The 71,798-nt window shown below is 47.1% G+C and overlaps 2 protein-coding genes and 2 non-coding genes across 10 annotated transcripts; 3 read left to right on the top strand and 1 right to left on the bottom strand.

Annotated features, from left to right (window-relative positions):
• Nucleotides 1-24,396: 24,396 nt before the first annotated feature.
• On the top strand, nucleotides 24,397-24,470 carry TRNAE-UUC (transfer RNA glutamic acid (anticodon UUC)). Its single transcript has one exon. It is a non-coding gene; the product is annotated as a tRNA-Glu (tRNA).
• A 945-nt stretch (nucleotides 24,471-25,415) lies between these two features.
• LOC123105741 (ankyrin-3) lies at nucleotides 25,416-33,384 on the top strand. 5 transcript variants are annotated; one of them, XM_044527883.1, is made up of 11 exons: nucleotides 25,485-25,606; nucleotides 25,690-25,755; nucleotides 25,844-26,032; nucleotides 26,927-27,055; nucleotides 28,841-28,980; nucleotides 30,325-30,408; nucleotides 30,928-31,041; nucleotides 32,101-32,271; nucleotides 32,356-32,435; nucleotides 32,839-32,883; nucleotides 33,049-33,384. In XM_044527883.1, exons 1-10 carry the CDS (start codon nucleotides 25,582-25,584, stop codon nucleotides 32,855-32,857), a joined length of 1,017 nt encoding a protein of 338 aa, XP_044383818.1. In that variant the 5' UTR covers nucleotides 25,485-25,581; the 3' UTR covers nucleotides 32,858-32,883; nucleotides 33,049-33,384. The 5 variants fall into 5 exon arrangements, with proteins under 5 accessions (XP_044383836.1, XP_044383799.1, XP_044383818.1 ...); XM_044527901.1 differs by having other exon boundaries at nucleotides 25,416-25,606; nucleotides 25,722-25,755; nucleotides 32,620-33,384; XM_044527864.1 differs by having other exon boundaries at nucleotides 25,476-25,606; nucleotides 32,620-33,384.
• Nucleotides 33,385-35,004: 1,620 nt separating this feature from the next.
• On the top strand, nucleotides 35,005-35,078 carry TRNAE-UUC (transfer RNA glutamic acid (anticodon UUC)). Its single transcript has one exon. It is a non-coding gene; the product is annotated as a tRNA-Glu (tRNA).
• A 6,353-nt stretch (nucleotides 35,079-41,431) lies between these two features.
• On the bottom strand, nucleotides 41,432-46,070 carry LOC123105723 (F-box/LRR-repeat protein At4g14103). 3 transcript variants are annotated; one of them, XR_006450987.1, is made up of 6 exons: nucleotides 44,924-46,069; nucleotides 44,657-44,791; nucleotides 43,915-44,260; nucleotides 43,489-43,615; nucleotides 42,999-43,064; nucleotides 41,433-42,915 (listed from the first exon to the last, which is right to left on the bottom strand). XR_006450987.1 is itself a non-coding variant. In XM_044527849.1 (5 exons), the coding sequence occupies exons 1-5, from the start codon at nucleotides 45,899-45,901 to the stop codon at nucleotides 43,058-43,060; spliced, it is 1,593 nt and encodes a 530-aa protein (XP_044383784.1). In that variant the 5' UTR covers nucleotides 45,902-46,070; the 3' UTR covers nucleotides 41,432-43,057. The 3 variants fall into 3 exon arrangements, 2 of the variants coding, with proteins under 2 accessions (XP_044383784.1, XP_044383792.1); XM_044527849.1 differs by having other exon boundaries at nucleotides 41,432-43,064; nucleotides 44,924-46,070; XM_044527857.1 differs by lacking the exons at nucleotides 41,433-42,915; nucleotides 42,999-43,064 and having other exon boundaries at nucleotides 43,214-43,615; nucleotides 44,924-46,068.
• Nucleotides 46,071-71,798: the final 25,728 nt, after the last annotated feature.

Raw genomic sequence — 71,798 nt, forward strand, 5'->3', positions numbered from 1 at the left:
GATAGGTCCACCACTTCAAACCATATCGGCTCACGCTGGAAATGGTTGTTGTCGCCGAACAGGATGTCTAGCCGGACCCGGCCAATGGGAGAGCAGGAGAGGCCGGGAACGATGCCGTGGAAGATCGTCCGGGTCGGCTCCAGGTCCTTGGCCTCGAGGCCGAGCTTGGTCATCGTGTCGCGGTAGAGGATGTTGATGATGCTGCCGCCGTTAATGAGGACTCGGGAAAAGTTGCACGTGCGTCACGCGACAATGGTGGGGTTGAGGACGAGGGCGTAGCCACCCGGATTCGGCATGACAGCCGGGTGGTCTTCCCGGGTCCAGGTGACCGGGCGGTCCGACCAGTGCATGAATTCTGGTTTGGCCGGGACGACGGTGTTCACCTCCTACTGAGGGAGGCGCTCGCTTCGCTTATCGTCGTCGAGGCTAGTGAAGACGACGTAGGCCGCGTTCTGGTCTGGGTAGGCGTCGTCCCGCATCACGCCGCCGGCCGAAGGCGGCGGTGGAGGCGGAGGCGGCTGTCCCGTGCCTGGAGCCAGAGCTGGAGCCGGAGGAGGCGGGACATCGCCCCTCATGATGCGCTTGGTGATTCCGCACTGCCAAAGTGTGTGCGTGGACGGCCTTGCGCTGCTGTGGTGCTTGCAGGGGGCGTCGAGCATCTCTTTGAAGCTCCTGTCGGGTTGCCACGCCGTCTTGCCGGTCTGCCGACGCTTGGCTGTCGGGTCCGCCGCGAGCTCGGCGACTGCGACGAGCCGGTTGTCATAGCGCTGCACCGGCTGGTCGGCCTTACGCTTGTTCTTCTGCTGGTGCTGCTGCCGGCCGCTCTCGCCGGCCGGCTTCGGAGGAGGAACTGGCTTTGCCTTGCCAGCTTCATGCAATGCCACCTGGATCTTCATGGCAGAGTCGGCGTTGGCGTACTTGTCCGCCGTCACCATGAGCGCGGCCATGGTGACCGGCTCGGAGCGTAAGAGCTTGTGCTTGAGGAGGGTGCCGTCTCGGCACCCGTTGATGAAGTACTGGATTGCTTGGACTTCATGAACGCCCTCGCAGCTGTTCCAGAGCTTAGTCCAGCGTGCGAGGTACTCACGACCGGTCTCCGTAGGCCCTTGCACGCACATGGCGAGCTGGCTAGGGCGGCCGGGCCGCTTGTAGGTCCCCGTGAAGTTACGGACAAATGCCTACTCGAAGTCGACCCACGTGTTGATGCTACCCATCGGCAGACTGTTCAACCAGATGCAGGCCGACCCTTGGAGCATGAGCGGTGCGTAGCGCACGGCGAGTCGGCGATTGGCGCCGGTGATGTTGTTGGAAATATGCCCTAGAGGCAATAATAAAAGTGTTATTATTATATTTCTTTGTTCATGATAATAGTATTTTATTCATGCTATAACTGTATTATCCGGAAATCGTAATACACGTGTGAATACATAGACCACAATATGTCCCTAGTGAGCCTCTAGTTGACTAGCTCGTTGTGATCAACAGATAGTCATGGTTTCCTGGCTATGGACATTGAATGTCATTTATAACGGGATCACATCATTAGGAGAATGATGTGATGGACAAGACCCAATCCTAAGCCTAGCACAAAGATCGTGTAGTTCGTATGCTAAAGCTTTTCTAATGTCAAGTATCTTTTCCTTAGACCATGAGATTGTGCAACTCCCGGATACCGTAGGAATGCTTTGGGTGTACCAAACGTCACAACGTAACTGGGTGGCTATAAAGGTGCATTACAGGTATCTCCGAAAGTGTCTGTTGGGTTGGCATGAATCGAGACTCGGATTTGTCACTCCATGTAAGCGGAGAGGTATCTCTGGGCCCACTCGGTAGGACATCATCATAATGTGCACAATGTGACCAAGGGGTTGATCACGGGATGATGTGTTACGGAACGAGTAAAGAGACTTGCCGGTAACAAGATTGAACAAGGTATCGGTATACCGACGATCGAATCTCGGGCAAGTACAATACCGTTAGACAAAGGGAATTGTATACGGGATCGATTGAGTCCTTGACATCGTGGTTCATCCGATGAGATCATCGTGGAACATGTGGGAGCCAACATGGGTATCCAGATCCCGTTGTTGGTTATTGGCCGGAGAGTTGTCTCGGTCATGTCTGCATGGTTCCCGAACCCGTAGGGTCTACACACTTAAGGTTCGATGACGCTAGGGTTATAAAGGAAGTTTGTATGTGGTTACCAAATGTTGTTCGGAGTCCCGGATGAGATCCCAAACGTCATGAGGAGTTCCGGAATGGTCCGGAGGTAAAGATTTATATATGGAAAGTTGTTGTTCGGGTTCCGGAAAAAGTTCGGGTTTTTTCGGTATTGTACCGGGAAGCTTCCAGAAGGTTCCGGAGGATTCCGGAGGGGTCCGGAGGTCCGGAAACTGTTCCACCACGTCCAATACAGCAGCATGGGCTGTAAGGGGGTGCCCTAGCCTTAATGGGCCAGGGGCACCAGCCCCCCAAGGCCCATGCGCATGGGAGGGGGGAAACCTAAGGGGGAGGGCCTCCACTTGACTTGGGAGGCACTCCTCCCCCCCTTGGCCGCACCCCTTCCTTGGAGGAAGGGGCAAGGCTGCGCGTCCCCCCTCTCCCTTGCCCCTATATATAGTGGAGGGGAGGGAGGGCATCCATACCAGAAGCCCTGGCGCCTCCCTCCCTCCTGTGACACCTCCTCCTCTCCCGTAGGTGCTTGGCAAAGCCCTGCAGGGTTGCCATGCTCCTCCACCACCACCACACCGTCGTGCTGCTGTTGAATGGAGTCTTCCTCAACCTCTCCCTCTCTCCTTGCTGGATCAAGGCATGGGAGACGTCACCGGGCTGTACGTGTGTTGAACGCGGAGGTGCCGTCCGTTCGGCACTAGGATCTCCGGTGATTTGGATCACGACGAGTACAACTCCTTCAACCCCGTTCTCTTGAACGCTTCCGCTTAGCAATCTACAAGGGTATGTAGATGCACTCTCCTTCCCCTCGTTGCTGGTTTCTCCATAGATAGATCTTGGTGACACGTAGGAAAATTTTGAATTTCTGCTACGTTCCCCAACAATGGCATCATGAGCTAGGTCTATTGCGTAGATTCTTTGCACGAGTAGATAACAAAGTAGTTGTGGGCGTTGATGTTGTTCAATATGCTTACCGTTACTAGTCCAATCTTGTTTCGACGGTATTGTGGGATGAAGCGGCCCGGACCGACCTTACACGTACTCTTAGTGAGACAGGTTCCACCGACTGACATGCACTTGGTGCATAAGGTGGCTAGCGGGTGCCAGTCTCTCCCACTTTAGTCGGAACGGATTCGATGAAAAGGGTCCTTATGAAGGGTAAATAGCAATTGACATATCACGTTGTGGTTTTGCGTAGGTAAGAAACATTCTTGCTAGAAACCCATAGCAGCCACGTAAAACATGCAAACAACAATTAGAGGACGTCTAACTTGTTTTTGCAGGGTATGCTTTGTGATGTGATATGGCCAAGAAGAATGTGATGTATGAGATTGATCATGTTCTTGTAATAGGAATCACGACTTGCATGTCGATGAGTATGACAACCGGCAGGAGCCATAGGAGTTGTCTTAATTTATTGTATGACCTGCGTGTCATTAAACAGCGCCATGTAATTACTTTACTTTATTGCTAACCGGTAGCCATAGTAGTAGAAGTAATAAGTTGGCGAGACAACTTCATGGAGACACGATGATGGAGATCATGGTGTCATGCCGTTGACGATGATGATCATGGAGCCCCGAAGATGGAGATCAAACGGAGCAAAATGATATTGGCCATATCATGTCACTATTTGATTGCATGTGATGTTTATCATGTTTATGCATCTTGTTTACTTATAACGACGGTAGTAAATAAGATGATACCTTACAAAAAATTTCAAGAAGTGTTCTCCCCTAACTGTGCACCGTTGCTACAGTTCGTCGTTTCGAAGCACCACGTGATGATCGGGTGTGATAGATCCTTACGTTCACATACAACGGGTGTAAGAAAGATTTACACATGCAATACACTTAGGGTTAACTTGACGAGCCTAGCATGTACAGACATGGCCTCGAAACACGGAGACCGAAAGGTCGAGCATGAGTCGTATAGTAGATACGATCAACATGAAGATGTTCACCGATGATGACTAGTCCGTCTCACGTGATGATCGGACACGGCCTAGTTGACTCGGATCATGTAATCACTTAGATGACCAGAGGGATGTCTATCTGAGTGGGAGTTCATAAGATGAACTTAATTATCCTGAACATAGTCAAAAGATCTTTGCAAATTATGTCGTAAGCTCGTGCTTTAGTTCCACTGTTTAGATATGTTCCTAGAGAAAATATAGTTGAAAGTTGACAGTAGCAATTATGCGGACAGTAGAAAGCTTATGTCCTTAATGCACCGCTCAGTGTGCTGAACCCCAAACGTCGTTTGTGGACGTTGCGAACATCGGACATACACGTTTTGATAACTACGTGATAGTTCAGTTAAACGGTTTAGAGTTGAGGCACCAAAGACGTTTTTCAAAACGTCGCGGAACATATGAGATGTTTCAAGGGCTGAAATTGGGATTTCAGGCTCGTGCCCACGTCAAGAGGTATAAGACCTCCGACAATTTTCTTAACCTGCAAACTAAGGGAGAAAACCTCAATCGTTGAGCTTGTGCTCAGATGGTCTGAGTACAACAATCACTTGAATCGAGTGGGAGTTGATCTTCCAGATGATATAGTGATGTTTCTTCAAAGTCATTGCCACCAAGCTGCTAGAGCTTCGTGATGAACTATAACAAATCAGGGATAGATATGATGATCCTTGAGATATTCGTGATGTTTGACACCGCGAAAGTAGAAATCAAGAAGGAGCATCAATTGTTGATGGTTGGTGAAACCACTAGTTTCAAGAAGGGCAAGGGCAAGAAGGGATACTTCATGAAATGGCAAATCAGCTGCTGCACCAGTGAAGAAACCCGAGGTTGAACCCAAACCCGAGACTAAGTGCATCTGTAATAAGGGGAATAGTCACTAGAGCGGAATTACCCTAGATACTTGGTAGATGAGAAGGCTGGCAAAGTCGATAGAAGTATATTGGATATAAATTATGTTAATGTGTACTTTACTAGTACTCCTAGTAGCACCAGGGTATTAGACACCGGTTCGGTTGCTAAGTGTTAGTAACTCAAAATAAAAGCTACGGAATAAACGGAGACTAGCTAAAGGTGAGCTGACGATATGTGTTGGAAGTTTTTCCAAGCTTGATGTGATCAAGCATCGCACGCTCCCTCTACCAACGAGATTGGTGTTAAACCTAAATAATTGTCATTTGGTGTTTGCGTTGAGCATAGACATGATTGGATTATGTCTATCGCAATACGGTTATTCATTTAAGGAGAATAATGGTTACTCTATTTATTTGAATAATACCTTCAATGGTCTTGCACCTAAAGGAGTGGTTTATTGAATCTCGATCGTAGTGATACACATTTTCATGCCAAAAGATATAAGATAGTAATGATAGTACCACCTACTTGTGGCACTGCCATGTAAGTCATATTGGTATAAAACGCATGAAGAAGCTCCATGTTGATGGATCTTTGGACTCACTCATTTTTGAAAAGTTTGAGACATGCGAACCATGTCTATTGGTGTATACGCATGAAGAAACTCCATGCAGATGGATCGTTTGGACTCACTTGATTTTGAATCACTTGAGATATGCAAATCATACCACACGGGCAAGATGACTGAAAAGCCTCGGTCTCAGTAAGATGGAACAAGATAGCAACTTGTTGGAACTAACACATCTTGATGTGTGCAGTCCAATGAGTGCTGAGGCATGCAGTGAATATCGTTATGTTCTTACTTCACAGATGATTCGTGTAGATGTTGTATATTTATTTGATGAAACACAAGTCTGAATTATTGAATGGTTCAAGTAATTTCAAAGTGAAGTTGAAGACCATTGTGACAAGAGGATAAAATGTCTATGATATGATCATAGAGATGAATATCTGAGTTACGAGCTTTGGCACGCAATTAAGACACTGTGGAAATTGTTTCACAATTAATACCGCCTGGAACACCATAATGTGATGGTGTGTCCGAACATCATAGTTGCACCCTATTGGATATGGTGCGTACCATGATGTCTCTTATCGAATTATCACTATCGTTCATGGGTTAGGCATTAGAGACAACCGCATTCACTTTAATAGGGCACCACGTAATTCCGTTGAGATGACACCGTATGAACTATGGTTTAGAGAAACCTAAGCTGTCATTTCTTAAAGGTTTGGGGCTGCGACGCTTATCTAAAAAAGTTTCAGGTTGATAAGCTCGAACCCAAAGCAGATAAAATGCATCTTCATAGGACACCCAAAACAGTTGGGTATACCTCCTAATTCAGATCCGAAAGCAATAGGGATTGTTTCTTGAATCGGGTCCTTTCTCGAGGAAAGGTTTCTCTCGAAAGAATTGAGTGGGAGGATGGTGGAGACTTGATGAGGTTATTGAACCGTCACTTCAACTAGTGTGTATCAGGGCACAGGAAGTTGTTCCTGTGGCACCTACACCAATTGAAGTGGAAGCTTATGATAGTGATCATGAAGTTTCGGATCAAGTCACTACCGTACCTCGTAGGGTGACAAGGATACATACTACTTCAGAGTAGTACAGTAATCCTGTCTTGAAGGTCATGTTGCTAGACAACAATGAACCTACGAGCTATGGAGAAGCGATGGTGGGCCCATATTCCAACAAATGGTTAGAAGCCATGAAATCCGAGATAGGATCCATGTATCATAACAAAGCATGGACCTTGGTGGACTTGCCCGATGATCGGCAAGCCATTGAGATAAATGGATCTTTAAGAAGAAGACGGACGTGGACGGTAATATCACCGTCTATGAAGCTCGACTTGTGGCGAAGAGTTTTTTCACAAGTTCAAGGAGTTGACTACGATGAGATTTTCTCATCCGTAGCGATGCTTAAGTCCGTCGGAATCATGTTAGCATTAGCTGCATTTATGAAATCTGGCAGATGGATGTCAAGTTTCCTTACCATTTTTCGTAAGGAAAGGTTGTATGTGATACAATCAGAAAAGTTTTATCGATCCTAAGGATGCTAAAAGGTATGCTGGCTCCAGCAATCCTTCTAAGGACTGGAGTAAGCATCTCGGAGTTGGAATGTACGCTTTGATAAGATGATCAAAGATTTTGGGTCTATACAAAGTTTATGAGAAACTTGTATTTCCAAAGAAGTGAGTGGAAGCACTATAGAATTTATGATGAGTATATGTTCTTGACATATTGTTGATCAGAAATGATGTAGAATTTCTGGAAAGCATATAGGGTTATTTGAAAAGTGTTTTTCAATAGAAAACCTAGATTAAGCTACTTGAACATTGAGCATCAAGATCTATGAGGATAGATCAAAAACGCTTAATGATACTTTCAAATGAGCATATACCTTGACAGGATCTTGAAGGTGTTCAAGATGGATCAATCAAAGAAGGAGTTCTTGCCTGAGTTGTAAGGTATGAAGTTAAGACTTGAAGCTCGACCACGGCAGAAAAGAGAGAAAGGACAAAGGTCGTCCCCTATGCTTTAGACGTAGGCTCTACAGTATGCTATGCTAAGTACCGCACCGGTTGTGTGCCTTGCTACATATCTGGCAAGAGAGTACAAAGGTGATCAAGGAGTAGATTACCAGATAGCGGTCAAAATTGTCCTTGGAGTAATAAGGACATGTTTCTCGATTATGGAGGTGATAAAGAGTTCGACGTAAAGAGTTGCGTCGATGCAAGCTTTAACACCTATCCGAATGACTCTGAGTAGCAAACCGGATACATATAGTGAAGCAACCATTTGGAATAGCTCCAAGTGGAGCGTGGAAGCAGCATTTACAATATGATCTAAAGATTTGTGAAGTACATACGGATCTGAATGTTGCAGACCCGTTGACTAAAACCTCTCTCACAAGCAGAACATGATCAAACCCCAAATCTCATTGAGTCTTAATCACATGATGATGTGAACTAGTTTAGTGACACTAGTAAACTCTTTGGATGTTGGTCACATGGTGATGTGACCTGTCAGTGTTAATCACATGGTGATGTGAACTAGATTATTGACTCTAGTGCAAGTGGGAGACTGTTGGAAATATGCCCTAGAGGCAATAATAAAAGTGTTATTATTATATTTCTTTGTTCATGATAATAGTCTTTTATTCATGCTATAACTGTATTATCCGGAAATCGTAATACACGTGTGAATACATAGACCACAATATGTCCCTAGTGAGCCTCTAGTTGACTAGCTCGTTGTGATCAACAGATAGTCATGGTTTCCTGGCTATGGACATTGGATGTCGTTGATAACGGGATCACATCATTAGGAGAATGATGTGATGGACAAGACCCAATCCTAAGCCTAGCACAAAGATCGTGTAGTTCGTATGCTAAAGCTTTTCTAATGTCAAGTATCTTTTCCTTAGACCATGAGATTGTGCAACTCCCGGATACCGTAGGAATGCTTTGGGTGTACCAAACGTCACAACGTAACTGGGTGGCTACAAAGGTGCATTACAGGTATCTCCGAAAGTGTTTGTTGGGTTGGCATGAATCGAGACTGGGATTTGTCACTCCATGTAAGCGGAGAGGTATCTCTGGGCCCACTCGGTAGGACATCATCATAATGTGCACAATGTGACCAAGGGGTTGATCACGGGATGATGTGTTACGGAATGAGTAAAGAGACTTGCCGGTAACGAGATTGAACAAGGTATCGGTATACCGACGATCGAATCTTGGGCAAGTACAATACCGTTAGACAAAGGGAATTGTATACGGGATCAATTGAGTCCTCGACATCGTGGTTCATCCGATGAGATCATCGTGGAACATGTGGGAGCCAACATGGGTATCCAGATCCCGCTGTTGGTTATTGGCCGGAGAGTTGTCTCGGTCATGTCTGCATGGTTCCCGAACCCGTAGGGTCTACACACTTCAGGTTCGATGACGCTAGGGTTATAAAGGAAGTTTGTATGTGGTTACCGAATGTTGTTCGGAGTCCCGGATGAGATCCCGGACATCACGAGGAGTTCCGGAATGGTCCGGAGGTAAAGATTTATATATGGAAAGTTGTTGTTCGGGTTCCGAAAAAAGTTCGGGTTTTTTCCGTATGGTACCGGGAAGCTTCCAGAAGGTTCCGTAGGATTCCGAAGGGGTCCGGAGGTCCGGAAACTGTTCCACCACGTCCAATACAGCAGCATGGGCTGTAAGGGGGTGCCCTAGCCTTAATGGGCCAGGGGCACCAGCCCCCCAAGGCCCATGCGCATGGGAGGGGGGAAACCCTAAGGGGGAGGGCCTCCACTTGACTTGGGAGGCACTCCTCCCCCCCTTGGCCGCACCCCTTCCTTGGAGGAAGGGGCAAGGCTGCGCGTCCCCCCTCTCCCTTGCCCCTATATATAGTGGAGGGGAGGGAGGGCATCCATACCAGAAGCCCTGGCGCCTCCCTCCCTCCTGTGACACCTCCTCCTCTCTCGTAGGTGCTTGGCGAAGCCCTGCAGGGTTGCCACGCTCCTCCACCACCACCACACCATCGTGCTGCTGTTGGATGGAGTTTCCCTCAACCTCTCCCTCTCTCCTTGCTGGATCAAGGCGTGGGAGACGTCACCGGGCTGTACGTGTGTTGAACGCGGAGGTGCCGTCCATTCGGCACTAGGATCTCCGGTGATTTGGATCACGACGAGTACGACTCCTTCAACCCCGTTCTCTTGAACGCTTCCGCTTAGCGATCTACAAGGGTATGTAGATGCACTCTCCTTCCCCTCGTTGCTGGTTTCTCCATAGATAGATCTTGGTGACACGTAGGAAAATTTTGAATTTCTGCTACGTTCCCCAACAGATGCCAATGGCGGTGGTGTAGTCGGTGAGCCAGTCCTTCGGCTTCACGGTCCTGTTGTACTTGGGGGTGTTGCAGGGAAGCATGAACCCTTTGGGGGAAGGGATCTTCCCGAATTCATGGGCCGAAGCATGCCGGCCCGATGGCGCCGCTTTCCTCCACCTCAAGGGAGTGAGTGAGCTGGTCGAGGCGGTGGCGAGCGTCGGTGTCGTCAATGGCGCGTGCGCCGAGTCGACTGGCGACCAGGCCGCGGGGGGCTGGGTCGGTTGGAGCCAGACGCCGGCCAGGCTGGCCGGGTCCGTGCTGGTTCTCCGGGACGGGCTCGTCGCCCAAACCGCCGGTGATCGTAGCGGCCGGGTCACGCCGAGTCCGGACTCGGTCGGAGTGCGCCTCGCCGGGTGGCGAGGACGCTGTGTGCTGAAGTTCGTCGGTTCCGCCGACGCGGGCGGAACCGGATCCCGTCGGCTTGGCGAGCTGGTTGAGGCGGTCTTGCTGCGTGTTGGCTGCGTTGAGGACGTCACGCATCCGCCCGATGCGCTCCTTCAGTTCTTCGCCAGTGAGCTGATCCAGGTCGACTGCGGCTGCCTGGGCAGCGCGCATGTTCTTCGCTGGCGTCTCGTAGACGGTCGGGATGGCGCCGAGGGTGCGACCGATTGCTCCTCCCCAGGCACGCACGTCGGTGACCCGGCTCGGCTCGGCCACGGCGGGCGTGAATCCGTACACGGCATTACGCTCCAGCTGAGCGGAATCCATGCGGCGCTGGGTGGCGGCGAGCGTCTCGGACAGGTCCAGCATCTGCTGGCGCCTTTCCTCGAGCTGGGCTCGGGCCTTAGCGACGTTGGTGGCGTCGATGTTGGCACCGATGGGGACACAGAGGCTCTGCATCGCGGCGCGTAAGGGGTTGGACGACTCGGTCCGTTCCGCTGCGGCCCTGGCTTCGGCAGCCTTCCTCGTCTTGCTCGACGAGGAGGAGGTGTCAGTGCCAGTGACGAAAACCTCCACATGGACGTCCATTGCCCCGACGGAAATGCCACCGCCGAGGGAGAGGGGGGAGTCGGAGTAGCTGAGTACCTCGCTGGGGTACTCGTCAGATGTGCAGCACGGCGAAGGAGGCGGCAAGCGCGTCGACGATGTCGTCTGCCAGCGTGATGGGCTCATCAGAGTCGGAGAAGATCCCCGTCTGAAGCATGCTCCCGACCAGCTCCTCAGGCTGCCCCACGGTGGGCACCAACTGTCGTGGTGGGCGCACGGCAGATGCCATGGGATGGCTAAAGAGAGGAGGAGGCTCAAGGGCACTGGTGGGCTCCAGAGGCGGGGTTGGCATGAGCGAGCGTGGGACGCAAGACATACCCAGGTCCGGGGCTCTTCAGAGAGATAACACCCCTAGTCCTGCCGAGTGTAGTTGATACGCGATAGTACAAGGTTGCTCCTGGAGCTGTATGGAGGGAGAAGGAAGGCTGGCCAAGGCTTAGGCTGCTCCTTCTCCTCGGGTGGATTCTGCTGTTTGGTGGCTAATTTCTCTATGCCTTCCTGCTTGCTCACCTCCCTGTATATGCGAGGGCTCCTGGGGGGGGGGGGTTATAGTGTTGGGGAACGTAGCAAAAATTCAAAATTTTCCTACGTGTCACCAAGATCTATCTATGGAGAGACTAGAAACAAGGGGAAGGAGAGTGCATCTACATACCCTTGTAGATCGCTAAGCGGAAGTGTTCAAGAGAACGGGGTTGAAGGAGTCGTACTCGTCGTGATCCAAATCACCGAAGATCCTAGTGCTGAACGGACGGCACCTCCGCGTTCAACACACGTACAGCCCGGTGACGTCTCCCATGCCTTGATCCAGCAAGGAGAGAGGGAGAGGTTGAGGAAGACTCCATCCAGCAGCAGCACGACGGCGTGGTGGTGGAGGAGCATGGCAATCCTGCAGGGCTTCGCCAAGCACCGCGGGAGAGGAGGACTTGGGAGAGGGGAAGGGCTGCGCCAGAACTTTGGTAAAGCTCCCATGCGCCTCCCCACTATATATAGGGGTGGAGGGGGCTGGTTCCTTGCCCTCCAAGTCCATTGGGGCGTTGGCAAAGGTGGGGGGAAAGAAATCCCATCATTTCCTTCCCCACCGATTGTTATCCCCCTTTTTTAGGGATCTTGATCTTATCCCTTCGGAATATGATCTTATTCCTTCTAAGGGGGGATCTTGGTGCGCCTTGACCAGGGGTGTGGGGCCTTGCCCCCACTACCCACGTTCATGTGGGTCCCCCCATGCAGGTGGGCCCCACTCCGGAACCTTCTAGAACCTTCCTGGTACAATACCGAAAATTCCCGAATATTTTCCGGTGGCCAAAATAGGACTTCCCATATATAAATCTTTACCTCCGGACCATTCCGGAACTCCTCGTGACGTCCGGGATCTCATCCGGGACTCCGAACAACATTCGGAAACCACATACAAACTTCCTTTATAACCCTAGCGTCATCGAACCTTAAGTGTGTAGACCCTACGGATTCGGGAACCATGCAGACATGACCGAGACGTTCTACGGTCAATAACCAACAGCGGGATCTGGATACCCATGTTGGCTCCCACATGTTCCACGATGATCTCATTGGATGAACCACGATGTCAAGGACTCAATCGATCCCGTATACAATTCCCTTTGTCTAACGGTATTGTACTTACCCGAGATTCGATCGTCGGTATGCCGATACCTTGTTCAATCTCGTTACCGGCAAGTCTCTTTACTCGTTCCGTAACACATCATCCCGTGATCAACCCCTTGGTCACATTGTGCACATTATGATGATGTCCTACCGAGTGGGCCCAGAGATACCTCTCCGTCAATCGGAGTGACAAATCCCAGTCTCGATTTGTGCCAACCCAATAGACACTTTCGGAGATACCTGTAGTGCACCTTTATAGCCACCCAGTTACGTTGTGACGTTTGATACACCCAAAGCATTCCTATGGTATCCGGGAGTTGCACAATCTCATGGTCTAAGGAAATGATACTTGACATTAGAAAAGCTTTAGCATATGAACTACACGATCTTTGTGCTAGGCTTAGGATTGGGTCTTGTCCATCACATCATTCTCCTAATGATGTGATCCCATTATCAACGACATCCAATGTCCATGGTCAGGAAACCGTAACCATCTATTGATCAACGAGCTAGTCAACTAGAGGCTTACTAGGGACATGGTGTTGTCTATGTATCCACACATGTATCTGAGTTTCCTTTCAATACAATTATAGCATGGATAATAAACGATTATCATGAACAAGGAAATATAATAATAACTAATTTATTATTGCCTCTAGGGCATATTTCCAACATATAGGCCAACCCCCCAGGGGTATTACAAGTTGGTGGGTCTGGGTCGTCGACGTCTTTGGACCCGGGCTGGGACCCGCTGGGGGCCTGTGGTTCGCCGGGTTCCCCTAGGTGCGGGCCCCGCGTGCCTAGGGGGACTTGCGCCGTCTTGTCGATCGTCAGGGCATGGCCGAGTCGAGTCATGTACAATGGCGCTCCGTCAGGTCCCCGCTTGTTGTCATCAGTGGTGACGACGGGGGCACTGTAGCCATGCCGGCCCTGGTCAGCGAATAGGTGAGGGGCACTGTTGCCACGCTCCGGCTCACTAGAGGCATGGGCGGGGCACTGTTGCCCTGGTCATCAGTGGCTGAAGACTTGTCCCATCGTACGGCCTAGATGGTACAGGAGCTGACCTGTGGCTGGGTTGCGGAACACGCCACAGGTGGAGCTGGCTTGTTGAGGAAGCCTTGGTTGTGCCGGGTTCGGCTGTCTTGTACTGGTTGTCAAGGCCGAGTCGAGGTGCCTGGCCGGGTCGGAGAGTTTGGCTGAGTTACGAGGCCTGGCTGGGTCGAGGGACCCAGCCAAGCGTGTGTCGGCCTGAGGGGCAACACCGGCCCCGTTGTTTTGAAAAAGGATTCGGGTTCCGTTGCCTGCCCAGGGTTCATCCCCCCAACAGTTTGATAAAAAAGAACCACGTCCAAGCTCCTCCTCCAACCGCTCCAATGGCCTCCGGGGTGGCCACCGCCTCTCCCGCGGTGGCACGCCACCTTCCTACCGCACCTACCAGAGACAAACGGACTCGAAAGCCAACGGCGTCGGCGATCGCCGAGGCGGCTGTGAAGAAGATGTTGGGAAATGTAGTAATTTCAAAAAAATCCTACGCACACGCAAGATCATGGTGATGGCATAGCAACGAGGGGGGAGAGTATTGTCTACGTACCCTCGTAGACCGTTAAGCGGAAGCGTTATGACAACGCGGTTGATGTAGTCGTACGTCTTCACGAATCGACCGATCCAAGCACCGAACGTACGGCACCTCCGTGTTCAGCACACGTTCAGCTCGATGACGTTCCCCGGGCTCCAATCCAGCTAAGCGTCGGGGATGAGTTCCGTCAGCACGACGGTGTGGTGACGATGATGATGTTCTACCGGCACAGGGCTTCACCTAAACTTCGCGATGATATGACCGAGGTGGAATATGGTGGAGGGGGGCACCGCACACGGCTAAGGAACGATCCGTAGATCAACTTGTGTGTCTATGGGGTGCCCCCCTCCCCCGTATATAAAGGGGGAGAGGAGGAAGGGGCCGGCCTAAGGGGAGGCGCGCCCTAGGAGGGGGAAACCTACTCCAAGTAGGTTTGCCCCCTCCCTTTCCTATTCCAAGAAGAAGGGGGAAGGAAGGAGTGGGAGAGGGGGAAGGCAAGGCCCCCCCCCCTTCCTTGTCCTATTCGGACTCAAGGGGAGGGGGCGCGCCTCTTGCCCTGGCCAGCCCCTCTCTCTCTCCACTAGGGCCCATCAAGGCCCATTACTTCCCGGGGGGGTTCCGGTAACCCTCCGGTACTCCAGTTTTTCTCCGAAAACACCCGGAGCACTTCCGGTGTCCGAATATAGTCATCCAATATATCAATCTTTATGTCTTGACCATTTCGAGACTCCCCGTCATGTCCGTGATCACATCCGGGACTCCGAACAACCTTCGGTACATCAAAACTTATAAACTCATAATAAAATTGTCATTGTAACGTTAAGCATGCGGACCCTACGGGTTCGAGAACTATGTAGACATGACCTAGAACTATTTTTGGTCAATAACCAATAGCGGAACCTGGATGTTCATATTGGTTCCCGCATATTCTACGAAGATCTTTATCGGTCAAACCGCATAACAACATACGTTGTTCCCTTTGTCATCGGTATGTTACTTGCCCGAGATTCGATCGTCGGTATCGAATACCTAGTTCAATCTCGTTACCGGCAAGTCTCTTTGCTCGTTCCATAATACATCGTCTCATAACTAACTCATTAGTTACAATGCTTGCAAGGCTTAGGTGATGAGTATTACCGAGAGGGCCCAGAGATACCTCTCCGACAATCGGAGTGACAAAACCTAATCTCGAATTATGCCAACTCAACATGTACCTTTGGAGACACCTGTAGAGCACCTTTATAATCACCCAGTTACGTTGTGACGTTTGGTAGCACACAAAGTGTTCCTCCGGTAAACGGGAGTTGCACAATCTCATAGTTGCAGGAACTTTGTATAAGTCATGAAGAAAGCAATAGCAACATACTAAATGATCAAGTGCTAAGCTAACGGAATGGGTCAAGTCAATCACATCATTCTCCTAATGATGTGATCCCATTAATCAAATGACAACACATGCCTATGGTTAGGAAACATAACCATCTTTGATCAATGAGCTAGTTCAAGTAGAGGCATACTAGTGACACTATGTTTGTCTATGTATTCACACATCTATCATGTTTCTGGTTAATACAATTCTAGCATGAATAATAAACATTTATCATGATATGAGGAAATAAATAATAACTTTATTATTGCCTCTAGGGCATATTTCCTTCAGTCTCCCACTTGCACTAGAGTCAATAATCTAGATTACATAGTAATGATTCTAACACCCATGGAGTCTTGGTGCTGATCATGTTTTGCTCGTGAGAGAGGCTTAGTCAACGGGACTGCAACATTCAGATCCGTATGTATCTTGCAAATCTCTATGTCTCCCACTTGGACTTGGTCCCGAATGGAATTGAAGCGTCTCTTGATGTGCTTGGTCCTCTTGTGAAATCTGGATTCCTTTGCCAAGGCAATTGCACCAGTATTGTCACAGAAGATCTTCATTGGTCCCGATGCACTAGGTACAACACCTAGATCGGAAATGAACTCCTTCATCCAGACTCCTTCATTTGCTACTTCCGAAGCAGCTATGTACTCCGCTTCACATGTAGATCCCGCCACGACGCTTTGTTTAGAACTGCACCAACTTCCAGCTCCACCGTTTAATAAAAATACGTATCCGGTTTGTGATTTAGAATCATCCGGATCAGTGTCAAAGCTTGCATCGACGTAACCATTTACGACTAGCTCTTTGTCACCTCCATATATGAGAAACATATCCTTAGTCCTTTTCAGGTATTTCAGGATGTTCTTGACCGCTGTCCAATGACCCACTCCTGGATTACTTTGGTACCTCCCTGCCAAACTAACAGCAAGGCACACATCAGGTCTGGTACACATCATTGCATACATGATAGATCCTATGGCTGAAGCATAGGGAACTCCTTTCATTTTCTCTCTATCTTCTGCAGTGGTCGGGCATTGAGTCTGACTCAACTTTATACCTTGTAATACAGGCAAGAACCCTTTCTTTGCCTGTTCCATATTGAACCTTTTCAATACTTTATCAAGGTACGTGCTTTGTGAAAGTCCAATCAAGCGTCTTGATCTATCTCTATAGATCTTAATGCGCAATATGTAAGCAGCTTCACCGAGGTCTTTCATTGAAAAACTTTTATTCAAGTATCCTTTTATGCTATCCAGAAATTCTATATCATTTCCAATCAACAATATGTCATCCACATATAATATTAGAAATGCTACAGAGCTCCCACTCACCTTTTTGTAAATACAGGCTTCTCCAAAAGTCTGTATAAAACCATATGCTTTGATCACACTATCAAAACGTTTATTCCAACTCCGAGATGCTTGCACCAGTCCATAAATGGATCGCTGGAGCTTGCACACTTTGTTAGCGCCTTTTGGATCAACAAAACCTTCTAGTTGCATCATATACAACTCTTCTTCCAGAAATCCATTCAAGAATGCAGTTTTGACATCCATTTGCCAAATTTCATAATCATGAAATGCAGCAATAGCTAACATGATTCGGACAGACTTAAGCATCGCTACGGGTGAGAATGTCTCATCGTAGTCAACCCCTTGAACTTGTCGAAAACCTTTCGCAACAAGTCGAGCTTTATAGACAGTTACATTACCATCAGCGTCAGTCTTCTTCTTAAAGATCCATTTATTCTCAATGGCTTGCCGATCATCGGGCAAGTCAACCAAAGTCCATACTTTGTTTTCATACATGGATCCCATCTCAGATTTCATGGCCTCTAGCCATTTTGCGGAATCTGGGCTCATCATCGCTTCCTCATAGTTCGTAGGTTCATCATGGTCAAGTAACATGACTTCCAGAATAGGATTACCGTACCACTCTGGTGCGGATCTTACTCTGGTAGACCTACGAGGTTCAGTAGAAACTTGATCTGAAGTTTCATGATCAATATCATTAGCTTCCTCACTAGTTGGTGTAGTTGTCACAGGAACCGGTTCTTGTGATGAACTACTTTCCAACAAGGGAGTAGATACAGTTATCTCATTAAGTTCTACTTTCCTCCCACTCACTTCTTTCGAGAGAAATTCCTTCTCTAGAAAGGATCCGATTTTAGCAACGAAAATCTTGCCCTCAGATCTGTGATAGAAGGTGTACCCAATAGTCTCTTTTGGGTATCCTATGAAGACACATTTCTCCGATTTGGGTTCGAGCTTATCTGGTTGAAGTTTCTTCACATAAGCATCGCAGCCCCAAACTTTAAGAAACGACAACTTTGGTTTCTTGCCAAACCACAGTTCATAAGGCGTCGTTTCAACGGATTTTGATGGTGCCCTATTTAACGTGAATGCGGTCGTCTCTAAATCATAACCCCAAAACGATAGCGGTAAATCAGTAAGAGACATCATAGATCGCACCATATCTAGTAAAGTACGATTACAACGTTCGGACACACCATTTCGTTGTGGTGTTCTGGGTGGCGTGAGTTGCGAAACTATTCCGCATTGTTTCAAGTGTAGACCAAACTCGTAACTCAAATATTCTCCTCCACGATCAGATCGTAGAAACTTTATTTTCTTGTTACGATGATTTTCCACTTCACTCTGAAATTCTTTGAACTTTTCAAATGTTTCAGACTTGTGTTTCATTAAGTAGATATACCCATATCTGCTCAAATCATCTGTGAAGGTGAGAAAATAACGATACCCGCCACGAGCCTCAACATTCATTGGACCACAAACATCAGTATGTATGATCTCCAACAAATCAGTTGCTCGCTCCATAGTTCCGGAGAACGGCGTTTTAGTCATCTTGCCCATGAGGCACGGTTCGCAAGTGCCAAGTGATTCATAATCAAGTGATTCCAAAATCCCATCAGTATGGAGTTTCTTCATGCGCTTTACACCGATATGACCTAAATGGCAGTGCCATAAATAAGTTGCACCATCGTTATCAACTCTGCATCTTTTGGTTTCAACACTATGAATATGTGTATCACTACTATCGAGATTCAATAAAAATAGACCACTCTTCAAGGGTGCATGACCATAAAAGATATTACTCATATAAATAGAACAACCATTATTCTCTGATTTAAATGAATAACCGTCTCGCATCAAACAAGATCCAGATATAATGTTCATGCTCAACGCTGGCACCAAATAACAATTATTTAGGTCTAAAACTAATCCCGATGGTAGATGTAGAGGTAGCGTGCCGACCGCGATCACATCGACTTTGGAACCATTTCCCACGCGCATCGTCACCTCGTCCTTAGCCAATCTTCGCTTAATCCGTAGTCCCTGTTTCGAGTTGCAAATATTAGCAACAGAACCAGTATCAAATACCCAGGTGCTACTGTGGGCATTAGTAAGGTACACATCAATAACATGTATATCACATATACCTTTGTTCACTTTGCCATCCTTCTTATCCGCCAAATACTTGGGGCAGTTCCGCTTCCAGTGACCAGTCTGCTTGCAGTAGAAGCACTCAGTTTCAGGCTTAGGTCCAGACTTGGGTTTCTTCTCTTGAGCAGCAACTTGCTTGCTGTTCTTCTTGAAGTTCCCCTTCTTCTTCCTTTGCCCTTTTTCTTGAAACTAGTGGTCTTGTTGACCATCAACACTTGATGCTCCTTTTTGATTTCTACCTCCGCAGCCTTTAGCATTGCGAAGAGCTCGGGAATTGTCTTGTTCATCCCTTGCATATTATAGTTCATCACAAAGCTCTTGTAGCTTGGTGGCAGTGATTGGAGAATTCTGTCAATGACGCTATCATCCGGAAGATTAACTCCTAGTTGAATCAAGTGATTATTATACCCAGACATTTTGAGTATATGCTCACTGACAGAACTATTCTCCTCCATCTTGCAGCTGTAGAACTTATTGGAGACTTCATATCTCTCAATCCGGGCATTTGCTTGAAATATTAACTTCAACTCCTGGAACATCTCATATGCTCCATGACGTTCAAAACGTCGTTGAAGGCCCGGTTCTAAGCCGTAAAGCATGGCACACTGAACTATAGAGTAGTCATCAGCTTTGCTCTGCCAGACGTTCACAACATCTGGTGTTGCTCCTGCAACAGGCCTGGCACCCAACGGTGCTTCTAGGACATAATTCTTCTGTGCAGCAATGAGGATAATCCTCAAGTTACGGACCCAGTCCGTGTAATTGCTACCATCATCTTTCAACTTTGCTTTCTCAAGGAACGCATTAAAATTCAACGGAACAACAGCACGAGCCATCTATCTACAAACAAACATAGACAAGCAAAATACTATCAGGTACTAAGTTCATGATAAATTTAAGTTCAATTAATCATATTACTTAAGAACTCCCACTTAGACAGACATCTCTCTAGTCATCTAAGTGATCACGTGATCCAAATCAACTAAACCATGTCCGATCATCACGTGAGATGGAGTAGTTTCAATGGTGAACATCACTATGTTGATCATATCTACTATATGATTCACGTTCGACCTTTCGGTCTCCGTGTTCCGAGGCCATATCTGTATATGCTAGGCTCGTCAAGTATGACCTGAGTATTCCGCGTGTGCAACTGTTTTGCACCCGTTGTATTTGAACGTAGAGCCTATCACACCCGATCATCACGTGGTGTCTCAGCACGAAGAACTTTCGCAACGGTGCATACTCAGGGAGAACACTTCTTGATTATTAAGTGAGAGATCATCTTAAAATGCTACCGTCAATCAAAGCAAGATAAGATGCATAAAGGATAAACATCACATGCAATCAATATAAGTGATATGATATGGCCATCATCATCTTGTGCTTATGATCTCCATCTCTGAAGCACCATCGTGATCACCATCGTCACCGGCGCGACACCTTGATCTCCATCGTAGTATCGTTGTCGTTTACGCCATCTATTGCTTCTACGACTATCGCTATCGCTTAGTGATAAAGTAAAGCAATTACAGGGCGTTTGCATTTCATACAATAAAGCGACAACCATATGGCTCCTGCCAGTTGCCGATAACTTCGGTTACAAAACATGATCATCTCATACAATAAAATATAGCATCACGTCTTGGCCATATCACATCACAACATGCCCTGCAAAAACAAGTTAGACGTCCTCTACTTTGTTGTTGCAATTTTTACGTGGCTGCTACGGGCTGAGCAAGAACCGTTCTTACCTACGCATCAAAACCACAACGATAGTTTATCAAGTTGGTGCTGTTTTAACCTTCACAAGGACCGGGCGTAGCCACACTTGGTTCAACTAAAGTTGGAGAAATTGACACCCGCTAGTCACCTGTGTGCAAAGCACGGCGGTAAAACCAGTCTCGCGTAAGCGTACGCGTAATGTCGGTCCGGGCCGCTTCATCCAACAATACCGCCGAACCAAAGTATGACATGCTGGTAAGCAGTATGACTTGTATCGCCCACAACTCACTTGTGTTCTACTCGTGCATATAACATCAAAGCATAAAACCTAGGCTCGGATGCCACTGTTGGAAAACGTAGTAATTTCAAAAAAAAAATCCTACGCACACGCAAGATCATGGTGATGGCATAGCAACGAGGGGGGAGAGTATTGTCTATGTACCCTCGTAGACCGTTAAGCGGAAGCGTTATGACAACGCGGTTGATGTAGTCGTACGTCTTCACGAATCGACCGATCCAAGCACCAAACGTACGGCACCTCCGTGTTCAGCACACGTTCAGCTCGACGATGTTCCCCGGGCTCCAATCCAGCTAAGCGTCGGGGATGAGTTCCATCAGCACGACGGTGTGGTGACGATGATGATGTTCTACCGGCGCAGGGCTTCGCCTAAACTCCGCGACGATATGATCGAGGTGGAATATGGTGGAGGGGGGCACCGCACACGGCTAAGGAATGATCCGTAGATCAACTTGTGTGTCTATGGGGTTCCCCCCTCCCCTGTATATAAAGGGAGAGAGGAGGAGGGGGCCGGCCTAAGGGGAGGCGCGCCCTATGAGGGGGAAACCTACTCCAAGTAGGTTTGCCCCCTCCCTTTCCTATTCCAAGAAGGAGGGGGAAGGAAGGAGTGGGAGAGGGGGAAGGCAAGGGGGGCGCCCCCCACCTTCCTTGTCCTATTCGGACTCAAGGGGAGGGGGCGCGCCTCTTGCCCTGGCCGGCCCCTCTCTCTCTCCACTAGGGCCCATCAAGGCCCATTACTTCCCGGGGGGTTCCGGTAACCCTCCGGTACTCCGGTTTTTCTCCGAAAACACCCGGAACACTTCCGGTGTCCGAATATAGTCATCCAATATATCAATCTTTATGTCTTGACCATTTCGAGACTCCTCGTCATATCCGTGATCACATCCGGGACTCCGAACAACCTTCGGTACATCAAAACTTATAAACTCATAATAAAACTGTCATCGTAACATTAAGCGTGCGGACCCTACGAGTTCGAGAACTATGTAGACATGACCTAGAACTATTTTTGGTCAATAACCAATAGCGGAACCTGGATGTTCATATTGGTTCCCACATATTCTACGAAGATCTTTATCGGTCAAACCGCATAACAACATACGTTGTTCCCTTTGTCATCGATATGTTACTTGCCCGAGATTCGATCGTCGGTATCCAATACCTAGTTCAATCTCGTTACCGGCAAGTCTCTTTACTTGTTCCGTAATACATCATCTCATAACTAACTCATTAGTTACAATGCTTGCAAGGCTTAGGTGATGAGTATTATCGAGAGGGCCCAGAGATACCTCTCCGACAATCGGAGTGACAAAACCTAATCTCGAATTATGCCAACTCAACATGTACCTTTGGAGACACCTGTAGAGCACCTTTATAATCACCCAGTTACGTTGTGACGTTTGGTAGCACACAAAGTGTTCCTTCGGTAAACGGGAGTTGCACAATCTCATAGTTGCAGGAACTTTGTATAAGTCATGAAGAAAGCAATAGCAACATACTAAACGATCAAGTGCTAAGCTAACGGAATGGGTAAAGTCAATCACATCATTCTCCTAATGATGTGATCCCATTAATCAAATGACAACACATGCCTATGGTTAGAAAACATAACCATCTTTGATCAATGAGCTAGTTCAAGTAGAGGCATACTAGTGACACTATGTTTGTCTATGTATTCACACATGTATCATGTTTCCGGTTAATACAATTCTAGCATAAATAATAAACATTTATCATGATATGAGGAAATAAATAATAACTTTATTATTGCCTCTAGGGCATATTTCCTTCAGAAGAAGATAAAGAAGGCCAAAGCAGTGCCTCGTCCTAGATCGACGCCTCATGCTGCAACTCTGGTGGCCCCTACGGCCGCCGCTCCGGCGTGGGTGGCGGCCGCAACCAGCAAGAAGCACCGCGGCCGCCAAGTGCTCGATGAAATGCCAACAAGGTAAAAAGAAAACCTCGCGTCTTGTTGGAACGAGCTCAAGGCGTTGGAGGATGAGAAATGGAAGGCCAAGTTGGGGGCCGAAGAGAGAAAGTTGAAGGTGAAGGAGCGTAGGCTTGCACTTGAGGAGGAGCGGATTTGTGATGCCAAGAAGGCCGAGAAACGCGCTATCATGTTCATGAATCCAAACGTAATGGATGAAACTGCAATAAAGTATTGGGAGCTCACGTATGGAGAGATCTTGTAAGCCTCTCTTTGGAATGTTGGTGGTGGCGGTGATGATGGTGTTGATGGTGGTGGCCGACGGGGTGGTGGTGACGGTGATGGTGTTGATGGTGGTGGCTGAGGGGGCGGTGGTGGCCGAGAGGATGGCGGTGGTGGTGGTGGCCGAGAGAATGGCGGTGGTCGTGGTGGCCGAGAGGATGGTGTTGATTTCGTCGCCGACGACATCATTTGAGTGGTGGGGGCGAGGAGTGGTGGTGCATGCCATTGATTGGCTCGAACCATAACATATACATACTATGTTCGTGGTGATATTCGATGAAACATTGTGTTTCAAGTGACATCTTTTGGGTGAAATTCACATGTTTTTATTTGAGAAACACGACGATGAAACTTTTTGTGACGGCTATGCATTTTTAAGATATGTATTTTGTAGTGTTTGAAGTACGTGCGGCTAGGAGACAAAAGATATACAATTTTATTTTTTACTCCACTAACTTTTAGGGTATTAGCTAGGTGCGGCCAACGTTAGTGGAGTATTACTCCACTAACTTTTCTCTGCCGGATACTCTACTAACTTTTAGAGGATCGATTAGAAATGCCCTAATAGGTTGCCCCGCAAAAAAAAAAGAGTAGGTTCAGTTAATATGTAGTGACGAACCAACCTGTGGTTACATGGTTAAGAGCACATTGATATCCTAGCTAGAAGACGTTTCCATCGACTACAAGGCGTCTGTGATGACTTTATAAATCTCAAGATAATATACCAGCTCAGTCTTTTGGGGGTGCTCATAGGGGTAGATCTATCTGTTTTTATAGGGATGCGTGTATGCATGTGTGTCTAAATTTGTCTTAGATTTGTCTAAATACGGATGTATTAAGTCACGTTTTAGTATTAGATATATCCGTATGTAGATAAATTTAAGACAAGAATTTTGGGACAAAAGGAGTATATATGAGCATTTGCATCTGTACATTGTGTTCTGTAAAAAAATTAGTATGTAGTGACTTTATAGCAAAAGTCATAATGTAACCTCAAACTCTCTTATTCTTCTTAAATAATAATGGATGAGGCAAACCTTTTTGTCTCGTTTCAAAAAAAATTATAGCAGAACTGACTAAAAATTTTTATTTAGAAAAAAACGCATGGCAGTTTTTTCGAACGGACGAAGTAGCAAGGCAGCCCACGTGCTGTGCTCTGTTGATATTTGCGGAATCTGAAAATTGGTCACTAATCCATTGTCGTCCAGCCCGGTTAGGATACCTGGCTTTCACCCAGGCGACCCGGGTTCAAATCCCGGCAATGGAGACATTTTTTATTTATTTTTTTGACTATACCCAAATTGCATCTCCGGCTAGCTACAGAGAACCATCAAAAATATTTTTTTGACTATACCCAAATTGCAGCTCTGTCTAGCTACAGAAAAACCATAAAAAATGCTTGTAAGTTTAATCTTTTGTTTGCTAAGGATATCTTCCCTTCTCACCGAAGCATATCCCTCCAAACCATCAAACATTCCGATGAGCGAACTGCCGGGCATGGACAAGACATGTCGTGAGAATGACAATCTGCCATGATTGTAGACTAGTTTTATCGTAGTGTTAGAGAATGTTGGCTGGACATTTTCTTTGAAAATTTTGAAAGTTTTGCTGACGTGGATTGCTGGCTGGACATGTTGACTTAGGTCAACTGGTCAAAACCAGCCAATGAGGATGGGAGGGTTGAATCCTGACCAGTCTTTATAGTTTTTTTTAATACAGTACAAACACAAGCGTTCATACATACGCGCATACACTCATCCCTACGAATACACACACGCACACCCTACCTGTTAGAGTTATATTTGGTATTTAGAGATTGTCCGCGATTAGATATGAATTGTTTTCGTCTTATCTCTATGACGTGTCTTGCCCTCCAAGTCTTCTACTCAATATATATACTCGTCATCGAGGCTCAATAATACACCCAACGCATTACGCCAATCGATTCCGCCAGTCCCTCCCCGTCCCTTCTAACACTACCCCTACGAGCACCTTCGAGAGACTGAGCCGACATATGAGTTGTAATATAAATATATTAAAGTTTGGGGTTGTAAATTAGACTAGGGCATGAGTTGGGGTTTGAAATATGCATTTCTCTCGAATATACTTAAATGCTTTCGTCCGGTTTGGTTTGCGTGTAGTCCGTCCGGTTTGTATGAAGTGGGAGCGGGTGAAAGAAACTAACACTGTTCTGACGAGGGCGCTCGCCCATTTTCACTGTCCTCAGTCCTCACTCACGCTCGCGGGAGACGCCTCGCTTGGTTTCGTCTTCCTCGCCGCTCTTTCTTCTTCTCGATTCAAAACTCCAAGCCCCTTCTCCCCTCCCCCCACCCCACCCCACCACCCGAAACCCTACCATATCCTCCTCCACCGACGCCATGGCGCCGCCTCGCTCTCGTCACGGTAAGCGCCTCTCCCCACACCCCATCCCTAACCCTACCCCCCAACCCCGGCCGGAACCCTAACCCTGCCCCCTCCCGCCCCAGTCCGTGACCCGGTGCTGAACATGGTTTTCCAGGCGGCCTCCGACGACAACCTCCCCCTCTTCAAGGGTGCGCCGCCCCCTCCCCGCCCCCGCCCCAGATTCCGACGCTCATCCGGTTTCGGTGCTAACATTTTGGAGGCCCCAATCCGTTGCAGCGCTGGTCATGGTGCTGGACATGGGCAGGGGCCGCCCCAAGGAGGCGATTGAGGGGTTGAGGGTGGAGGAGGCCGGGAAGCTCCAAGGTTTCAGCGCGCTGCACATCGCCGCCACTAGAGGGAGCCTGCGGGTGTGCAGGTACCTCGTCGAGGACCTGCTGATAGATGTGGATCTGGTCGACAAGGAAGGTCCATCTATCTTCAGAACCCTAATCTGTCTGTTTAGGACCCCGCGCGCACATTCAGTGTAGGTTTTGTCAAATTGTATCAAGTGCCATTTTTACATGCTGGATTTATTGTTCACAAAGGGTTGCTTGATCTGTAGGTTAGGCCTCACGATATCTGACTTTTGTGCTTTCTCTGGGTTTGGCATAGTGGTGCATTATGATAATCCAGCTTTTCGAACCTGCTTTTGCCGCGGCCCCAAGCTCAGCACAACACAGCCCAGCAACCATAAACAGAGCCTAAGATTATCTACGTCAGTATTAACCAATGTATCATAAGCACCAATGTTTATCTCACAAAATAAAATTATGATTTATCATACGTACTCTGTTGTGCTAACTCATGATCATGCAGCTTTATATGAAATAAGTCAGTCTTTTTAAGGGAAGAAATAAATCGGGCTTGATTATGACACCGAATGTGAGTACCCTACATAAGCGCCGTTCATATAAATAATTAAATAGGCTACTCTTTGAGGGCAAATTAGTTTTTTATTTTAGGATAGTTTGGTTGTTTAGTTATTGCGCATATGTATGCACTCCAACTCCAAGGATGCATTTGATTCTTCTATTCGGGTAGTCTAATGTCTAATTTTCACGTGTCAGTTCCATTCAACCAATACTCTCTCGAGCATTATGAAAATCCTGCTTCATATCATATTTAATTCGATGGGTCTGCTTTGTGTGTCTTGGAGAGCCATACCTAAACTATATGCTCTCAGAGAAGACAGAGCAGTGTTAGGAAACTTCTGTGGTGGTATGCTTTTGGAGATAAGGCATGTTTTGATACAAAAAAAGATCTCATTTCTTGCTAGTGCTTTGATATAATTTCATTTTTGTGTGTATATCTGTTTTATAGGTAGAACACCTCTGTTGTTTGCAACATACCACAATGGGGGTACTGCCGAGTATCTTCTTGATCATGGTGCTGATCAAGACAAAGCCAATAATGATGGGGTTTCCCTGCTACACTATGCTGCTGAATCAGGTCCACCTCTATAAACACATATCTCTGTTCTGCATCTCTGCATTACAAATTGTTTTGTGTTATCTTATTCGGAGCTATTTGCATTTGTTTCATATATTAGTTTACTAATATTGTTCTGTGCTAATAAATTATCTTCAAACCCGATGGTTAAGTTCTTGTAATATGTCTCTCTGTTCTGATGTACATGTTGTTTTAGACTCATTAGGCTGTTTGAGAATGCGCGGCATATTATGTTTCCAAGTAGATGTTTGGTGGTATTTCCTGATATACTCTTAGCTGTACTAAATAATAATCCTGCACATGCTTCTAGTCAAAGTCATTGATATATTTATTTTTAGCCATTAGCCGAAGGTCTACCGTGTGCATGCATGTATTGCATCAAACCAGGGCTCTTTGTGTAGCATAATTACTAATATTTTAAACGCTTCAACATGGATATAGTGGCTTAGCTGTTGTGCATGTGCAATATCCTAAAATGTCACCTAATTGGGAAGTCAAATAACCTAATACATGTCACTATCATTCCAGTCTTACATGGGTGTGGAGTGGCAATAATCTGGTAACTGACTTAATAGCCTGGTTACCAAGTAGCTATAACATATCGATAACTTGACAAGCAAGTGGCTCTAACCTGGCAATTAGTAACGAAAAGAAGTTATCGAAACATATCTACGTGGGATCTAGTTTTGACGGTATCATCACAGCAAAGCCAACAATGAGCACAGATCGTCAATCAGACACAGGATTTGAGAGATAGAAGTACTTGAAAATTCAAAACAAAAGGAGTCTTGCTGATTTCATGTTTGCATGCATTGGTCTTTTCGTATTGTGCATGTGGCAGCGAGTAACCATGCTGTAGATCATGGTCTTATCTTATTGAATATCCCCCTTGATGGGAATTAGGCCTCATCCCTGAATACTCCTATTAAAAGTTAACTTAACTATGAAAATTTTGGCTTTGATTCCTTCCAATCCAAACAAGTCCTCATTGGGCTTTTTTGTAGCACATGATCAAGGCAAACACAGGTCCAGGATACACCAGAAAACAAAAGAAATAGTCACAAAAATACCTACCATCTTACTTGGTTTCTCATCTTACATTCTTACAGAGATAAAAATACCTTGCATACTAACTAGATCCATAAAACCAGAATTGTTGTATTTGTGAACCCATCTCCTGTTACTGAATTGGAGAGGTCCATGCTCCACTTTGGAAAGTAGGAAGTAGTGAACTGCGAACCTGATGAATCATGAATCGAGTAGCCATGCTGTAGATCATGGTCTTATCTTACTGAATATCCCCCTTGATGGGAATTAGGCCCCATCACTAGATACTCATATTAAAACTTAACTATGAAATTTTTGGCTTTGATTCCTTCCAATCCAAACAAGTCCTCATTGGGATTTTTTGTAGCACATGATCAAGGCAAACACAGGTCCAGGATAAACCAGAAACAAAAGAAATTGTCACAAAAAACCCTACCATCATACCTTATAAGCTCATGGATTCTTTTTAGTAGAGATTGCCAGAAAACCAGAGAGATCTGTAAGGACTGGAATATCACCAAAGAACTAGCCATGGACAGGGGTGCGTGGAAGCTAGCTATCCATGGGCCAGAACCATGAGTTGGTTGCGAGATCTTATGGGTTTCAGCTCTAGCCTACCCCAACTTGTTTGGGACTAAATGCTTTGTTGTTATTGTTGTTGTTGTTGTTGTTGTTGTTGTTGTTGTATTGCCAGAAAACACCTCTCCCCTTTGTAATAAGTTCCGTGTTTTCTCCTAGGCAATTGTGAAATGCTAGAGCTTTTGCTTGCAAAAGGAGCTTATGTTGACCCGGTAGCTCCTCATGGAACACCACTTCATGGTGCTGCTGGTGAAGGGCAATATGGTGCTGTGAAGATTTTATTGGACCACAATGCAGATGTAAGTTTAAGTACATACCGTTTCTGCCTCAAGTTACCCTATATGTTTTGAACTTTAATTACTTGTGTTTTGCAATTTTTTCCCTTGTCTGTCTTGTCATGTTCTATTTAAGTGATTGTGTATGGTTGCTTGATGCTGCTATGGTGTTTGTGCTGCATAGTTGAACTCTTGAAATCCTCGGTGCATTTTTCTTCTCTTCTGCATGCCCCTAGTTGTGTAGTAGTTGTAATGCTACATCTCATCATAGTGTCCTGGTAATAAGTATGCTTCATCCACTTCCCTTTCAAATTGATAGCACTATACTATCAAATGTATAGTGCATCCGAATATAATTCTATTTTTGGAATGCGGGCACATAATACTGCACATCTTCTCATTTTTGGTCCCTTCAATGCTAATTTCCATGCATAAAACCACTTAATATGATTACTTTCTTTTTACATATTGGCCATAGTAGATTAGTCTCTATCATGTATCACCATTTGTTTTTGAGTGCTACCTGGAATTTTATGAAGTTTACTTGACCAATATGGTACCCCCTCTGTAAACTAATATAAGAGCGTTTAGATCACTATTTTAGTATTCTAAACGCTCTTATATTAGTTTACGGAGGGAGTAGTAAGCTATAAGGTTCCACAACATATTCACACTGTCTTGACTTGTGTATTTTGTTAATGCCATGGGAGCTGTTTAATTTTCACTGAAGAGGCTTGCTTCGGTACGCCCCCTCTGAAAATATCTTTTCACGCACCCAATTCTACCTGCATCTGCAAATTCTTCTGCGTGGCTATCCCTCACATAATCTTTCCCTGCCGGCTCATCCATCTTCCCATATAAGCTGTGGGTGTGACCGTGTGAGGGCGCTGTTGCCTCCCAAATCGTTCTCAATGCTGGCGTCATGCATCATCTTCTTCGTTTTCTAGTTGTGGTTCCATATTCAGGTTTTAGTAACTTGTCTTCTTGATGGCTGCATTGCTTTTGTTGGGGTTTGAGATTCTAATGACTGGCCGGTGATGATTAAAAGATCGAATCTTTCTTGAAACAAAACAGTCTGGATCTGTAAACTAGAATGGCTTATGCTCCATTAATACTGTCTCTGTATAATTCACATCAGATTGATATGAGCGGAAAGGCAGTATACCATGCAATTCTGCTTGCAGGTTCCATGTAAACAATCATAAATAAATGCTATGCAGTGGTAATCGTGGCATTATCTTGATAAAAATAACCTTCTCACTGATTTTACTGTGTGTGTACTGAATCAATTTTCTTTGCTGAAGGCTTGCCTCATCAGTTTAGTTCTATGTATTGACCATTGGAGCTGATATCTTAATATTTCTCCAGTACAACAAGATGGTAAATGGTGTGACACCTCTTATGGCTGCTAGAGATGCTAACTCAACAGAATGTATCAAGCTCCTAGTTAAGGTGTTGTACATTCATCTGAGCTTTGTCAAGTCCATGAATTTAATTTTGTTGGGTACCCATTTTCTTTTTTTATTTTCCATACTGAATTTGTTTCTGTACTTCCTTTTCTGGCATTTGTTTTTCATACTGGCTGCAGCTGTGGCATGCTGCAATTTGTGACCCCTTGTACTGGACACTTTCGTAACCATTTTTTTCTGAAAAAACTTGTGGAGCATTGCGGCTGGGGAGGACATCTGCATATGTGCCATGTTGATATTAATAGTTACCTAAACATTGTACCAGTTTATGACAATTTTGGCGGTAATTTTTGTACTTACAATACTGAGCATGGATGTTAGGAGATTATCACGAGTACTCAAAATATTATGCTTGTGCAGTCATAGAAATTTGAGAAAAGATACGCTTATGTAATCAAATCCTTTTTCCTCCATATATTTACAGCAAACATTAAGGTTGTTTAGTCAGATATAATGTATCACATGTATCCTGCATAGAATTGATTTAATTGATGTTCTGTAGGTTCAGGAGGAGCCCATGCTTAAACGGGAAATCGTGGCATCAGAGCTTATATCACTAGGGAATATCTCTTTAAAGAAAAAAGATTATGCTGTCGCAGCAAAATTGTACAGTCGGGTATATTAAAGCACCATATATTTCTTGCTTTGTTTAGCTTTCCAGCATTTCAGTTTACGTTGCATGCATTATAATTTATAGTTTCTTGCATAGCTGTGTCTGAAAATATTTAAGGTTCAAAACTCCATATATGATTTCAAAAGAATTTTATCCTTGTTTTGCATTAGTTACTGAATGCATAGTCCGAAGTAATACTTTTGGGCAAGAATATACCAGAATACCTGGAGCTCCACATGGAGCTGGGTGTCGTTTATCAGAAACTTTGAGTCATGGGAAGGTTCCTACTGAAATGGTCCAGGGCGTGGACTCTAGCTGGCTTTGTTATTTCTAATAACTTAGGATTTGTTCAGAATAGGGTTCAGCTGACAGTATGCTGTGTCTTTCTTTTTGTTGCTTTGGCATGTATCCTCTCAATTTCGTGGTGCAAAGTACTCATTCTGTGATAATGGATATGGACCATGAGATATTCTTGGTACTTCTGCTCAGGTATAAACAGGAAAAAATAGTGTCACCTTGATGAGTAATGCAATATGTTTGAGGATGTGATTGAGATTCTGTGTCTTGACCACTTTTTTGACAGACAACAATATTTTTTGTTTTGGAGTTGCTTCCTTGCTTGCGCTAACACAGGGAGGACCTATTTTATTATTTTATACCAATTTATAAAGACCGGGGAGGGAGTGGCCTTTGCCTCACAGTCAGAAAAAAAACACGGGGATGACTATAATGAACGAGTGGGATAATGGAAAAGCAAGCTTTTTAATGTAAGTTATTTAGTTCAAAAGTTACTCCGCAGCTATGTGCAGATTTCTTGTTAGGACTAGAATAATAAATGAGTGTACTTTAACACTGTGCTATATATTTAGTAAATGTATGTTAGGCTGGCTTTTGTAGACTTGCTAATTTGTATTTTATGTAGGCTAGTATGAATAAAAAATGTGTAGATTTCTTGTTTGAGTGTTGACAGCTTCCTAACTGTTTTTTATCCAGTTAACTAATTCAATGTGAGTTAAAAGAAACTTAGTAAGCTGAACTGTTGATTTGTCTTGTGTGATGTAGGCAATGCAGCTTGATCCTGATGATGCAGTCTTGTTCTCAGACAGGAGCCTTTGTTGGCTTCACATGGGCGATGGAAGAAAGGCTTTGCTAGATGCTAATAAATGCAGAAAAATGCGACCTCACTGGCCAAAAGCTTGTCGCCGGCAGGGTGAAGCTCTGATGCTACTGAAGGTTACATAGAGGATATGGCTGGCTGTTTTTCTCTTGGTATTGCAAATTGTTTATGATCGTTCACTTTTTGTGTTTTATCGTCAGGACTATGAGGGCGCAAGTGAACGGTTCTTGGATGGACTCAAATTGGACCCAGTGGACACTGACATCGAGGATGCATTACGGTAAACCCATCTGCCTCTTTGGTTACACTAATGCCTTTTGGTGATGACCTTGCATTGGTAGCTGGTTGGCCATGTTTCAGCACATCTCAAGCACAGTATTAGTTACCTATGCTGCAAGTACATGCATGTGCCCTTGTCATGAGACTGTCGAGAACTTGACTCCGTTCTATTTTGTGTTTGTTAGGATTTCGGAGTGCCACTTTGTACTGTTATCAATGCCAATGCACCAACCTACCCTGACGTATAGTAGTAACTCTGTAATCTGCCCTTGAGTAGTACTTTGCTGATATTTAGGAAGAGGCATGCATATACTGTCGTGCAATGGCGCCTAAAGAATTGCAAGTGCCAGACATAACCATGCCATTCCAAAATAGTATCTGATACTTCTCCTTCCAATATTTAGGGAAGCTATGAAGTCCTAGAAGACGTCTCAGAGCACGAAAGCCAGGTGACTATTTGGGTGTTGCAGGGGAATCAGTTGAAGACTTGAAACGGCTCAGGAGTTTCTTCGTTTGCGCAACGACTGGTTTCCTTTATTAGAAAGTAAAGCAAAGTGTCCGATGGGAGTATTACCATTGCATGTTTGTATGACCATGGCTGTTGATTGATGCAGTAACGTCGGTGGAAGCTCGTCAGTTCCCATCGATCTATCCTATCTCAGGCTTGCGGGTCTTCTACGAAGCTCACTCACCCGCCGCGCGCCGTGTGCCGCGTCCACCAATAGATCGCAGCCTTAGTAGAGGGATATGTTTTGTTGGTTTTCTTCGTCCTGTGGCTGCACAAGAAGAGGAGAGCTAGTATATATATATATATATATATATATACAAAACCTTTTATGGTATCAGTAAATCGGTGTGCAAGTTAACAGTATTTACTTTGCAAGCCGTTCGCCGAGTTTAATAGTTTCTGCATATATCTCGCTGTTCACTCAGGCAGCCCATTCAGACTAGCAAACTGCTTTGGTATTAGGGAGCTCCTCTGTAGCTTTAATTTATACTCCCTCCGTCCCATAATATAAGAACATTTTTGACACTAGACTAGTGTCAAAACGTTCTTATATTATGGGACGGAGGGAGTAGTATTCGTGTCGATTATATAGATAGCTCTGATCAAGAAATTGCCATCTGATCTGCTCAAAGATCCGCACCTTTTACCCTATATCAGATACTACCGTACTGCCTCGCCTGACGAGCGCTGGGGCGAGGGAGCTTGTGAACCTCTCCACCCACCTGGAGGCTGATCCAATTCGAAGGCGGCGTTCGTGCTGACGAGCGGCGGCTCCGCCGTGTCTCCAACAACATTCAACAAAGGCAGGGTGTCGGCCGGCGCCGTGTATACAAACTGGCTTGATTTGGCGGTGTTCGTGCACCGTTCGCTGGCTTGATTTGGCGGCGTTCGTGCGCCGTTCGCGACCCTTGTTTGGGGATCGCGCGCCCCCTCGCGTGTGAAGTTCTTCTGCTGGCTCTTGGTACAACGGCATATATATCCATACACGGGATGTCCTAACCCGGAAGGGCATCAACGAAGCAGGAGGCGCAGGGTGCCCTCTTTGCACCGTGCCTGCGGAGACTGCTGATGAGTGATCACCTGCTCTTTGCATGTCCTTTCGCCGTCGGCTTCTGGCGCGCGGTTGGGGTGAAATAACCCCCTACCCCCTGAAAATTCAAAAAAAAAAGTCAAATAACGAAAAACCAATGCCAGCAAATAAGCAAAAGGTTGGCAAAAGGTGAAGACGTGCAACTTTGTGAGGGAAAAGACGTACATCTTTTTGGGGCTTGATGAAACTGCAATATTTACCCATCTTACATATAACAAGTGCTTCAGCAGTAGTAGCATCGGCCGCATAGGTTAGATAAGAGCACTTAGCTGCCAAAAATGTACCATTATGATGCCTAAGCATTGTCCCAGTTAAGGATGGCAATGGGTAGGGTATGAGCAGGGTAGAGCAATACCATACCCATACCCGTATAGTCAGTGGGTATAAAATTCTACCCATACCCGTACCCATGGGTATGAAACATTACCCATACCCATACCCGACAGGTACCCGTACCCATGGGGTACCCAGCAGGTAGAACAAATAGCACACGAGTTGTTCACATTTTTACACTCATTGATAGAAAATTTGACAAAAAACAATTATCTTAGCTCAATAACAAATAGATGGGTACAACATACTCATAAGTCAATAGAAGTAGAAAAGTCACATGAAAAATTAATAATTAATTGATGACAACTTAACATTATTTCACAAGCGGGCAGGGTATGGGTATACCCAAGGGTACAAGATTATACCCGTACCCTACCCATGACTTAACAGGTAGGGTATGGGTACTATCCATGGGTATAAAAGTGTGCCCATACCCTGCCCATACGGGTACGGTACCCGCGGGTACCCGTACCCATGGGTAAAATTGCCATCCTTAGTCCCAGTTGCTCTCTCTCTCTCTTTCTCTCCTTTTTTTTTTCCTTTTTTACAAAAAAAATAAATCTAATTCCCAGTGATGTAGGCAAGATCCCGAGTATGGAATGGTGACCAAATCATATACCTGCCAAATTTAATCACTAATCCATTGTCGTCCAGCCCGGTTAGGATACCTGGCTTTCACCCAGGCGATCCGGGTTCAAATCCCGGCAATGGAGCCTTTTTTTTTCTTAACTTCTGCGGTGTGCTGTGTTTTATTCTGAACTAGCAAACATGCCCGTGCGTTTCAACGGGAGAAGAAAAATTATCATGAGCCCCAATAAGCATTGCTCAAGACTGTCCTTGTTGCTTACCCTTGTTCCCACCTAAGCTGATGGTGCATGTGATAAATTTATGTGAATCAAGCTAGATGGCTCACCATCAAAGGTAGGGACCACATGGATGTTGACGTCCCGGATCAAATGGCCTCAAACATCTCATCCATCGAAGGCATTTCCTCGGTCGGCGTCTACGTCCCGTCGAGCAACCGCGTCTCCCTCGACCTTACCCGATCTGTCGTGACCAGTCGCCACGGGAGGAGCATCCGTCGACGGGCTTGAGAGCTTGTATGACGACTGGCGCATCATCCAATTACAATAGGTGCAATGGCATGTGGAAGGCGGCATTGCGCTCTTTGGTGTGTCGCTTGAATGACGTGAACGACGACTTCTGTCGCCTTGTGCTTGCCATTGCGGTGGTGGGGTTTGGTTGGCGTCATGTTATAATAGGCTGTAGAAGGGGCTTGGGCTCTTTTAGACTTCATTACAGTTTTGTTTTTATTTAATCTATTGTTTTAGAGTTTGTTTTTAATTCTATTGCCCAATAGCAGATTAAGTTTGTATGGGTTGAGATAAAAGAAGTTTGTATGGATTGAGCAATGATGATGTGAATGCATGTGCTAGCTCAACCTTTTTTCTTTTATATTACCAAGCAGTGTGGTTAGCTGGTTAGTTCACTCAAAAAAATCCACACACATACACAGAATGACAAGATTCAGAGAGATTTCACATGGTGGTGCAATGAAAAAAATGTGAGGCGGAGACATAGAGTAGTGCTGGTGGCTGATCAGTCAGAATTTTTGTTGGCTGATGGACACCTGACTTTGCCCACCGCTGGTCTCAGCTGCATCCAGATCAAAATAAAATAAAACCCCAGCCTAGCCAAGGCCCAACCTGGCTCAACCACAGCCACACACACGCACGCGAGGGGATAAGCCCCAGGCCACACACGCATGCGAGGGGATAAGCCCCACGCCGCTCCTCTCCAACCTGTGGCCGAGACCCCGTTTGCCTCCATCGATTCCCTTCTCCTCTCTCCTCTCGCTTGCAAGAACCCCGTCGCCGTCGGCCAGCTCTCCCTTCCCCGGCGCCCCCTCTCTCTAGTCTCTACACCCGCAAGCGTGCTCCGCCTCCCCGCTCGCTGGGCTCTCTCCCCTCCCCAGCTCGACCGCGCCTCCAAGCCGAGTGCCTCCAGCTGTAGCTCGTCGGCCACGCTCTCCGACTGTTGCGCCTTCCCTCCCGGCCAGCATCCGGGTCTCCATCTCAGGCCGTGATGCACACCGCCACGCGCGAGCTGGAGTAGTAGGGAGGTTGCGCCGTGATATCCGAATCCGCCGCCTTCCTGCCTCACCTGCCGTCGGGAGGACGACGGAGAGGAGCGCCAGTTCGTCCACCGCGTGGGCCACGCAGCTGCCTCAGCCCAGCTCAGCCGCGAAGCCGTCGTTCGCCATCTCTCTGCCCTGCTCGAGTGAAGGTTCTGCAGGTCTTTGGTGAGCGTGGGCCGGCGAGGTTTTAAGATCCCTGATTTCTATTGTCTCTCTTTTTGTTTCCTTCGTCGCACCGCCCTCGCGTGGCGCGCGCCTTGCCCCAAGAGAGCACGGCGGCCGCCTGCACCGCGGCGCCTCGGCCCGCCAAGGCCAGCGCCGAGGACGACAAGGCCCGCAGGAAGGCCAAGGGCATCGCCAAGCAGCAGGAGGACTTGCGGGCTAGGCTCGCCTGCCTCAAGCGCGCCCGCGAGCTCGTCCCTGTGCCGGCCAAGGCCATGTTTAGCGACTTCCTGTCCTCTGTGCTCTCCAACGCCCGCCGCGACGCCTCACCCCGTTCCTGGGCTCGGGCGGTGCGGACGCCCGCCGCGACGCATCACCACTTTCTTGGGTTCTGCCGCGTGGACGCCGGCGGCAAGCGGCAGCACGTGCCGGGAGGTGGAGGATGGCAATGGATAAGGATTAAGGAGCACGGATGGAATTGTAACTAATGCAGGGTTTTGTTTGCAAAAATGAAACGTTATCTTCAGAAAACACTTAAAATAGGACTGCGGCTTAAATTCTTAGAAACCGAGGGACTTTTTTGTAAAAGTGCCGATGACGTACGACCAGAAGCAATCGCTGCTTTATTAGAGACTAGCAAAAATGCCCGTGCGTTGCGACGGGAAAAAAATTACATGCCCATCCACCACTCACCTTGCGGCGCAACTGCCAGTTGGATCATTGGAGGAAGTGTTCTACTAACCATCGCAGAGCCTTGCTGGTTAAATCCTTATTGTCCAGGGCAGCACGGATGATTGTCTGTGTGGCTAGTGGCATGCCATCTGGAGTGATAGCCACTCCATGACCGAACCTGCCCTCTACGGTAGACTCAGCACCACCGCTTGCCCGCGGATGTTGGTGGCATCTTTCTATCATGGCCGTGCTCGATAAAAACTTTTTATAGTAGGAATATTGAATTTCATCACGTGATAGCTGGCGGTGTGTTTATACATTATACACATCATAGTGAGTCTGAACTTCTGTTGATGGATCCCCTTTGTTCTTCTCGGAATTGTAGATGAATTGCTCGCTCTAATTTGATTCGATCCTAGACGAATTTACTAAATATTGGACGAAACTGGGCGAGCAAGGACCTCTTATTTTTCTTATTACTCTATCCCTCTGTGTGTGAGTAATACATACTCCGTTTTTATTTACTCCGCGTATTAACTTTGATCAAAGTCAAGCTTTGTAAACTTTGATAAAGTTTAGAGAAAAAATATTAACATATACAATAACAAATCAATATCATTACATTCATTATTGAATGTACTTTCACATCATATAGATTTCTTATGCTAAATGTTTATATTATTTTCTATAAACTTGGTCAAACTTTGCAAAGTTTGATTTTAGTCAAATTTAATATGCAGACTAAATAAAAACGGAGGGAGTAACTAAATAGGTCAAAAGACCAACGCATTTACTAATTTCTAGAGTTTTCTGTATTTAAGTAGCACCTTTCAACAGTAGCATTATATATTAGATGAGGTATACTACTTTTTTTCATCTCAAAGACAAAAAAGTATCATTATACTGCGATTACTGCCAAGCTCGTGGATCGATCAGAAAACCAGCCCGGTGCCCACCAACACAGCCAACGCCCTTGCCATCACTAATTTTCTACTTTATCCTCCCAACACAGCCAACGCCCCCAGCCTACCACGCCGCTCCTCGGTGCTTCTAGATGGAGGAGCACCACAGGTTGCTCCACCTTTGTCGCCTCTCAAGTCCCAACCCACCTCCCCACGCCTGCGCACGCTCCGCCCCGCTGGTGCGCCGCTCGCCGGAGCCGAGCACCGCAGCCGCCCTACCCCGCTTCCCCCTGCTCCCCTTTCCTCTTGTCTCTCTCTAACCTCTCTCTCTCCCATGGACGCCTGGAGCTCCCTCGCCGGCCGATGCGCCGCCTTGCCCCGCGGCCTACAGATGCGGCCGGCCACCCCGCCGGAGCCGAGCGCCGCCGCCGCCCCAGGTGAGCAGCGCCGCTGCCCTACCCCGTTTCCCCTCGCTCCCCCTTCCTCTTGTCTCTCTCTAACCTCTCTTTCCCCGCCCCAGGTGAGCAGCGTCGCCGCCCTGCCCCGTTTCCACCCCACGGCCTACAGATCCGGCCGGCCTCCATTGCCCTTGTCGTTCCCGTGCCCGGATCTGGCCGGAGTTCACCGCCACCGTGCCCGCCCGTGTCGGCAACGTGGCGGCCTCCTCAGCCTCGAGGGCGAGCTCCCAGTTGACCGCGTCCGCCGCCGCGACGCCTCGGTCCACCGCGGCCTTCAACGCCCGCCGCGACGCCTCTGTACGCCGCGCTCTACAACGCCAGTCGCGACACCTCGCCCCATTCCTGGGCTCTGGCGGCGCTCACGTCCGCCGCGACGCATCCCCTGCCTTGCTTGTGCGGTGTCGACGCCGGCGACAAGCGGTTCAGTAGAGGCAGGGTGTTTTTTGCAAAAAACCAAACGTTATCTACAATTTAAGTAGGACTGCGCGTTAATTTCGGGAAAATAGGGGGACTTTTTTGCAAAAATGACAGCGACGGACGACCAGAAGCATTAGCTGCTTTATTAGTAGGGAAAGAATAGAGAATAGAGATAGAGAATAGAGATAGAGATAGAGATATATAGCAAAAAATTAGCCGTTGCTAAGCTAAAAAAAATATGTGGTTTGAACTTGTTGTTTGTACGAGAAAACTTACATGGTTTAAACTTGTTATTTGTACGAGAAAACTTAGAAGCTTACACGTGCAAAGCATGATAACGCATTAGAAAATTATTTTCTCATTCATCTAGTTATTACGTAGGACATCTCCAAGCCAGTCCCGCAAACCTTCCGAAACCGTTAAGACAATGTTGTCCGAACAGGGGAAGCCATCCAACGCGAGTTTGTATCGGTCCGCGAAGCGGTTCAGATGTGTTTTATCCCACAAACGTGGGGGAGGTTTGCGCGAGTCGGAATCGATCTCAAGTCCGCTTTTGACCGTCCTGACCCACCAAAGCACCTCCTTCCGCGCCCACGCACGTTCCCGCCCGGTGCCAACAGCCCGCATTCATGCCGCTGTAGAGCGCGTCGCTCCACATTGAGCGGATGCAACCTCTCACTGGCGCCAGCGTTGAAGCGGCTCGTCGGCCCAAGGCGCCGCCTGCGACGCGTCTCCGGTGTCCGCGCTTGTTCAATGCCAGAGACGTGTGACTGGACGAGACGGAACGAATATCTACCACCCCTCTCCAATGCCCCGTCCGTCCGTATGCCGCCATTAAACAGGCTCACCGGCCGAGAAACTCACTCCGGCGCCCCGCATGGATGCACCCGGACGCCTGGCCTCACTGGAATCTGCTATTTAAGCACGGACAAACCCGACTGTCTCCACATCACAACACATCCATCCCACATCCTTCTCCTTTCCTTCACATCTGCCATTACCGCCAGCGAAAAGCACTGTGGGACAGTCTGTCGTCGGAGATGAAACACGTAGTAGCCGCCCTTGCCGCTGCCATGGCATTGCCGTCGTGCTAGGCAGATCGAGGCCGGCTTACCGGGCATCTCACCCGAGGTCTCCGACAACGAGGATGACACCGCGATGGAGACAGTCTCCGATGACTCCACCCCGTCTCCCGTGCCTACTGCGCACGCCAGCTTCATCATGGAGCAGGCGCACTTCAATGCCGCCATGGTGGAGGTGCGGCTGTTGCCGCCGATGCCTTTATCAGCGTTCCAGCAGGCACAGGAGAAACAACGGTACAACATGTTCCTCCTAGAGCAGCACCGGCTAGCGGAAGGTCAGGTCTACGGCGAGCGCTGCTACTTCTTGAGCTACGTTGGGATTTCCTTAAAGAGGAAAGGATGATGCAGTAAAGTAGAGATAAGTATTTCCCTTAGTTAAGAATTAAGGTTATCAATCCAGTAGAACCAAGCAAAATCTCGTGAACAACACCCACACATAAAAGAACAAATACTTGCACCCAACGCGATCAAGGCGTTTGGCAATCCCCTCAGCGGTTAATTGCAAGGATCAAGTCTGATAATGATAGATAGATAAACAAAAACACAAAATAAAATAACGGTAGATAAATTGCAGCAAAGTATTTTCAGATTTTATAGATAATAAAGAATACACCCGGGGGCATAGTTTTCACTAGAGGCTTCTCTCTGGATAGAAAGCATACAGTGGTAAAGAAATTATTGTTAGGCAATTGATAAAAAAGCGCATAATTATGACGATATCCAAAGCAATGATCATGTATATAGGCATCACGTCCAAGACAAGTAGACCGACTCCTGCCTGCATCTACTACTATTATTTCACCAATCGATCGCTATCCAGCATGCATCTAGGTTATTAAGTTGATAAAAATAGAGCAACGACTTAAGCAAGATGACATGATGTAGAAATATAGATCCAAGCAATATGAATAAACCCCATCCTTTTATCCTTAATGGCAATAATACAAATACGTGCCATGTCCCTTTCTGTCACTAGGATTGAGCACCGCAAGATTGAACCCATCACAAAACACCTCTTTCATTGCAAGAAAAATCAATCTAGTTGGTCAAAACAAACGGATAGATAGGAGAGAAATACAAAGATATAACAATCATGAATAAAAGAGTTTAGAGAATACTCAAATAATATTCATCGATAATCTGATCATAAACCCATAATTAATCGGATCCCAACAAACTCACCACAAAAGAAGATTACATAGAATAGATCTCAAAGAGCAACGAAGAGAACATTGTATTGAAGATCAAAAAGAGAGAAAAGTTATCTAGCTAGTAGCTATGGACCTGTAGTCTGTGGTAAACTACTCACACGTCATCGAAAGGACAACAGGATTGATGTACAAGCCCTCCATGGTCGAATCCCCTTCTGGCAGAGTACTGGAAAAGGCCTCTAGATGGTTTCTGTCGAGAACAGAAACTTGCGGTGACAGAAAAAGTGTTTCGGGCGGCTCTCTTTTGGTTTCCCGATTTTAGAGAACTTATAGAGTCAGGATTAGGTCAAACGGACCCATGGTGGGCCCACAAGGTACTAGGACGGTAGGCGCGTCCTAGTGCCTTGTGGCCACCTCGTTGCACATTTGGTCTCCTCCCGAAGCTTCTAGGGTCTCTCTTGTCCAGGAAAAAATCGTCAAAAAGTTTCGGGGCATTTGGACTTTATTTTGTAGAGTATTCCTAGAAAATCAAAAACAAGAAAAAAAAACTGACACTTGGCACTAGGTTAATAGGTTAGTCCCAAAAGATGATATAAAATTGCCTGTAATTGCATATAAAACATCCATGATTGATAATATAATATTATGAAACAATTAAAAAATTATAGATACGTTGGAGACGTATCAAGCGTGTGAGTGAGGAGGCCATGGCCGCAGCGAACCCCAATGTCGTTGCGGAGCAGCGTGCCATCTACGATGTCGTCCGTGCTCAAGCCGCCGCTCGTCGGGAAACGGCTGCCGCCGAGGCGCAGATTCGAGGGACGAAGGATAACAACGCCAGTTGTGCCTCCTATGCGCCGCCGCCGAACCATCCGGCGGCCCGGTGGGACGATGACAATGTGGGCGCCATCATTTCCATCGTGGTCCTCATGTCCACCGGCGAAGGACAAGCTCTTTTCTTACTACTCATTCGGTATATAGAAAGGGAATCTTAAAACTATTCAACAATCCATTGTCGTCCAGCCAGGTTAGGATACCTGGCTTTCACCCAGGCGACCCGGGTTCAAATCTCGGCAATTGAGCCCTTTTTTTCTATTTCTTTTCTTTTGACTACCCAAATTGCAACTCCTGCTACCCAAATTGTCTTTTCTTTTAACATCGTGTCAAAAAACGTCTTTTCTTTCATCCATTTCTACGACAAGTATTTCCGGACGGAGGGAGTATTTATTAAGGCCCCTGCCACTCCATATATGAAGAATAACCAGTCCAGAGTTTTACTACTCCATGTATGAAAAACAACCAGAGTTCTATGAGCAGGTGAAGCACATAAAGGCAAATTACCTGATTCTTCTGCACAGATCTCTGCACTTGAAAAACCATGTCTCTGATCTCTATGCAAGTATGTAATGTAGAGCTCTGCTACGCCTACGCCATTTTGCATCTGCCATTTGGTTGACAGAATACCCCCAATCCCCCATTAGCCATTAGCTCAACTTCTGCAAACAAGCTCAAAATATTCCAAGCGATGTTGAATCATGTTCCTTTCATTTCCTTTTTTCTTGTTCTGTTCTGTTTGGGGAACAGACCAAAAGCATGAGTGTATTCATATCTCATATTATGTGCAGTGTTGGCCACAAATATGCAACAAATACCTGACTGTTTGGCAGCAAAAATATCAAATACCTCTATGAGATCTTCATCCAGCCATCCTTTAGTACCTGAACTTATATCTCGAGATTCAGGTTACATGCCATACTCTTCTGCAACATTGCTTGCTAAAAAATGAAATACGGTAACATCAGCGCTGATTAAATTCACAAGATAGCCCACAGTTCCAACGCCGGCTGCTACCCCAGCCAAACAAATGTTCAGGAAAAAAAAAGGCACTCGCTATATATATATTTTTATCTTTTGTTTGAGAAAAGAGGGGCCTCCCCCCGTCTGATTTCATTCAACGGAAACCAGGGTTCCATACAAACTACCAAACTTAATACCTACAGCTAATAATGACATAAACTAAAGGTAGCGAGTTTAAGATCCAAGTCACCCATTAGGTCATTACAACCAACAGGAAGTTCCAAACATCACAAAATCAGGAAACGACACTACAGCCACCGAGACATAGCAAGCTAAGAACATTACTGAAAAAAAAGGATCGGCAGACCACCAGCCGGCGCGGCGCGCGCTGCATCATGAGCTCGCACCACCTTCTGTTGAAGCGCCGACGATCCCTCCGGCAGTTTCTTCCTATCGCCATCACTCTGCAAACCTGCCCACAAACGAAGGAAAGTGCGGATGTCACAAGTCAGCTCAACAGGAGCCAAAATTAGCTTCATGCTCTATCCCGAGTTATCAGATTGCCCAGCAAAAGGCATGAATTCCCACCACATGAAAATTAAGTCCTACTGGTATTTTACCTAACAGATTGACAAACCAAATGGTTGCTCTTTTACATGCACTTTCAAGACCCTAGAATGTTTGGAATATACGATACGAAAAGATAAACAGAGTATCTCTTGAAAGGACATTTACAGAATTAGCTACCGAAGGGATCATGCATCCACATACCATATATATGCTCGTTGTAGAAAAAAGGGTAAGGAACATAATCTCTTCCGATATAAAAAGGGTAAGTAACATCATCTCTTCCGAAATAAAACTGTGCATCTGTAGAAGCTCTGTTATCCAGGTGTAGCTGCTCGCGCTGATTAGAAATCCATTTCTCGTCGCAGTTACCAGACACACCAAATTTCATTACCTTGAGCACCCTTGCATTCAAAATAAAGAACTTGGCGAAGTTAACATTGCGTTTATTGCCTCGATAGCCGTTCAGTACTATTTCTCTGAGATGCAGATCAAGGCAGTTGATAGGATCGACAAGTGTGCCACTTTCCCGAACTTTCTCCAGATATGACTACAAAAGAGAAGAAAGTATAGCAGCCACTTAGGCGACGATAAAATAAAAATGAATAATTTCTTCATAGCTGGCATGTCTAACCAAACCACGATTAGTTGCATGATGTGCAAATTCAGAGTTATTGAACAATGTAGTCCCACCAAACAAATTCTTGACTTCAAAAGCAAGTGCCTGTTGACTTCAAAGCCCTCCTAGATGCAGTTTTAACAACTAGATTTGTCATGGTATAATTTGAGGATTAAATATTAGGATCTCCATATGTCCAAACTAGGCGTCCAGAGAGATGTATGATTGACCAGCAGAGTTAAAACAGCATTGAATAGGTTTATATAACTCCATATATATAATTCTTTTTGCTGGAGTGGTTCACATTTTAACAGCAAAAAAATTCACCTGAATGCACAGCTTCTCCAAGCAGGGAAAGCACCTAAGGAATTCAACAAATGCCTCCCCATTAGAGCTGCTAGGTCCCAGAACCAAAATCTTCACTGTACATGCCGACCCAGTGAACGGGATGGGGATATTTTCCTGGACCGGTACATATGACTATATGAGTATATGACACACATCAAAGACATAGCAGACTGTGCGAAGCAAGTAGGAAATGCTCAAATGCATCATATAAGTTTCAAGAAAGAAAACGAAGAGGACCTATTATACCTTAAGAATTAGGGTCCCGATCAAAAGTTTGTGCATTTCGGTTGATACGTACCCCAGTACCGTCAGTTTCGGCGCTGCAATGACCTTGATTTTTCCTGGAACCACTGGACCAACTTGCATCATCCTTTCGAGGCAGGGTGCATCCTCAATGACAAGCTCCTGGAATGTATGTTCTTCGTTCATCGGGCATACAGAGACACCAATGCATCGGAGAGTCGGCGAGATGATCCGGACGGTGCTGAACCCGTAAATGTCCTGAAGATGAAGCCTCTCAAGCACAGTGCAGCCAGCAAGAAGGCCGTGGAGGGCCGCCTCCGAGATGCAGACATCGTAGAGCTTGAGCCGCTTCAACTTAGGGAAGCTGAGCACAGGGGCCGCATCAATCTGGGGAAAATCGCAGCCGCCGATGCTGGCGGCGCGCAGCGTGGGGCCGAAGCGGAGCGCAGACGGCGGCAGGGGAAGCGGGCGCGGCGGAGGCAGCCGCGGCTGAGTGCCGTCTCCGTAGAAGTTGAGCTCCTCGAGCCCATCGAGGGCGGGGGACCGGAACCAGCCGTCGAACCTGGCGAAGCGGTCGCGGCCGAGGCGGATGGTGTCAAGGGAGAGGCGGCGGACGGGGCCGCGGTGGGAGGCGAGGATCTCGGAGACGGCGGTGATGCGGTTGCGCTCTTGCCCGGCGAGGTCGTCGTCGACGGCGAGGTTGAGCGGGGCGGATCGCCAGGTGTCGCGCCACGCGGAGGACAGAACGGCTGTCCGCGCGGCTTCCTTGGTGGGGAGGAGCGAGAGGATGCTGCCTAGGATGTCGGCGGGGAGCTCGCTGATGCGGTCGAGGGTCGCATCCTCGTCGTCCGCGCTCGCCGGGGCCTCCTGCGGTTCCGGCTTATCCCGCCGCCGCATCTTCGATGCGGAAGCCGCCGCCCCCGCCGCCAGAGGCTCTTCCCGCCTCCGCTTCTCGGATGTGACCGCCGCCGCATCGTTCATCGCCGCCGCCGTCGCCAAGAAAAAAAACCGAGCAAAAGATCAATTGATTAGTGTTGAGTAGGAGTAGAATACTACTGGTAGCAGTTGTCACACACTAAATTTAATCTGGTCTCTTACTTGGCCAGCAGCAGCAGCACAGCGGACTGATACACGTCATGCAGTTAAGTCATCCAAGCTGCCTCCCTTCCCGAGACAGCTCGCGTTCCTCACACCTGGGCCAGTCTTTTGCAGGATTCTCCCAGAATCTACCCCTCTCTAGCTTCTCTTAAAATCTTTGATTCTCCTTTATTTTACAATCCTACTTAATTAGACAGATAGAATTGTAAAACAAACATGGCTCAAAGATTCTGGAAAAATCTAGATAGAGGTCAGATTCTGGCAAAAGAACTCGGCACTAGTTAAGATAAACGTATAAGCTGTACAGATAGGATTCTGGTAGTTAGCTATAGGTGTAAAACAAGTTGTAGTATGTTGAGATTATGTAAGTTGTTAGCCCCAGATTGTGGATGCAACAACCATTCCCCTGATGGCCATATAAGCACTACGGCCGGCACCCTTGGGTTGCATTGAGCCAAACCCCAAACCTCTCGCACTTTTCACATGGTAACAAGAGCCTAGTCAATCTCAGCAATGACTTCCGCTTCAACCTCCTCCATAATGTCGCCTTCCCTTTCATCCACCATCCTCGCCCTCGGGCAGCATTAGTCCGGCACGTCCGGCGCCGCCGTCTCCATGTTCGCTGGCTCCACCTCGTCAGGACTCTTCGCTGTCCCGCCGATGGCTCAATTGGTCACCATCAAGCTCAGCCGTGACAACTATCTCCTCTGGAAGACCCAAGTTATACCCATCTTTCGCGGCCAGCAAATCCTTGGCTATGCCGATGGATCGCACCCTGCACCGGCGATGCTCGTCCCAAAAACGAAGGCGGTCGGCGCGCCAACGGTGGCCAACCTTGCGTACCTCCCATGGTACACCCAGGATCAACTGATCCTCTCTGCGCTCCTCTCCACGTTGTCACCCGAGGTACTGTCACGCACCCTCGGGCTGACCTCCTTCGCCGTTGTCTAGACTGCGGTCGAGAGGATGTTTGCGCCCCGCTAACGTACCCATGTGACGCACATCAGGAGGCAACTTGCACTCATCCAGAAGAAGGACATGAGCATGGTAGATTAGTACGGTCGTGTGAAGTCTCTCGGTGACCAGCTGGCGTCCGCTGGAAAGCCACTTGCCAATGAGGAACCGATGACTTATCTCCTGACTGGCCTCGATCAATCGTATGAAGCCTTCACCACCTCCATTAATCTGAGCGGAGAGATGCCACTTGACGAGCTCTACTCCCACATGCTCGATTATGAAGCAATCCGAGAGGCATCCAGCACAAACTATCACATCACTGCAAACGCCACTACACGCGGCAATGGTGGATCAAACCGTGGCAGAGGCCTCAATAGCGGTGGCCACGGTTGTTGGGGAACGTAGCATGCAATTTCAAAAAATTCCTACGATCACGCAAGATCTATCCAGGAGATGCATAGAACTGAGAAGGGGAGAGTGTGTCCATGTACCCTCGTAGACCGAAAGCAGAAGCGTTAGGTTAACGCGGTTGATGTAGTCGAACGTCTTCACTATCCAACCGATCTAGTACCGAACGTACGGCACCTCCGAGTTCAGCACACGTTCAGCTCGATGACGTCCCTCGAACTCTTGATCCAGCAGAGGATCGAGGGAGAGTTTCGTCAGCATGATGGTGTGATGATGGTGATGGTGATGTGATTCACGCAGGGCTTTGCCTAAGCACTATGACGCTATGACCGAAGGTGTAAACTGTGGAGGGGGCAACGCACACGGCTAAGAAAACAATTGATGTGCCTTTGGGGTGCCCCCAGCCCCCGTATATAAAGGAGGGGAGGAGGAGGCCGGCGGCCAGGAGGGGCGCGCCATGGGGGGGAAAGTCCTACTAGGACTCCACTCCTAGTAGGATTCGCCCCCCTTTTTCCTTTCTTCCACCGGAGGGAGGAGGGAGAGGGAGAGGGAAAGGGGGGCGCCGCCCCCTCCCCTAGTCCAATTCGGACTGCCATGGGGGGGGGCACCCCTTGCGGCCCTCCTCTCTCTCCACTAAGGCCCATGTAGGCCCAATACTTCCCCGGGGGGTTCCGGTAACCCCTCGGTACTCCAGTAAAATACCCGAACCACTCGAAACCATTCTAATGTCCGAATACTACCTTCCAATATATGAATCTTTACCTCTCGACCATTTCGAGACTCCTCGTCATGTCCGTGATCTCATCCGGGACTTAGAACAAAACTTTCGTCATCGAACGTTAAGCGTGCGGACCCTATGGGTTTGAGAACTATGCAGACATGACCGAGACACATCTTCGGTTAATAACCAATAGAGGAACCTGGATGCTCATATTGGTTCCTACATATTCTACGAAGATCTTTATCGGTCAAACCGCATAACAACATACGGTATTTCCTTTGTCATCGGTATGTTACTTGCCCGAGATTCGATCGTCGGTATCCTCATACCTAGTTCAGTCTCGTTACCAGCAAGTCTCTTTACTCGTTCTATAATGCATCATCCCATAACTAACTCATTAGTAACATTGCTTGCAAGGCTTATAGTGATGAGCATTACCGAGAGGGCCCAGAGATACCTCTCCGATACACGGAGTGACAAATCCTAATCTCGATCTATGCCAACCCAACAAACACCTTTGGAGACACCTGTAGAGCATCTTTATAACCACCCAGTTATGTTGTGACATTTGATAGCACAAAAGGTGTTCCTTCGGTATTCGGGAGATGCATAATCTCATAGTCAGAGGAACATGTATAAGTCATGAAGAAAGCAATAGCAATAAAAGTTAACGATCATTATGCTAAGCTAATTGATGGGTCTTGTCCATCACATCATTCTCTAATGATGTGTTCCCGTTCATCAAATGACAACACATGTCTATGGTCAGGAAACATAACCATCTTTGATTAACGAGCTAGTCAAGTAGAGGCATACAAGGAACCCTATGTTTTGTCTATGTATTCACACATGTACTAAGTTTCCGGTTAATACAATTCTAGCATGAATAATAAACATTTATCATGATATAAGGAAATATGAAAAACAACTTTATTATTGCCTCTAGGGCATATTTCCTTCAGTCTCCCACTTGCACTAGAGTCAATAATCTAGATTACATAGTAATATTCTAACACCCATGGAGTCTTGGTGCTGATCATGTTTTGCTCGTGGAAGAGGCTTTGTCAACGGGTCTGCAACATTCAGATCCGTATGTATCTTGCAAATTTTTGTGTCTCCCTCCTTGACTTGATCGCGGATGGAGTTGAAGCGTCTCTTGATGTGTTTGGTTCTCTTGTGAAATCTGGATTCCTTCGCCAAGGCAATTGCTCCAGTGTTGTCACAAAAGATTTTCATTGGACCCGATGCACTAGGTATTACACCTAGATCGGATATGAACTCCTTCATCCAGACTCGTTCATTTGCTGCTTCCGAAGCAGCTATGTACTCTGTTCACACATAGATCCCGCCACGACGCTCTGCTTGGAACTGCACCAACCGACAGCTCCACCATTCAATATAAATACGTATCCGGTTTGTGACTTAGAGTCATCCGGATCAGTGTCAAAGCTTGCAACGACGTAACCATTTATGACAAGCCCTTTGTCACCTCCATAAACGAGAAACATATCCTTAGTCCTTTTCGGGTATTTCAGGATGTTCTTGACCGTTGTCCAGTGATCCACTCCTGGATTACTTTGGTACCTCCCTGCTAAACTTATAGCAAGGCACACATCAGGTCTGGTACACATCATTGCATATACATGATAGAACCTATGGTTGATGCATAGGGAATGACTTTCATTTTCTCTCTATCTTCTGCAGTGGTCGGGCATTGAGTCTGACTCAACTTCACACCTTGTAACACAGGCAAGAACCCTTTCTTTGACTGATCCATTTTGAACTTCTTCAAAACATTATCAAGGTATGTGCTTTGTGAAAGTCTAATTAAGCGTCTTGATCTATCTCTATAGATCTTGATGCCCAATATATAAGCAGCTTCACCGAGGTCTTTCATTGAAAAATTCTTATTCAAGTATCCTTTTATGCTATCAAGAATTTATGTATTATTTCCAATCAATAATATGCCATCCACATATAATATTAGAAATGCTACAGAGCTTCCACTCACTTTCTTGTAAATACAGGCTTCTCCAAAAGTCTGTATAAAACCATATGCTTTGATCACATTATCAAAGCATATATTCCCACTCCGAGAGGCTTGCACCAGTCCATAAATGGATCGCTGGAGATTTCACACTTTGTTAGCACCTTTTGGATTGACAAAACCTTATGGTTGCATCACATACAACTCTTCTTTAAGAAATCCATTAAGGAATGCAGTTTTGGCATCCATTTGCCAAATTTCATAACCATAAAATGCAGCAATTGCTAACATGATTCAGACAGACTTAAGCATCGCTATGGGTGAGAAGGTCTCATCGTAGTTGAGGGAGTCCTGGACTAGGGGGTGTCCGGATAGCCGAACTATCATCATCGTCCGGACTCCAAGACTATGAAGATACAAGATTGAAGACTTCGTCCCGTGTCCGGATCGGACTTTCCTTGGCGTGGAAGGCAAGCTTGGCGATACGGATATGTGGATCTCCTACCATTGTAACCGACTCTGTGTAACCCTAGCCCTCTCCGGTGTCTATATAAACCGGATGGCTTTAGTTCGTAGGACGAACAACAATCATACCATAGGCTAGCTTCTAGGGTTTAGCCTCCTTGATCTCGTGGTAGATCTACTCTTGTAACACACATCATCAATATTAATCAAGCAGGACATAGGGTTTTACCTCCATCAAGAGGGCCCGAACCTGGGTAAAACATCGTGTCCCTTGTCTCCTGTTACCATCCGCCTAGACGCATAGTTCGGGACCCCCTACCCAAGATCCGCCGGTTTTGACACCGACATTGGTGCTTTCATTGAGAGTTCCTCTGTGTCGTCACCGATAGGCTCGATGGCTTCTTCGATCATCAACAACGACGCAGTCCAGGGTGAGACCTTCCTCCCCGGATAGATCTTCATATTCGGCGGCTTTGCACTGCGGGCCAATTCGCTTGGCCATCCGGAGCAGATCGAAAGCTATGCCCCTGGCCGTCAGGTCAGATTTGGAAGTTTGAACTTCACGACTGACATCCGCGGGGACTTGATCTTTGATGGATTCGAGCCACAGCCAAGAGCGCCACACTGTCACGACGGGCATGATTTAGCTCTGCAGCCGGACAGTACCCTAGAGGCCGCACTCGAGCCCGCTCCGATCTTCAATTCGGAGCTGGCTGCGCAGATCGAGGACGGATGGCTAGACACCGCCTCGGGGGCTGCAACCTCTACGGCGATAGAGCCGAACACTGACCTTGTCCCTCATGAAGCTCGTGACTCCAAGGTGCCAGACTCCTTGCCGGACTCCGAACCTCCCGCGCCCCCTCCAATCGAATCCGATTGGGCGCTGGTCACGGAGTTCACCGCTGCGGACATCTTTCAACACTCACCTTTCGGCGACATCTTGAGTTCGCTAAAGTATCTCTTGTTATCAGGAGAGCCCTGGTCGGACTGCGGTCAGGACGGTTGGGATGCGGACGACGAAGAAATTCAAAGCCCACCCACCACCCACTTAGTAGCCACCGTCGACGATCTAACCGACATGCTAGACTACGACTCCGAAGACATCGACGGTATGGACGACGATGCCGGAGACGACCAAGAACCAGCGCCTACCGGGCACTGGAAAGCCACCTCATCATATGACATATACATGGTGGATATCCCAAAGGATGGGAATGGCGAAGGAACAACGGAGGATGACCCCTCCAAGAAACAGCCCAAGCGCCGGCGTCAGCGGCGCCGCTCTAAATCCCGCCACAACAAGAATGAAGATTCCGGCACCGGAGATAATAACACCCCAGACAGTGCCGAAGACAACCCACTGCAGCAAGATTCAGCACAGGAGGACAGAGATGCCAGCCCTCATGAGAGAGCGGCAGAAGAAGAGGTAGAGGATTATATGCCTCCCCCCGGAGACGAGGCAAGCCTCGACGATGACGAATTCGTCGTGCCTGAGGATCTCGTCTAACAAGAGCATTTTAAATGCAGGCTTATGGCCACGGCAAACAGCCTCAAGAAAAAGCAGCAGCAGCTTAGAGCTGATCAAGATCTGCTAGCCGACAGATGGACTGAAGTCCTCGCGGCCGAAGAGCATGAGCTCGAACGCCCCTCCAAAAGCTAACCTAAACACAAGCTGCTCCCCGATTAGAGGAGGAGGCATATGAACCCGCATCACTAGCAGACAATACGGCTGACCGACCACCCCGTGGTCGCGACAGAGAGGCCTCTAGGCCCTTCACTGGAACCGTACCCCGGCATCGCTCGAAAAGCACAAGGCCACAGGGGAACGCTCCGAACTTGCAAGATATATTGGAGGATAAGGCAAGACAAGCAAGATCGATCTATGGATCGCGTGGGCGCCCCATGATACGTGACGACAACCGTCGCGCCGGACACAGTAAGTCCGGCCGGGCCGAACAAAATAGACAAAGCTCTTTTGAGCTCCGTCGTGATATCGCCTAGTACAGAGGCGCCGCACACCCACTATGCTTCACAGATGAAGTAATGGATCATCAAATCCCCGAAGTGTTTAAACCCGTGAATATTGAATCTTACGATGGCACAACAGACCCCGCGGTTTGGATCGAAGACTATCTCCTTCACATCCACATGGCCCGCGGTGACGATCTTCACGCCATCAAATATCTCCCACTCAAGCTTAAAGGACCAGCCCGGCATTGGCTTAATAGCTTGCCAGCAGAGTCAATTGGGAGTTGGGAAGACCTGGAAGTCGCATTCCTCGATAACTTCCAAGGCACGTATGTGCGACCACCAGACGCTGACGACCTAAGCCATATAATTCATCAGCCAGACGAATCGGCCAGACAATTCTGGACACGGTTCTTAACCAAGAAAAACCAAATCGTCGATTGTCCGGATGCGAAGGCCCTCGCGGCCTTCAAACATAACATCCGCGACGAGTGGCTTGCCCGGCACCTGGGACAGGAGAAGCCGAAATCCATGGCCGCCCTCACGTCACTCATGACCCGCTTCTGCGCGGGCGAGGACAGCTGGCTAGCACGCAGCAACAACCTCAGCAAAAATTCTGGCAGTCCGGATATCAAGGACCGTCATGGCAGGTCGCGTCGCAACAAAAACAAACGCTGCATTAACGGCGATAAAAGTGAAGATACGGCAGTCAATGCCGGATTCAGAGGCTCTAAACCCGGTCAGCGGAAAAAGCCATTCAAAAGAACTACTTCAGGTCCGTCCAATTTGGACCGAATACTCGATCGCTCGTGCCAGATACACGGCACCCCCGAAAAGCCAGCCAACCACACCAACAGGGACTGTTGGGTATTCAAGCAGGAAGGCAAGTTAATTGCCGAAAACAATGACAAGGGGCTGCATAGCGATGACAAGGAAGAGACCCGACCGCCGAACAATAGAGGAGAGAAGGGTTTCCCCCCACAGGTGCGGACGGTGAACATGATATACGCAACGCACATACCCAAAAGGGAGCGGAAGCGTGCACTCAGTGATGTATACGCGATGGAGCCAGTTGCCCTGAAGTTCAATCCATGGTCCTCCTGCCCGATCACTTTTGAACGAAGGGACCACCCCACCAGCATCCGCCACAGCGGATTCGCCGCATTGGTTTTAGACCCAATCGTCGATGGATTTCACCTCACTAGAGTCCTGATGGATGGCGGCAGCAGCCTGAATCTGCTTTATCAGGATACAGTGCGCAAAATGGGCATAGACCCCTCAAGGATTAAACCTACCAAGACGACCTTTAAAGGCGTCATACCAGGTGTAGAAGCCAATTGTACAGGCTCAGTTACACTGGAAGTGGTCTTCGGATCCCCGGATAACTTCCGAAGCGAGGAGTTAATCTTCGACATAGTTCCGTTCCGCAGCGGCTATCATGCTCTGCTCGGACATACCGCGTTCGCAAAGTTCAACGCGGTGCCGCACTACGCATACCTCAAGCTCAAGATGCCAGGCCCTCGAGGAGTCATCACGGTCAACGGAAACACTGAACGCTCTCTCCGAACGGAGGAACATACAGCGGCTCTCGCGGCAGAAGTACAGTGCAGCCTCTTAAGGCAATTCTCGAGTCCGGCCGTTAAGCGACCGGACACAGCTAAACGCGCCTGAAGTAACCTACAACAAGACCACCTAGCACGTTCCGAGCACGCGTAGCAGTGCGGCTCCAACCCCAGCCCCTGCAAAACGTCAAGACAGGTCCTTCGCGTACACCATTACGCTCTGAAGATACCATGGGCATGGGGAGAGGGGCATGACCACGATAGGCCCAGAATGCGGCTTAACCACACCAGGGGCTGTCAAGTGTGTCGTTCTTTTTTTCTTTTTCCTTTTTATTTTTACCCACAGGACTCCATTCGTCAGAGGCCCTGTCCAGCAGCAGACATGCTGAACTCACGATGCAATAGCCAGGGAAGGAGAAAGGCTACAATGAATATCCAGGTGGTCTCCATTACGAGCATTAAATCTGTTTTATGCACCATTCCGCAGCCTACCCCTGGAGGGGGACATGTTTAATAGTCCCATCCCTTTCTTATCACACCATTTGTATCGTTCTGCATTTACAGCAGTCTTTCTTGAATAAGTAATGTATCACCTTTTTGCTTCCAATTGCATTTCTTTCTTATACATATGTTCATTTATGACATGTTGCATCCGTACATTTTGGTACGGCTAAACACACCAGGGGCTTATGTTTCCCGCATCATGGTGTGATAAGTCCGAACACTTTCACAAGTGCGGCACCCCGAACTTATAGCATTATATGCATCGGCTCCGAATCATGTCTTGGGTCAATAGTTGGGTTTGCCCGGCTCCCATGTTTTGGTACCTTACGTTCCGTTGTATCGGCTATGGTAGCACTGGGAGAACCACTGCGATTGCACCCCAGTTGAGCTGGGCGAGCGCCTCAGTGGAGAAAGCTAAAACTGACCGTCATGATGAGGCGAGAGCCGGTCGCTGTTCGAGAGGTTTTTTGCGAGTCCCTAAAGACTTATGCCGCTTAGAGCGAGGAGCCGGCTTTGTCCGGCCCAGGCGTGGATAGCGCCCCAAATTCGGCCTTCCGAAGACTAGGGGCTTCGCCAAAATTTAAAATTATAGAAATCTATGGCTAAGTGAGAGTGTTCAAGCATTATAAGTCCGGTTGCCTTGTTCGTTGTGTTGAGTGCCTCCCTAGATGGACCCAAAAATGGGAACAAGAGTGCTCAAGTTTATCCCGAACACCCCAGCACTCGTGGCATGGGGGCTAAAGCCGACGACTTGCCATCTCTCAGATTTGATAAACAGCTGCACAGAAGGCAATATTTTAAATTAACAAGCGTTGCTTAGCGCATATGAACTAAGTTTTCAGCGCACAGGATAACAAAATGCGAGTCTACCCAAATATTACATCTTTGGAGCACTCACCCACAATAATGCGGGCACCCTTCAGGACACTCTTATAATACATCTCGGGCGTGCGATGCTCCTTGCCCTGCGGTGGCGCGTTCGTCACAAGCTTCTGGGCATCCATCTTGCCCCAGTGCACCTTTGCGCGGGCAAGGGCCCGACCGGCACCTTCAATACAGGCGGAGTGCTTGATGACATCAACCCATGGACACGCATCCACCAGCCGCCGCACCAGGCCGAAGTAGCTCCCAGGCATGGCCTCCTTCGGTCACAGCCGAACTATGAGGCCCTTCATGGCCTGTTCGGCCACCTTGTGGAGCTAGACCAGCTGCTTCAGCTGGTCGCTAAGGGGCACCGGATGTCCGGCCTCAGCATACTGAGACCAGAAGACCTTCTCCGTTGAGCTCCCCTCCTCGGCCCGGTAGAACGCGGCAGCATCGGACACGCTGTGAGGTAGATCTACGAACGCTCCTGGAGAGCTCCGAATTCGGGTAAGTAACAGGTAATTAACACTCACATGCTTACTTTGCATGAAAAATGCCTTACCCGCTGCTATTTTCTTCAACGCCTCGACTTCCTGGAGGGCCTTATAGGCTTTGGCCTTAGCGGCTTTGGCACTCTCAAGAGCCGTCGCAAGCTCGGACTCTCGAGTCTTCGAGTCACGCTCCAAACTCTCATGTTTTTCCATGAGATCCTGGAGCTCTTGCTGTACCTCCGCCACTCACGCCTCCTGCTTCTCTCGCTTGGTGCGTTCCGCGGCTGCATTACGTTCGGCCGCGGACACCGCCTCCTTCTGGGTCACCACCTCGTTTATGGCCCCTGCTATATCCATGTTATCCTTGTCATTTTTCTTGCAACCAAATCCTTTTCTGTAAGGTACAATTTTAATAAGGTATTACTCACCTTCCTTGTCCTCGAGCTGCTTCTTGGCACGACCGAGCTCGTTCTCGGGACGCTCGAGGCTTTCCTTCAAAGTATTGACCTCCCCAGTCAATGCGGAAGAGGTCAGCAGCGCAGCCTGCAATCCCATATTGACATATTTTTTATGACTCCTGCGAATATCTTTTTAGATCCTCAGTCCGGCTTTTCTTTCCGAACACCAAACTGAGCATCAGGGGCTACTGTCTATGCGGTACTATTTTACATATATTAAAATTCTTACCTCAAAGCCTGTTAGAAGGCTGCTGCAGGCTTCGGTCAGCCCGCTCTTGGCGAGCCGAACCTTCTGAATTACCGCACTCATAACAGTGCGGTGTTCCTCTTCGATGGAGGCGCCATTGAGCGCCTCCAGCAAACTATCCGGCACCTCCGGTTGGACGGAGGCTGCCGGCGTCACGGTCTTGCCCTTCTTATGAAGGGGCCACCCGCCGGACTCCGGAACCGCTATGGGTTCTGGGGCTGAGTCCGGTGCAAAGTCCGGGAGGTTGTTCTGCGACACCTCCGGGGCCTCCTCCTCCTGGTGGGTCCCTTCCCGGGATCCCACCTCGGCATCGTCCGCATCACGGGGGGTGGAGGCAGTCGGAAGAGAATCCATATCCGACGCACCTAAGGACCCGCACGACGAAGCGGGAAGATCATCCTTGGGCGGACTGCAGGGTTGTATGCGGCATTAGAAAGACATTATGTGGCGAAAAGAAAAACCATGAAGTTATTCGGGAGTCCGGATACTTATGATCTCGCCAGGGGCTTGGCCCTTGGAGGCCAGTCCTCGTCGTCGTCGCTGGCGTTGGCAGAGCAGTCCGGGGAAAGAGTTTTTCCCTTCTTGGACCCTTCGGCCTCCCTCGTTGGGGAGGCCTTCCTTTTCTTCCCTTCCCCTGCTGGGGGAGAGGCTTTCTTTTTCTCCTCCTCGCCTTTGTGGGAGGAGTCTGCCTCGGAGTCATCATCCGATAACACCTGAAAACTGGAACTCTTCCGAGTGCCCGTGGCCTTCTTCTTGGCCTTCTTCTCCGGCACCACGTGGGGTGCCGGAGCCAGCAGCCCTGTTAAGCGGGCGTCCGCTGGGTCCTCTGGTAATGGGGCCGGACAAATAGTCTGTTCGGCCTTCTCCAGCCAGCCCTGTCAAAGGAGAGGGAGTTTAGATCCCGCATAGAGTCAAACTATGGAAAACAAGCGCCCCGAAGAGGGCAAAATCGCTTACCTCGTCAGCTGGACGCTACGAGCTAAATCCCGATCTTCGGTAGCGGATGCGGGGGCCTCGGCACCCTTAAACATCACCTTCTAGACATCTTCATATGTAGTATCGAAGAGCCCGCTCAAAGTCTGGTGCTGCGCCGGATTGAACTCCCACATATTGAAGCCCCGTCGTTGGCACGGGAGAATCCGGTGGATGAGCATGACCTAGACTACGTTGACAAGCTTGAGCTTCTAGTCCACTAGCTTTTGGATGCAGGCTTGGAGTCCGGTCAGCTCCTCCGAATCACCCCATGTTCGGCCGCTCTCTTTCCAGGAGGTGAGCCGTGTGGGGATGCCAGATCTGAATTTGGGGGCCGCTGCCCATTCAGGGTCACGCGGCTCGGTGATGTAGAACCACCCCGATTGCCACCCCTTAATGGTTTCCACGAAAGTGCCTTCAAGCCAAGTAAGTGGGACATCCTGCCCACCATGGCGCCTCCGCACTCCGCTTGACTGCCCTTCACAACCTTCGGCTTGATACTGAAGGTCTTGAGCCACAAGCCGAAGTGGGGCTGGATGCAGAGGAAGGCCTCACACACGACGATGAACGCCGAGATGTTGAGGATGAAATTCGGGGCCAGATCATGGAAATCCAGGCCGTAGTAGAACATGAGCCCCCGGACGAAGGTATGGAGTGGGAAGCCCAGTCCGCGAAGGAAATGGGGAAGAAATACTACCCTCTCATGGGGCCTGGGGGTGGGGATGAGCTCTCCCTTGTTGGGGAGCCAGTGCGCGATGTTGCTGGACAGATATCCGGCGCTACGCAGCTTCTGGATGTGCCCCTCCGTGACGGAGGAGGCCATCCACTTGCCTCCCGCTCCGGACATAGTTGGAGGAGGTTGAGGTGAGATGTGCGGACTTGGGCGCTGGAGCTCGAGTTCGCGGAGATGGATAAGCCAAGGAGGAAGAAGGCGCATGTAAAAGGGTTGGATCTTTATCCCCTTATATGGGCGGATAAAAACATGTGTCCCCACCAGCCTGATAAAACTCGCTTATCTCCCAAGCGCCGCAATCAATGGCGCGGTTGGGTTACCCACGTCCGTATTGATGGGAATCCCAGAATAAGGGGAACACGATCTCTGCTTCGACAAGACGTGCCAAGGAAACCGCTTCGCTAAACGTGCTGAGGTGGTACAATAAAAACAATTCTAGTAAAGGCTTGGTAGTGGTGTGACGTCACGCCACCAAATACGTTAGCAGATTGAACTTGTGTAATATTATTCTCTCTACAGTGGTATGTGGAATTTATTTTGCAGAGCCGGACACTATCCTGGTGTTCACAATCTTCTGTAAATTATTCGGAGAAGGAACCCGCCTTGCAATGCCGAAGACAATATGCGCGCCGGACTCATCGTCATTGAAGCCTGGTTCAGGGGCTACTGAGGGAGTCTTGGACTAGGGGGTGTCCGGATAGCCGAACTATCATCATCGGCCGGACTCCAAGACTATGAAGATACAAGATTGAAGATTTCGTCCCGTGTCCGGATGGGACTTTCCTTGGCGTGGAAGGCAAGCTTGGCGATACAGATATGTGGATCTCCTACCATTGTAACCGACTCTGTGTAACCCTAGCCCTCTTCGGTGTCTATATAAACCGGATGGCTTTAGTCCGTAGGACGAACAACAATCATACCATAGGCTAGCTTCTAGGGTTTAGCCTCCTTGATCTCGTGGTAGATCTACTCTTGTAACACACATCATCAATATTAATCAAGTAGGACGTAGGGTTTTACCTCCATAAAGAGGGCCTGAACTTGGGTAAAACATCGTGTCCCTTGTCTCCTGTTACCATCCGCCTAGACGCACAGTTCGGGACCCCCTACCCGAGATCCGCCGGTTTTGACACCGACAGTAGTCAACTCCTTGAACTTGTCAAAAACCTTTCGCAACAAGTCGAGCTTTGTAGACAGTAACATTACCGTCAACGTCAGTCTTCTTCTTGAAGATCCATTTATTTTCCATGGCTTGTGATATGTCCATTTTGCATCATGCTTTTATATCGATATTTATTGCATTATGGGCTGTTATTTCACGTTATGTCACAATACTTATGGCTATTCTCTCTTATTTTACAAGGTTTATCATGAAGAGGGAGAATGCCGGCAGCTGGGATTCTGGCTGGAAAATGAGCAAATATTGGAAACCTATTCTGCACAACTCCAAAAATCATGAAACTCCACGGAAGTCACTTTTGGAATTAATAAGAATTATTGAGCGAAGAAAGTACCAGAGGGGGCCCACACCCTGGCCAGGAGGGTGGGGGGTGCCCCCCTACTGGGCGCGCCCCCTGTCTCCTAGCCCCCCTGGTGGCCCCCCTGTGCCCATCTTCTGCTATATGAAGGCTTTTACCCTGAAAAAAATCATAAGCAAGCTTACGGGACGAAACTCCGTCGCCATGAGGCGGAAACAATCTAGGGCTCCGGCGGAGCTGTTCTGTCGAGGAAACTTCCCTCAGGGAGGGGGAAATCATCACCAACGATCCTCTCATCGGGAGGGGGTCAATCTCCATCAACGTCTTCACCAGCACCATCTCCTCTCAAAACCCTAGTTCATCTCTTGTATCCAATCTTGTATCAAAACCACAAATTGGTACCTGTGGGTTGCTAGTAGTGTTGATTACTCCTTGTAGTTGATGCTAATTGGTTTACTTGGTGGAAGATCATATGTTCAGATCCTTAATGCATATTAATACTCCTCTGATCACGAACATGAATATGCTTTGTGAGTAGTTACGTTTGTTCCTGAGGACATGGGTGAAGCCTTGCTATTAGTAGTCATGTGAATTTGGTATTCGTTCAATATTTTGATGAGATGTATGTTGTCTCTCCTCTAGTGGTGTTATGTGAATGTCGACTACATGACACTTCACCATTATTTGTGCCTAGAGGAAGGCATTGGGAAGTAATAAGTAGATGATGGGTTGCTAGAGTGACAGAATCTTAAACCCTAGTTTATGCGTTGCTTCGTAAGGGGCTGATTTGGATCCAGTAGTTTCATGCTATGGTTAGGTTTTACCTTAATACTTCTTTTGTAGTTGCGGATGCTTGCAATAGGGGTTAGTCATAAGTGGGATGCTTGTCCAAGAAAGGGCAGTACCCAAGCACCGGTCCACCCACATATCAAACTATCAAAGTACCGAACGCGAATCATATGAGCGTGATGAAAAGTAGCTTGATGATAATTCCCATGTGTCCTCGGGAGCACTTTTCTCATTATAAGAAATTGTCCAGGCTTGTCCTTTTCTACTAAAAGGATTGGGCCACCTTGCTGCACTTTATTTAATTTCATTGCTTGTTACCAGTTACAAATTACCTTATCACAAAACTATCTGTTACCTACAATTTCAGTGCTTGGAGAGAATACCTTACTGAAAACCGCTTGTCATTTCCTTCTGCTCCTCATTGGGTTCGACACTCTTACTTATCGAAAGGACTACGATAGATCCCCTATACTTGTGGGTCATCAAGACTCTTTTCTGGCGCCGTTGCCGGGGAGTGAAGCGCCTTTGGTGAGTGGAACTTGGTAAGGAAACATTTATATAGTGTGCTGAAATTTTCTGTCACTTGTTACTATGGAAACTAATCCTTTGAGGGGCTTATTCGGGGTATCTTTGCCCCGACCAGTAGAGCAAAGAGTTGCTCCTCAACCTACTGAACCTACTGAAAATGTTTGCTTGGAGATTCCTTCGTGTATGATAGAGAAACTGCTAGCTAGTCCCTTTGCAGGAGATGGAACATTGCATCCCAATTTACACCTTATCTTTGTGGATGAAGTTTGTGGATTATTTAAGCTTGCAGGTATTCCCGATGATGTTGTTAAGAGGAAGGTCTTCCCTTTATCTTTGAAGGGAGATGCATTGACATGGTATAGGCTATGTGATGATACGGGATCTTGGAACTATAAACGATTGAAGTTGGAATTTCACCAGAAGTTCTATCCTATGCATCGTATTCATCGTGATTGTAATTATATATATAATTTCTGGCCTCGCGAAGGATAAAGCATCGCTCAAGCTTGGAGGAGGCTTAAGTCAGTGTTATATTCATGCCCTAATCATGAGCTCTCAAGAGAAATGATTATTCAAAAAATTTATGCTCGACTTTCTCTCAATGATCGCACCATGCTTGATACTTCTTGTGCTGGTTCTTATATGCTGAAGACTACTGAATTCAAGTGGGATTTATTGGAAAGAATTAAACACAACTCTGAAGATTGGGGTTCCGACGATGGTAAGGAGTCAGGTATGACACCTAAGTTTGATTGTGTTAAATCTTTTATGGATACCGATGCTTTTCGTGGATTTAGTGCTAAATATGGACTTGACTCTGAGATAGTAGCTTCTTTTTCTGAATCTTTTCCTACTCACGTTGATCTCCCTAAGGAGAAGTGGTTTAAATATAATCCTCCCACTGAAGTAAAAGTAGTTGCACCTATGATAGTTGAATAAAAGACTATCACTTATAATGATCATATTGTTCCTACTACTTATGTTGAGAAAACATCTTTCCCTGTTAGGATAAAGGATCATGCTAAAGCTTCAATTGAGTTCTGTAAGAGTAATACTAGAACATATACACCTCCTGGGCAAATTAAAGTTGAACCTAGTATTGCTATGGTTAAAGATCTCTTGGATGATAATATAGATGGGCATGTTATTTACTTCTGTGGTGAAACTGCTAATATTGCTAGACCAGATGCTAAGATACATAGACCGGTTGTAGGCATGCTTGTTATTTCTGTTAAAATAGGAGATCATTGTTATCATGGCTTATGTGATATGGGTGCTAGTGCTAGTGCAATTCCTATTTCCTTATACAAAGAAATTATGCATGATATTGCACCCGCTGAGTTAGAAGGTATTGATGTTACAATTAAGCTTGTCAATAGAGATACTATTGCACCAGTTGGGATTGTTAGAGATGTCGAAGTCTTGTGTGGGAAAGTTAAATATCTTGCTAATTTTCTTGTTCTTGGTTCCCCACAAGATGAATTTTGTCCCATTATATTTGGTAGACCCTTCTTGAATACTGTCAATGCTAAGATTGATTGTGAAAAGGATGTTGTTACAATTGGCTTAGGGGATATGAAACATGAGTTTAATTTTTCTAAATTTCATAGACAACCTCATGATAAAGAATTGCTTAGTAAGGATGAAATTATTGGTCTTGCTTCTATTGCCGCACCTCCTACTGATCCATTAGAACAATATTTGCTAGACCATAAAAATGATATTTTATGAATGAAAGAATGGAAATAGATGAAGTATTCCTTAAACAGGGTCCTATTTTGAAACACAACTTACCTGTTGAAATCCTAGGGGATCCGCCTCCACCCAAGGGTGATCCCGTGTTTGAGCTCAAACCATTACTTGATAATCTTAAATATGCTTTGTGAGTAGTTACGTTTGTTCCTAAGGACATGGGTGAAGTCTTGCTATTAGTAGTCATGTGAATTTGGTATTCGTTCGATATTTTGATGAGATGTATGTTGTCTCTCCTCTAGTGGTGTTATGTGAACGTCGACTACATGACACTTCACCATTATTTGGGCCTAGAGGAAGGCATTGGGAAGTAAGAAGTAGATGATGGGTTGCTAGAGTGACAGAAGCTTAAACCCTAGTTTATGCGTTGCTTCGTAAGGGGCTGATTTGGATCCACTAGTTTCATGCTATGGTTAGGTTTACCTTAATACTTCTTTTGTAGTTGCGGATGCTTGCAATAGGGGTTAATCATAAGTGGGATGCTTGTCCAATAAAGGGCAGTACCCAAGCACCGGTCCACCCACATATCAAATTATCAAAGTACCGAACGCGAATCATATGAGCGTGATGAAAACTAGCTTGATGATAATTCCCATGTGTCCTTGGGAGCGCTTTTCTCATTATAAGAAATTGTCCAGGCTTGTCCTTTGCTACAAAAAGGATTGGGCCACCTTGCTGCACTTTATTTAATTTCATTGCTTGTTACCCGTTACAAATTATCTTATCACAAAACTATCTGTTACCTACAATTTCAGTGCTTGGAGAGAATACTTTACTGAAAACCGCTTGTCATTTACTTCTGCTCCTCGTTGGGTTCGACACTCTTACTTATCAAAAGGACTACGATGGATCCCCTATACTTGTGGGTCATCAGCTTGCCGATCATCGGGCAAGTCCACCAAAGTCCATACTTTGTTCTCATACATGGATCCCATCTCAGATTTCATGGCCTCAAGCCATTTCGCGGAATCTGGGCTCATCATCGCTTCCTCATAGTTCGTAGGTTCATCATGGTCTAGTAACATGACTTCCAGAATAGGATTACCGTACCACTTTGGTGCGGACCGTACTCTAGTTGACCTACGAGGTTTGGTAGTAACTTGATCTAAAGTTTCATGATCATCATCATTAGCTTCTTCTTTAATTGGTGTAGGAATCACTGGAACTGATTTCTGTGATGAAATACTTTCCAATTCGGGAGAAGGTACAATTACCTCATCAAGTTCTACTTTCCTCCCACTCATCTCTTCCGAGAGAAACTCCTTCTCTAGGAAGGATCCATTCTTAGCAACAAATATCTTGCCTTTGGATCTATGATAGAAGGTGTACCCAACAGTTTCTTTCGGGTATCCTAGGAAGACACATTTCTCCAATTTGGGTTCGAGCTTATCAGGTTGAAGATTTTTCACATAAGCATCGCAGCCCCAAACTTTAAGAAACGACAGCTTAGGTTTCTTGCCAAACCACAGTTCATATGGTGTCGTCTCAACGGATTTAGATGGTGCCCTATTTAACGTGAATGCAACCGTCTCTAAAGCATAACCCCAAAACGATAGCGGTAAATAAGTAAGAGACATCATAGATCGCACAATATCTAATAAAGTACGGTTACGACGTTCGAACACACCATTATGCTGTGGTGTTCCAGGTGGCGTGAGTTGCGAAACTATTCCACATTGTTTCTAATGAAGACCAAACTCGTAACTCAAATATTCGCCTCCGCGATCAGATCGTAGAAACTTTATTTTCTTATTATGATGATTTTCCACTTCACTTTGAAATTCTTTGAACTTTTCAAATGTTTCAGACTTATGTTTCATTAAGTAGATATACCATATCTGCTCAAATCATCTGTGAAGGTTAGAAAATAATGATACCCTCTGGGAGCCTCAATACTCATCGGACCGCATACATCGGTATGTATTATTTCAAATAAGTCAGTGGCTCATTCCATTGTTCCAGAGAATGGAGTCTTAGTCATCTTGCCCATGAGGCATGGTTCGCAAGCATCAAGTGATTCATAATCAAGTGATTCCAAAAGCCCATCAACATGGAGTTTCTTCATGCGCTTTACACCAATATGACCTAGACGGCAGCACCACAAAAAGTTGCACTATCATTACTAACTTTGCATCTTTTGGCTTAAATATTATGAACATTTTATAACTACGATCGAGATTCAACAAAAATAGACCACTCATCAAGGGTGCATGACCATAAAAGATATTACTCATATAAATAGAACAACCATTATTCTCCGATTTAAATGAATAACCATCTCACATCCAACAAGATCCAGATACAATGTTCATGCTTAACGCTGGCACCAAATAACAAGTATTCAGGTCTAAAACTAATCCCGAAGGTAGATGTAGAGGTAGCGTGCCGATGGCGATCACATCGACCTCGGAACCATTTCTGATGTGCATCATCACCTTGTCCTTAGACAATCTTTGTTTAATCCATAGCCCCTGTTTCGAGTTGCAGAGCAACAGAACCAGTATCAAATACCCAGGCGCTACTATGAGCATTAGTAAGGTACACATCAATAACATGTATATCAAATATACCTTTCACTTTGCCATCCTTCTTATCCACCAAATACTTGGGGCAGTTCCGCTTCTAGTGACCAGTCCCTTTACAGTAGAAGCACTAAGTTTCAGGATTAGGTCCAGACTTGGGCTTCTTCCCGGGAGCAATAACTTGTTTCCTATTCTTCTTGAAGTTCCCCTTCTTCCCTTTGCCCTTTTTCTTGAAACTAGTGGTTTTGTTAACCATCAACAGTTTATGCTCCTTCTTTATTTCTACCTTCGCAGCCTTTAGCATCGCGAAGAGCTTGGGAATTGTCTTTTCCATCCCTTGCATATTATAGTTCATCATGAAGCCGTTATAGCTTGGTGGAAGTGATTGAAGAACTGTGTCAATGACACTATCATCAGGAAGATTAACTCCCAGCTGAGTCAAGTGGTTATGGTACCCAGACATTCTGAGTATGTGTTCACTGACAGAACTATTCTCCTCCATCTTGCAACTATAGAACTTGTTGGAGACTTCATATCTCTCAACTCGCCAGCCACCTATGTGCAAAGCATGTCGGTAGAACCGGTCTCATGAACGTGGTCATGTAATGTTGGTTCGGGCTGCTTCATCCAACAATACCGCCGAACAAAGTAAGACATTGATTGTAAGCAGTATGATTATTATTGCCCACAACTCTTTGTGTTCTACTCGTGCATATCATCTACGCATACACCTGGCTCTGATACCATTGTTGGGGAACGTAGCATGCAATTTCAAAAAAATTCCTACAATCACAAAAGATCTATCTAGAAGATGCATAACAACGAGAGGGGGAGAGTGTGTCCATGTACCCTCGTAGACCGAAAGCGGAAGCGTTAGGTTAACGCGGTTGATGTAGTCGAACATCTTCACGATCCAACCGATCTAGTACCGAACGTATGACACCTCCGAGTTCAGCACACGTTCAGCTTGATGACGTCCCTCGAACTCTTGATCCAGCAGAGGGTCGAGGGAGAGTTTCGTCAGCACAGCGATGTGATGACGGTGATGATGATGTGATCCGCGCAGGGCTTCGCCTAAGCACCATGAAGTTATGACCGGATGTGTAAACTGTGCAGGGGGCACCGCACACGGCTAAGAGAAAAATTGATGTGCCTTTGGGGTGCCCCCCGCCCCCGTATATAAAGGAGGGGAGGAGGAGGCCGGTGGCCAGGAGGGGCGCGCCATGGGGGGAGTCCTACTAGGACTCCACTCCTAGTAGGATTCGCCCTCCCTCTTTTTTCCTTTCTTCCACCGGAGGGAAAATGAGGAGAGGGAGAGGGAGAGGGAAAGGGGGGCGCCGCCCCCTCCCTAGTCCAATTCGGACCGCCATGGGGGGGGGGGGGCGACCCCCCTGCAGCCCTCCTCTCTCTTCACTAAGGCCCATGTAGGCCCAATACTTCCCCCGGGGGGTACCGGTAACCCCTCGGTACTCCGGTAAAATACCCGAACCACTTGAAACCATTCCGATGTCCGAATACTACCTTCCAATATATGAATCTTTACCTCTCGACCATTTCAAGACTCCTTGTCATGTCCGTGATCTCATTCGGGACTCCAAACAAAACTTCAATCACCAAACACTAGTAGAAAATAGGGCTTTGGTTCAGGCCGGGCCAGCCCATTAGTCCCGGTTCAGCCTAGAACCGGGACCCATGGAGGCATAGGTCCCGGTTTGTGAGGCCAGGGGGGCAGCCGGGCCATCGTGGGGCATTTGTCCCGGTTCATCTGGCACCTATGGTCCTGGTTCGAGGCTCGAACCGGGACCAATGTGCCTCGCTCCTGGCCCAACACCATTGGTCCCAGTTGGTGGCTTGAACCAGAATCAAAGGGTGTCCTTTAGTCCCGGTTCCAGCCATGACCGGGACCAATGATGCCCCCCCCCTCGTCGGTGAGCAGAGCACTCCACACTGCTCTATTTTTTTGGCCGGCAAGGGGAGGGCTTTGTGGTGCTCTAGCTCACCTCCTATGCACAAAAGGTGTTCGATGAAATGCCCGAGCCACACTACTTATGCTTTCTCCTCTCCAAGCTCGACCTCCAAGCTCCATTTTCCTCAATATTTGTCTAGGTTTAGCGGTCCGTCACGTCCCGTCCCCGTCTTCACCACCGTCGATCGCCCGTGCCGATCTCGTCGCCGACACCACCGTGGTGAGCCTCTTGTTCTTATCTTCTGTCTAAAAGGAAAAAAAATTCTTACTTGTATGTTTAGATAGATACTTGTATAATTTTCTTACTTTTATTATTGCTTCTTATTATATAGTGCAATGGTTTTGGTATCCGCCCCCGTCGGCCCTCGTCCTGTCTATGATTCAGATGTGGTATATATTATCTTTTATAACTATTTGGTTCATTTATTATTTATGACAATTATGCTGACCAATGTGACATATATTTTATTTATCTAGGAGGTATGTGAACCAGAAATTCCAACCGACCCTATATTGTTGAGATGTTAAATTTAGTTGAAGAAGAAAACAATTACTTGAAGGAAAAAAATTAAAAAATTGAGGAGGAGAAGATGATATTGGAGTTGCATGTTGCGGATGTCGTCGATGATCACAAGATCAAGATGGATGCAATGCGCTTGAAGATTAGAAAGATTAGAAAATGTGACATTCATACCGAGGCTTGGTATCATTATGTCATTGGATCAATTGATACCTTGGTTGCGATTATGATCGCATTTGTTGTTGCGTTGAAATGGTTTACATAGTTTCAATGTATGGTTTAATTAGATGCTCTGGAGAGCTATATGTTGTTCAATGAGAACTATGTATGTACTTTGGTTTTAATGTGATGATGAACTTCTATTAATTTGGTCACTTATCTATTCATGATGTTCTATAATGGTTTTTGACACACTTAATTATATATAATGCATGCAGATGAACCAGCAATGGATGTACGGTGACAGACACACCTCCGAGTACATTAAGGGCGTGCATAATTTTCTCGAAGTGGCTGAGGCAAACAAGAAGAATGGTTTTATGTGTTGTCCATGCCCTATATGTAGGAATACGAAGTCTTACTCTGACTCGAAAACCCTTCACACCCACCTGCTTTATAAGGGTTTCATGCCACACTATAATGTTTGGACCAAGCACGGAGAAATAGGGGTTATGATGGAAGGCAAAGAAGAAGAAGAGGACGATGACAACTATGTGCCCCCTGAATATGGTGATGCTGCAACGGGGGAAGCTGCTGAAGATCAAGAGGAACCAGACGATGTGCCCGATGATGATCTATGCAAGGAGACAGTGCAAAAGTCAAAAGGAGAAGCTGAAGTTCGATCGCATGTTAGAGGATCACAAAAAAGGTTTGTACCCCAATTGCGAAGATGACAACACAAAGCTCTGTACCATACTGGAACTGCTGCAGTGGAAGGCAGAGAATGGTGTGCCTGACAAAGGATTTGAGAAGCTATTGAAAATATTGAAGAAGAAGCTTCCAAAGGATAATGAATTGCCCAACAATACGTATGCATCAAAGAAGGTTGTATGCCCTCTAGGATTGGAGGTGCAGAAGATACATGCATGCCCTAATGACTGCATCCTCTAACATGGTGCGTACGAGGATTTGAACGCATGCCCGATATGTAGTGCATTGCAGTATAAGATCAGACTATATGACCCTGGTGATGTTGACGACGAGCGCCCCAGGAAGAGGGTTCCTGCCAAGGTGATGTTGTATGCTCCTATAATACCACGGTTGAAACACCTATTCAGAAACAAAGAGCATGCCAAGTTGATGCGATGGCATAGAGAGGACCGTAAGAAAGACAGGAAGTTGAGAGCACTCGCTAATGGGTCACGGTGGAGAAAAAATGAGAGAAAGTACTGGGAGGAGTTTGTAGGTGACGCAAGGAACGTATGGTTTGGTTTAAGCGCGGATGACATTAATCCTTTTGGGGAGCAGAGCAGCAATCACAACACCTGGCCTGTGACTCTATGCATCTATAACCTTCCTCCTTGGCTATGCATGAAGCGGAAGTTCATTATGATGCCAGTTCTCATCCAAGGCCCTAAGCAACCCGACAACGACATTGATGTGTACCTAAGGACATTAGTTGAAGAACTTCTACAGCTATAGATTGGAAACTGTGTACGTGTGTGGGATGAGCACAAACAGGAGGAATTTGACCTGCATGCGTTGCTGTTTGTAACCATCAATGATTGGCCTGCTCTCAATAACCTTTCAGGATAGACAAACAAGGGATACCACGCATGTACGCACTGTTTAGATGACACCGAAAGTATATACCTAGACAAATGCAGGAAGAATGTGTACCTAGGGCATCACCGATTTCTTTTGACCAACCATCAATGTCGAAAGAAAGGCAAGCATTTCAAAGGTGAGGAAGATCACCGGTAGAAGCCCGCCATGCGTACCGGTGATCACGTACTTGCTATGGTCAATGATTTAAAAGTAATCTTCGGAAAGTGTCCCGGCGGACTATCTGTTCCGAATGATGCTGAGGGACGCGCACCCATGTGGAAGAAGAAATCTATATTTTGGGACCTACCCTACTGGAAAGACCTAGAGGTCCGCTCTTCAATCGATGTGATGCACGTGACGAAGAACCTTCGCGTGAACCTGCTAGGCTTCTTGGGCGTGTATGGGAAGACAAAAGATACACCAGAGGCACGGGAGGACCTACAACATTTGCATGAAAAAGATGACATGTCTCCAAAGCAGTATAAAGGTCCTGCCAGCTATGCTCTTACCAAAGAAGAGAAGGAAATCTTCTTTGAACGCATGCCCGGTATGCGGTGCATTGCGATATAAGATCAGACGAGATGACCCTGGTGATGTTGACGGCGAGCCCCGCAGGAAGAGAGTTCCTGCGAAGGTGATGTGGTATGCTCCTATAATACCACGGTTGAAACGACTATTCAGAAATAAAGAGCATGCCAAGTTGATGCGATGGCACAGTGAGGACCGTAAGAAAGACGGGAAGTTGAGAGCACCCGCTGACGGGTCGCATTGGAGAAAAATCGAGAGAGAGTACTGGGCTGAGTTTGCACGTGACCCAAGGAACGTATGGTTTGGTTTAAGCGCGGATGGCATTAATCCTTTCGGGGAGCAGAGCAGCAATCACATCACCTGGCCCATGACTCTATGTATGTATAACCTTCCTCCTTGGATGTGCATGAAGCGGAAGTTCATTATGATGCCAGTTCTCATCCAAGGCCCTAAGCAACCCGGCAACGACACTGATGTGTACCTAAGGCCATTAGTTGAAGAACTTTTACAACTGTGGAATGGAAACGGTGTATGTGCGTCGGATGAGCACAAATAGGAGGGATTTAACCTGCATGCATTGCTGTTTGTAACCATCAATGATTGGCCCGCTCTCAGTAACATTTCAGGACATACAAACAAGGGATACCACGCATGCACGCACTGTTTAGCTGACACCGAAATTATATACCTGGGAAGCTACAGGAAGAATGTGTACCTGGGCCATCGTTGATTTCTTCTGACTAACCATCAATGTCGAAAGAAAGGCAATCATTTTAAAGGCGAGGCAGATCACCGGAAGAAGCCCGCCATGCGTACCAGTGATCACGTACTTGCTATGGTCAATGATTTACACGTAATCTTTGGAAAGGGTCCTGGCGGACTAGCTGTTCCGAGTGACGCTGGGGGACACGCACCCATGTGGAAGAAGAAATCTATATTTTGGGACCTACCCTACTGGAAAGACCTAGAGGTCCACTCTTTGATCGACGTGATGCACGTGACGAAGAACCTTTGCGTCAACCTGCTAGGCTTCTTGGGCGAGTATGGGAAGACAAAAGATATAGCTGAGGCACGGGAGGACCTGCAACGTTTGCACGAAAAAGACGGCATGCCTACAAAGCAGTATGAAGGTCCTGCTAGCTACGCTCTTACCAAAGAAGAGAAGGAAATCTTCTTTGAATGCCTGCTCAGTATGAAGGTCCCGTCCGGCTACTCGTCGAATATAAAGGGAATAGTAAATATGGCATAGAAAAAGTTACAGAACCTAAAGTCTCATGACTGCCACATGATTATGATGCAACTTCTTCCGGTTGCATTGAGGGGGCTTCTACCGGAAAACGTTCGATTAGCCATTGTGAAGCTATGTTCATTCCTTAATGCAATCTCACAGAAGGTAATCGATCCAGAAATCCTACCAAGGTTAAGGAGTGATGTGGCGCAATGTCTTGTCAGTTTCGAGCTGATGTTCCCACCATCCTTCTTCAATATCATGACACACGTCCTAGTTGTCATTCTAGGCCCTGTATTTCTACACAATATGTTCCCCTTTGAGAGGTTCATGGGAGTCCTAAAGAAATATGTTCGTAACCGCGC

This window comes from Triticum aestivum, chromosome 1B (assembly GCF_018294505.1).
Source record: "Triticum aestivum cultivar Chinese Spring chromosome 1B, IWGSC CS RefSeq v2.1, whole genome shotgun sequence".
In the NCBI taxonomy this organism is placed as follows: Eukaryota; Viridiplantae; Streptophyta; class Magnoliopsida; order Poales; family Poaceae; genus Triticum; species Triticum aestivum.

Coding starts and splice junctions, on each gene's coding strand:
- LOC123105723 (XM_044527849.1), bottom strand. CDS start 45,901: ATGAACGATGCGGCGGCGGTCACATCCGAGAAGCGGAGGCGGGAAGAG. Junction 44,792..44,923: donor TCGGGACCCTAATTCTTAAG/GTATAATAGGTC, acceptor GTACCGGTCCAG/GAAAATATCCCCATCCCGTT. Junction 43,616..43,914: donor CTACAACGAGCATATATATG/GTATGTGGATGC, acceptor GTTTGTGGGCAG/GTTTGCAGAGTGATGGCGAT.
- LOC123105741 (XM_044527864.1), top strand. CDS start 25,582: ATGGCGCCGCCTCGCTCTCGTCACG. Junction 25,756..25,843: donor CAACCTCCCCCTCTTCAAGG/GTGCGCCGCCCC, acceptor AATCCGTTGCAG/CGCTGGTCATGGTGCTGGAC. Junction 27,056..28,840: donor ACACTATGCTGCTGAATCAG/GTCCACCTCTAT, acceptor GTTTTCTCCTAG/GCAATTGTGAAATGCTAGAG.